General features: G+C 44.7%; 1 protein-coding gene and 1 long non-coding RNA gene across 2 annotated transcripts; one reads left to right on the top strand and one right to left on the bottom strand.

Annotated features, from left to right (window-relative positions):
• Positions 1–27,599: 27,599 nt before the first annotated feature.
• Positions 27,600–65,453, top strand: LOC138845844 (endogenous retrovirus group K member 10 Gag polyprotein-like). Its single transcript, XM_070059561.1, has 5 exons — positions 27,600–27,607; positions 43,611–43,718; positions 46,167–46,265; positions 60,030–60,110; positions 60,411–65,453. The coding sequence occupies exons 4-5, from the start codon at positions 60,062–60,064 to the stop codon at positions 61,310–61,312; spliced, it is 951 nt and encodes a 316-aa protein (XP_069915662.1). The 5' UTR covers positions 27,600–27,607; positions 43,611–43,718; positions 46,167–46,265; positions 60,030–60,061; the 3' UTR covers positions 61,313–65,453.
• Positions 38,334–40,283, bottom strand: LOC138845789 (uncharacterized). Its single transcript, XR_011382940.1, has 2 exons — positions 39,181–40,283; positions 38,334–38,973 (listed from the first exon to the last, which is right to left on the bottom strand). It is a non-coding gene; the product is annotated as an uncharacterized lncRNA (long non-coding RNA).
• Positions 65,454–71,592: the final 6,139 nt, after the last annotated feature.

Raw genomic sequence — 71,592 nt, 5'->3', positions numbered from 1 at the left:
AATTCCTTTGTACTGCTACTTTTATTTTTTTTAAAAGGCAGAGTGGACAGTGAGAGAGACAGACAGAGAGAAAGGTCTTCCTTTGCCGTTGGTTCACCCTCCAATGGCCACCGTGGTGAGCACGCTGCGTCTAGCACACTGCGCTGATCCAAATGCAGGAGCCAGGTGTTTATCCTGGTCTCCCATGGGGTGCAGGGCCCAAGGACTTGGGCCATCCTCCACTGCACTCCTGGGCCATAGCAGAGAGCTGGCCTGGAAGAGGGGCAACTGGGACAGGATCTGGTGCCCCGACCAGGACTAGAACCCGGTGTGCTGGCGCTGCTAGGCGGAGGATTAACCTATTGAGCCGCAGCGCCGGCCTGTACTGCTACTTTTATTGAGAGTTTATTTTCCTGCCATGAATACATGTTGGATTTTGTCAAATGCTTTTTCTATTGATAAATACATGCTTTTCAAGTGCAAATGCCACATTACCAACATAATCTCTGTACTGAGTTCTAAAATACTGTAACATTTATAAGAGGATTGAAATCATATAATTTGTTCTCTGATCACAAAAATGAAATTGAAAAACAGCCAAAAGATATTCGCAGTATTTTCAGATACTTGGTGATTAACACTTGGGATTAACACTACAGAAGCTCTATGAAATAATCACTAGTAGAACTAGGAAATATTTTAAATAAAGTGACTGAAGATAAGCATAGCAAAATTGGTGAGATGTAACTAAAGCAGTGACTGAAATTTATAGTTTTAAATGTGTTACAGAAGGGAGTGTAAAACAAACTCTCTAAGCTCCCTCTTTCAAATGCTAAAAAGAATGAGCTAAACTCCAAGTAAAAGGGTGAAAATTAAAATAAATTTGCAATCAATGAAACAAAATCATATGCTTTGCAGACCCATAGAATGCCAGATGTCCTAAACAGCACTCTGGCCTCAGAATCAGCCCTTAAGGCATTTGGATCTGGCTAAAAAGCCCATGAGAGTATTTCAGGCATGGAAAGCCAAGACAGTGTGGCAAAAAAAAAAAAACAAAAAAAAAAAAACAAAAACAAAAACAACAACAACAACAAAAAAACAACCTAAATGAAAGATCTCTGTGAGTGAGATCCCAGCAGAAAGAACGGGCCATCAAAGAAGGAGGTACCTTTCTCTGAAAGGAAGAGAGAACTTCCACTTTGACTACGACCTTGTCTAAATAAGATCAGAGTTGGCGAACTCAAAAGGCTTCCATAGCCTTGGCAACTCATGACAAGATCCTAGGGTTGGATGAATGAGATTCCCACTGTCCCTACCTACTATCCAGTGAAACCACAGCCAAGGGTACGGGCTGTGGGGAAAGAAGACCCTGTAGAGCTTGACTATAGTCTGGCATGGTGAAGAGACATGAGAGGTGTAGAATAAGTGGAAAAAAAAGATCCTAGGGTGATTACTGACGCCATAAACAAGAGTGTCAATTGTTAAATCAACAACAGGAGTTACTGTGCACTTTCTCCCCATGTAGGATCTCTGTCCTTAATGTGTTGTACTGTGTGAATCAATGGTATAACTAGTAATCAAACAGTACTTTACACTTTGTGTTTCTGTGTGAGTGTGAACTGTTGAAATATTTACTTAATACATACTAAATTGATCTTCTGTATATAAAGATAATCGAAAATGAATCTTGATGTGAATGGGATGGGAGAGGGAGTGGGAGATGGGGTGGTTGCAGGTGGGAGGGAAGTTATGGGGGAGAAAAGCCACTGTAACCCAAAAGCTGTACTTAGGAAATTTATATTTATTAAATAAACGTTAAAAAAAACATATGATTTGAAAAGATCAGTATAATTAAAGATCTCTAGGGAGATAAAGAAAATATGGGAGTAGACTTTTGCTCTTATTTACATAAAAACCTATTAATATTAGAAATAAAAAAGAATCATTATAACTCCTATTTACATAAAAAAGGATAAATAAGGAAAGCCAGAATTCTCCTTCTGCCACAGCCAAATACATATTAGAAAACTATAGAACATTCTTTATGAAAATAGGCACAGACCTTCTTAGCAAAGAACTCAGATATATCTACATAGGGTGATACACCATGATCAAGTTGAATTTATTTTTGAAATGCAAAATTGGTTTCACATCTGCAAATCAGTCAAATTCACAAATTTCTAAAGATAGAAAAAGAACCCAGAAGATTATCTCAATATGTGTAGAGAACAACATTTGGTTAAATTTAACACTTTTTTTCTTTAAATAAAAACTAGGGATTGATGGGGACACCACCTATCCAATAAAGCATCTGTGAAACACATATAGCTCACAGCGTTTTGAATGATGGTGCTCTATGAGCATCATCGTACGTGTGGCTATGGAGCTGATAACCAACATCCATATCCTTCTATAGTCAGGGAGGCAAAGAGGTGAAATCTCACCACAACTAGTCAACACTGTACTGAGCTCTGCTGTGCTTTGGGTGTTGTTTGCCTGCCCTCCGCCTACCCCAAAGGTCCATGTGCTGGGTCCTTGGCCTGTAGGGTGGCAGCATTGGGAGAGAGTATGGAATCTTTAGGAGGTGGGAATCTAGTTCTGAGGTCATTTGGGGGCATCCTCTGAAGGGCAGTATTTCTCATGGGACCTGAGTGAGTTCTTGAGACAGCACTGTTGTAAGAGCCTGAGCCTGGCCCCACCCAGCCCCTCTCCAGCTTCCTGTTTAGAGATTTGATTGTAGTCTTCCGCATGCTCCTGTCAGCTGCCTCAGAGCCCTTACAAGAGCTTGGGCAGTGCTGTTTGAACTTTCAGCCCCCAAAACTGAGGCAAATAAATCTCCTTGCTATGTAAAGTTAGCCTGTCTAGGTACTTTGTTATAGCAAGGAAGGGCTCACTCATACAAGGTCTTATCCAGTTTAAATGAAACAAAATGAACCAAGAGCACTTTAGTTGGAAAAGCAGTAAAATTGCCTTTATTTGTCAATAATATGACCAATTACGTATAATATCCAACCAAATATACAAAAATGCTATTAAAAGTAATAAATGGGTTTAGGTACCTGTAAACCACAGTGGCAACTGACTAGAACTGTCATTTGTAAATGAAATGATAGGGGAGGGCACTGTTGGCACAGTGAGGAAATGTCCATATCGGATTGCTTGATTTGAGTCCGGGCTACTTCCTGCTTCCAATCTGGCTTCCAATTCAGGCCCCACTCGGCTGTCAACCCATGGGTCTGAAGGGGACTCAGGAGCAGCAGAGCGAAGTCGCATAAGCTTCTCTGGTAGAAGTACTAATGCACCTACGAGGCAGCAGACGATGGCCCAGGTGCTTGGGTATCTGCCACCCACCTGGGAGACTTGGACTGAGTTCCAGGCTCCTGCCTTTGGCCTGGCCCAGCCCGAGAAATGCTTATTTGGGAAGTGAATCAGTGGATGGAGGAGATTTCTGTCTCTCTTTCTCACTCTCCCCTCTGACTCTTCCCTACTCACCTCCTTTTGTTGCTTTGCCTCATCAATCAATAAATCTGTCAGCATTAAAAGTAATGTAGACATACAATGAAAAAATTGAAGTAACAGAATACAGATTATTTGGAGACTGGTTCTCCAGACACAGCTACCCCTTTCCATCTGAGTATCTAATTGTAACTGTGTTATACCCATGAACACCACAATTGAATTAGTTTTATCTCACTATAAAATCTCAACAACCTGGCTTAAATTCTTGTGTATTTTGTTAGCTGCAAACATTAATTAGCCAATAAAAACATTTTGGGGAAAGAGTGATGAATATATATTGGATTTGTTTATGAAATTTAGTCCACATAATACTTCTAATCCCAGAACTCTGTTAATTCATGTCATGTTTGAGGGAAAATTCTGGTGGGACATTGTTCCATTGTAGGTAGAATTACTCTCCGATATATTTCACTATCCTCCATTTTAGAAAATATGGACTAAGCATTATATGTTGGTACTAAAATCAACATATTGATGTTAATTTTTAGTAAGCAGCATTTGCATTTATTACTTCAGCCAATGTCATATCTGGGAGTTAATGCATTTAAAAGACACAGTTTGGGAGAACACTGTATAGTGTTGTGATAACCAACAGAAAAATGTCCTCATTGGTTAGTTATATATTAGTTCATTAGCAAAATGCAACTTTTTAGGAGACTAAAATCCAAACATCTGAGGACATTTCTTTCATCTGTTTCTGAGAATAACCCCTTATGCATTGGTACTTCCCTGAAGTTTCACTCCCTCAGGATTCACATATTGTAAATCTGCCAAACTGCCTTAAGAGTATATGATCCTTGGTATTTGAAGGGTTGAAGAACTAAAGATGAGAGTTAGTGGCTAGAAATTGGTAACGAGTTAAAAGCTTTCTTCTTGGAATGAGAGGAAGGATTTTAGAACCTATCAACAAAAAGAGAGTCAGGTTGGTGCCTTGTCATTTCATTCCATTTTATTGCAGAAATGTCTGTATATCTATGAAAATATGAACCAAGTTTCAAGGCAAGGAATTAAGTGCATATTTGCGGTGTATAAATATTTTAAAAGTATAAATAGCAGGAACAAGCAGGTTTTCATGTGGAACTTGAAACAGAGCTATAAACTGAAAGCAAACAAAAATGTCACTCAAGTATGTAGAAGAAATGTTTTTCCATGGATAATAGTTTCTAGTAACTATTTTGATATGAAATACCTAGTGGTTTTTTTGTGTATCCCTAAAGTTTTAATTAGCATTGGCCCACTTGGAAACAGGGGAGCTAAGTGAGTTAGACGTTTTGGATCTCAGGAAACCGAACTAGAGCAGGTTAACTGGGCTTCTAACCATAAAACATCCCACATGGATAGGAGAAACTTTTGGAGATGAAGTTCTGGTGCTGTCGTCAATGAGATGTTGGAATGTTTACAGGAGAGAGTGGCAATTTAAAATGTTTGAGAACTGGATCAAGCCTTTTTCATTACTATAGCAAAAGCAAAGGAATAAGGCATTGTTTTTATACACAGTCAGAAAAATTGGTCTACATGCACTTTGATTAGAGGGCTTTTTGTGTCCACTAATTTTTTTTTCAGAGTTGTTAGTTGTTTGTGTGGCTCTTCTTCCTGAACCCCACTCCTTACCCTCATTTCACTGTAGCTTCCAGTGAACCACAACCCCACTAAGATGCCTTGTCTCTTGCTTTATCTCTAAAAAAATTATGGAATAAGTGAATGCACAAATTGAATAAAAATTCTGTGGGGATTTACAAGGATCTTTCTCCAAGATTTTCTCTCATATGGTAATTCATCAGGTTGGGACTCATGGCAACAGCCAATGTGAATCACATTCTATGTAAGATCATCTCATCGCAGTGGGCCAAGGGGAAGGGCCCAGCATGCGGCGTCAGTTCAGCCGTGTCTCGAGTCTATAACTGTGCTTCATTTCTCAAAGTTTCCATGAAACTGAAAAGGAACTTGATATGAAGAAAAGATTCTTAGATTGCTTCAGAATATATATATATATATATATATATATATATATATAATTTGGTTACTAAACATGAAAGGTTAGACCCCTTTGTTTTTCAATACTAACCCTCTATGATTTCTTTCTTATGAAATCGTGTGGGTTTCAGTGTGTTTATGATACTGCTAAGTGGTAATATGAGTGCTTGGGATTGCAGGATATAGAGTTCCTGGCCAGCATTTTGACTAACAGTATTTTGGTGATGAATAACTGTACAAGCCACCTGCACACCTGTTTTTTTTTTTTTAACTTAAAAGACACCTGTATTTTTTAAGTTAATATTTTATTATTTTTGAGATAATATATTTTTAATTTGTTGTATAGTCAAAGCTCAATGCTCTACTAAATAAAGAGTTCAACAGATAAAAAGTAAAATGGCTGTAGTCCAGCAAGAATATAGGCAGGGGCTATAAGCAATAATCAAATGAAACAATGTTCAATGCCACTCACATAAAGTAAATTTTAAAACAGTCAGATAATTAAAACTATAGTAGTACATAATTCTTAACAACTTGACAGAGATTTGAAACCAAGTTGAACAAAACTGTGTAGTTTAGCAGAACTGCTATACCCAGACATTTCTATTTTATTTTATTTAAAAAAATTTTTTTTAAAAAGGCTTTACCTTCCACATGTAAGGGAGAAGATGCAGTATTTTTCTGTGTCTGGTTTATTTTATTCAACATGATGTCCTGCAGTGGCAACCATTTGGATTCAGTTTGAATGATGGTACTATCTCATCACAGGTATTTGAGATAAGATACACATACAAATTGGAGGGTATAGGCACAGGTTTTCTAAGGTGGGGGTGTACAGATTACTGCTGATGGGTCACATCTGGATTGCCAGTTTGATGGTGAATTCTATCAGAGTGCAGCTATGCCTTTTTGTTTCAATATTATTTATGATTGCTTTCATAGACAGAGTTGAGTGTTTCAACAGAGGCAGTATTGCTTGCAAAGCTCAAAATGATCACTGCACCTCTAATAAGAAAATATGTCAACTTCTGCTCTAAACTATATTAGAATATTTTAATTGATATATAACAATTGTAAACGTTTATGAGGTACCATGTGATGTCTCGACACATGTATTCATAGTGTAGTATTCAATACAGGACAAATATAAACATTTTCTCCAAACATTTGTGATCTCATATTTTGGTGAGGACCTTCAAAATTCCTCTCTCGAGCTGTGTGTGTGTGTGTGTGTGTGTGTGTGTGAGAGAGAGAGAGAGAGAAAGAGAGAGAGAGAGAAAGTCACCCTACTGTACAATAGAACACCAGAACTTCTTCCTCCTAACAATATAATATTTGTTAACAAACATTTTCTCATTCCTCCTACCACTTCTTCTCTAACTTCCATCATTCTACTCTTAAATTCTATCAGATTAATTTTTCTAGATCCTACATATGAGTGAGTTCATGCAGTACTTGTCTTTCTTTGCCTGGCTTAGTTCACTTAGCATAATGATTTCCATGTTCTTGCCAATGAGAAGACTTAATGCATCCATATTATGGATGAGTTATATTCCATGGTGTTTATGTATCACATTTTCACTATGCATCCATCAGTTGATGGACACAGGTTGTTTCTACTAGTTGGCTATTTGGAGTAGTGCTACAATGACCAGGGGAGTGCAGATGTCTCTCTCAGCATGATTTCATTATTCTTGTATATATACCCAGTAGTGGGATTGCTGGACCATATGGTGGTTCTATTTTGAGTTTATAGGTTTTTTTTTTTTTAGGAGCTTGCATGCTCTTTTTTCATAGAGGCTGTCCCTCCAGCAGTGTGAGAGTATTCCCTTTTCTTCACATTCTTGCCAGTACTTGTTATCTTTTGTCTTTTTCACAATAGCTAATCTAGCTGTAGTGAGGTGATACGTCATTTTCTTTAAATTTATTTTTCTTTACACTTATTTACTTATTTGAAAGGCATAGGTATAGAGAGAGGGGGAGAGACAGAGAGATTGTCCATCTGCTGGTTGACTTCCCAAATGGCCATAATGGCCAGAACTGGACCAGGCCAAAACCAGGAGCCAGGAGCTTCATCTGGGTCTCCCATATGGATGCGAGAAGTGCAAGCAGTTGGACCATCTTCTACTGCTTTCCCAGGCCATTACCAGGGAGCTGGATCAGAAGTGGAGCAGCCGGGATTTGAACTGGCACTCATGTGGGATGTTGGCCTTGTAAGCTGTGGGCTAATCTGTGCCACAATTCAGGCCCCTTCTTGGCGGTTTTGATTTTTATACACCTGTTGGCCATTTGTATGTCTTTCTTTGAAAAATGTCTATTCAAATTTATTTCTATTTTCAAAAATTGGATCATTTGCTTCTGTGCTTCATGGTTGAATCTTTTATATATTCTTGTTGTTAATGCTTTATCAGATGTGTAGTTTACAAATGTTTTCTCCCATTGTTTACTTTGTCTTTTCACTCTGTTGATCATTTTATTTGCTGTGTGAAGCCTTTTAGCTTGATGAAATTTCATATCTATTTTTGCTTTTCTGTTCTTTTGGGGTAAGTTTCAAAAACATTCTTGCCCATTCCAATGTCCTAAAACATTTATCCTATGTTAGTTTCATAGTTTCAGGTCTCAGATTTAGGTCTTTCATTCACGTTGTTAGCTCTTATATATGGTGAAAGATAGGAACCAAGTTTCATTCTTCAAGTGGATGTCCAGTTTTCTTGGCACCACTTGTTGAAAAGATTGTCCTATCTTCCACGTGTGTTCTTAGTGTGTTTGCCAAAGGTAAGTTGGCTATAAATGCACACTTTGTTTCTAGGATTTTTATTCAGTGAGTTTTGTCCTTCTGATATTTTCTTTTTACTTTTTACCATCTGTTTCATTTCAGTTTGAAGAACTTCCTTTAGCCTGTCTTAGAGGGCAGACAGAGTAGTGAGACTTTCTCAGTTTTGTCTGTGTGGAAATGTCCTTATCTCTCCTTATCTAAAGGGTACCTTTGCTCCATGTTGGCAGTTATTTTCCTTTGGTACTGTGACAGTTTCATCCCACTCTCTTGGCCTGCAAGATTTTGGTCAGGAAGTCTGTGGTTAGGCAAATTGGGACAGCATCAAGTGTTCTGGTTTCTTTTGTCTCGCAGCTTTGAAAATCCTCTTAATCTTTATCCTTGAAGAGCTTGGTTATAATATGTCTTGGGGTACATTGGTTGATTTGATTCTGGTGACCTCTGAAATTCCTGTATCTTGATAGTTGTATCTTTGTCTAGTTTTGGGACGTTTTCTACTATTGATATTTGGAATACAGTTCTACACCTTAGGCCTTTTAGGTCCCAGTAACTTAGATATTTGAAAAAGTTTCTATAAGATTCAGTCCTCTTCTCTCTTTTGTTTTCTCTGTATTTTCAAATATCTTGTCTTTTGGTTTTTAGTATTCTGTTTAAGCTGTTTTTTGTTTTGTTTTGTTCTGTTTTTTTGACAGGCAGAGTGGACAGTGAGAGAGACAGAGAGAAAAGTCTTCCTTTGCCGTTGGTTCACCCTCCAATGGCCGCCGCGGCTGGCATGCTGTGGCCGGCGCACCGCGCTGATCTGAAGGCAGAAGCCAGGTGCTTCTCCTGGTCTCCCATGGGGTGCAGGACCCAAGCACTTAAGCCATCCTTCACTGCACTCCCTGGCCACAGCAGAGAGCTGGCCTGGAAGAGGGGCAACTGGGACAGAATCTGGAGCCCTGACTGGGACTAGAACCTGGTGTGCTGGCGCTGCAAGGCAAGGATTAGCCTATTGAGCCACGGCGCCAGCCCTGATCTGTTCTGCTATTGTTTGATTCAGCTACGGTTTGATCTATTCTGCCTTCTATTTTTTTTTTTTAAGATTTATTTATTTATTTGAAAGGCAGAGTTACAGAGAGGCAGAGGCAGAGAGAGAGAGAGGGGTCTTCCATCCACTGGTTCATTTTCCAGATGGCCACAACAGATGGAGCTGGGCTGATTCGAGCCAGGAGCTTCTTCCAGGTCTCCCCTGCAGGTGCAGGGGCCCAAGGACTTGGGCCATTTTCCACTGCTTTCCCAGGCCATAACAAGGAGCTGGATTGGACGTGGAGCAGCCAGGACCTGAACCGGGGCCCATATGGGATGCCAGCACTGCAGGCAGCAGCTTTACCTGCTATGCCATAGCACCGGCCCCAACTTTCTATTGTTTTTATTTCCACTTAAGACTCTTTAGCTGAACGACCTTTGAGTTTTCAAATTATTTCCACATCTCTGTTAGGTTTATGTTTAGAGTGCTTAACTATTTCTTTGTTTTCCTGACACTCACTGAGTTTCCTTCAGACAGCCATTTTGAATTCTGCAGCTGATAATTTCCATACATCAGTTGGGATCTAATCGGTTCCTGACACCTCATTTTGTTCATGTGGTGAGGTCATGTATCTCTCCAAGATCTTGATGTTTGTTGGCATATGACACTGTGTGTCCATCAAAGCATTTGCAATTTTTCCCCAATCTTTGTAATCTGGCTTTGTCTCTGCCTGTCTTCCAACACTTCTAAGAGGCCTGCTCATTATCTCTGAAGCTGTGGACAGTTCTCCTATTTCGGCACTAGGTGGCTTCCTAGGTTGGGGTCTACGGAAAGTCTCGCTCTGTTGTCGCTGTTTGAGCACTACAGGGCATCCCTGCTTGGTTTGTCTGGATCAGCAGCTGGTGTGTTGATCAGATGAAACTACCAGAGGCTCCATCTGTGAGCACTGGCTTGGGCACAGTGGCTTTTGGGCTTTCTCTGATGCTGGGTGTCGTTCTGGCAGGCCCAACACAGAGTCGAAAGGCCAAGTCCTGTGCTGATTTTCCTGTCCTAGTACCTAGTAGCTGGAGTCTTGTCTCAGAGTTTGATGGTGGGGAGGCGAAGGCTGTGCCTTTGCCCCTTGACCAAGTAACTTCAGGCTCAGTCTGCAGGTGCGGACTTGGCGGCAGCAGGCATGGGGCCCTGTCCAACCCTAGGTTTTATAATAGTGGGTCTGGTACCGGTTTTCAAGGCTGTATTCTGTGCTTAATTCCTTCTCCCTGTGCCAAATAAGAGGTGTGGACTCTCTCCAACCTCTGTGGCTTGGAGCTGGAGAGCTCTTAGAGGGGTGACAAGGGCATCTCTTCTTGACTTCTTCCCAGTGCTGCTGCTTCTTTCTGGTCTCTGCTGGATTCCTTAGCTCTTCTGAGGGTGGCTTGGTTTTGAATAACTTTTAAATCAGTGTCTCTGTGGTGAGATGATCACTGGAATGTCTTACTCAGCTACCATCTGGCTCTGCCTCTGCATTAGTTTTTTTAAAATGCAAATTTTGCCAAGGCACTGATAGCCAGGTCTGATGTTCAGCCCCTTATAAATTGTCCCATACTCAGTGTATGTTCCTGTAATCAAATCTGATAGTAGAGAAATGCAAACTGAAAGCAGTCTTACATGTGTTACACGGCTCCTGGAAGAATTTTCTACAAGCCGCATGTGTAAAGCAGTATGACAGTTATACTACAAACCTACCTGATTCTAGTGAGAGCAGAAAACCCTCAATAAGTCACACTGGAAGTCACTGAACATCCAGAGGTAATTTATGAAAGTTCGGTGCCCCATCACAGCCATATTAATCCTTAGGATCTAGGCATCTTAGTTTTGTGCCTGGTCAGACTTGAAGGTGGCCTTGGTGACATTCATTGAGTGAGAACAGTTATTTTCACAGTAGTGAAACACATAAATGATGGCAGTAAACAAAAACAGGTTCATTATTGAACTATTCTGTAGCCCAATTTAAAAATTTTAAATGTAACTGAAGTTTTATAGTTGGCTTTTTAAACTGTTATACTTCTGAGCCTTACAAATTAATGTTCCTCTAATTAATTCATGTAGTTATAAGAAAATTATAAAAAGCTCAAATCATGTAGGTCACCTGTGTGGATAATTTTGGAAAATGTCATTAATGATTCTATTGAGTTTTTTTTTTTTAAGTCAGCCCTTCCTCTTAGTGCAGTGGTGCAACCATATTCTTTTGCCCTCTACCACCATTACAACAGCCTCTCCGCCTGCCAGAACATAGAAGTAAAGATTAATTACTTTCAGTTCAAATGCAACTGACCTAAGATGTAGATATCATAATATTTGTATTTTGGAGGGTCATTTGTTAGAACAGCATGGACTGGCCTTTCCTTACCAATACACCTATAAGGATGTGTGTGTGTGTGTGTGTGTGTGTGTGTACCACATGACTCTACATGTTAATGGCCACCTATGTGGACATGGATGCTTATCACTAATGCAGATTACTAGACAGGGATGATATGTGGAGAGCTTGGGGAAGTAGAATAAAATGAGAAGGGTAAGGAAAAATAAAATGAAAAGAGGAAAAATGGTAAGACCACAGACTACATTAAAAAGTATATATTTATTTGAAAGTAGAGAGAGCTCTCCCATCTGCTGGTTCATTCCCCAAATGTTTCCAACAGCCAGGGCTCGGCTAGGCTGTCTCCAGTAGCCAGGAACTTAATTGAGGCCTCTCATATGGATAGCTGGAACTCACCTACTTGAGCCATCGCCTGCTGCCATCCAGGCTGGGATTGAAACCTCAGCATCCTGATATGCGATGGGGACATCCCAAGCTGGTGGCTTAACTGCACCAAACACCCACCCTCACGTTGAAAAAAAAAAACAAACCTGTAAGACATAATGTCCTTTCTCTAAAATGCCATAGGTGTGTCGGTGTTTGCACATGAAGATTACATGAAAATATGGACACCCACATATTAATGGGGACTATTTCAGGGATATTGTGGAAGTTTTATTTTCTTAGTACTCTGTGCCATTTGGCTTTTTTAAATGATGCTGTTATTTACGGAGCAAGAGGGAGACAAGGAAGCCATTTTCATTGTAGAGGAGAAAACAGGAGCCAGCTTCTTCCCTTCCTGCGGATCCCTGGCTGTGACCTTCCTCCTTCTGCTGAACTGTGGTTTGTTCCCAGAGTTTTCCCAGGATGCAACACTTGGGTAGATCCAAAATCATGAAGTTTTTTTTGCAAGTTTCTTCCAATGGATTGGCTAGTTCCCGAGGGAGGGTAGCCCCTGAAATTCAGCTGTCCTTTGGGGGATGTTCTCCCTGAGCTTAGGGTGTTCTTTTGACTTGGGTATGCATTGGGTTGCTTAGGGTAAAGGGTTCTTGCTGGTAGTCAGACCCTTGTTTGACACTGATTTCATCATCAGATGATTGCGGAGACAGAATGTAGGAATCACACTGGAGATCTGGAAGAGATGCTATAAAACCCTTAAGAAGAAAAGAAAGTCTTCCAAAGCTTCTTGCTTAGGGTCTAAACTGACCTCCCCAATACCTTCTTCTGGCCCATATTTCTGCTTGCCCTTTACAAAAGTTGGGCAACATTTAAACAAATCACGAATTATATCTGAAAGTCGAAGATGAAAATAACTGAGATAACGTTAACAAAATAACATAGTGAGATAAAGTGATCTAAAACAAGCACTGTAAACTAAAAGCCAAGAATTAATAACAGAACATAAAAATTAGGGGAAAATGAAAATGAGAAACTGGAAGATTAAAGAAAATTTCAGAGTTAAAAATCATTTGTTAGCCAGAAGAGCAAACTACCTAAGGTCATATAATAGAATACATAAATGAAGAGTTAGAATGTTAGAATAATAAATGAGGACAAAAATCAAGGGACTGTTTGGGTTTAGTCTGCTTGGAACAGCTTCTGAGTTTCCTGCATGGTGGTTCTTCCTGGAAGTCTGTTGGTGGGGATTTCAGGGCTCTGAGGCTCCCAGATGGACAATATCAGTAGAGCAGAGCTTGGCGATTTGGTGGTGAAGGTCTCTTCTTTATTTGATCTGTCATGACCCCATCCATCATTTCCAGTCAGGCGAAGTTGACCCCGATACCTCTGCACCTCTCCAAACACAGGATTGATGCAATCTTTATTTTAACACGCATTCAAATATTTGTATTTCTCTTTATTAGTTTATTTGGACAAAGGGAAAAATGAAAATAAATGCAGCAAAAGCCCCTACATTTTCCACATAGCTCTTACATAAAAGAGATTACTTTACACATGAGAGTTTCCCCATCTTTAGGGGTGGATTAAATCACCTCTGTGCCAATACCAATTCATAGTACAAAATTAGAATGTTTATCTCATTTCACATGAATGGAGTACTTGCAGATCTGCCTCCCCTGCCTTTCCCCCATTATCTATATCTAATGCAAGTGGCCCAGAGTCCTTGGGTCTCAAAGAGTAACCAAGGTTTTTACCACGGTTTCATTTCAGTCTCCTACATAAAAGAAAAAATTTTTCTTAAGCAGAATTGATGTTACAATGAACAGCGTTTTTCTTAGTTGGAATTGCTTGAGACCATTTTATTTGATCAACCTGTGATGATTTTCAGAAGCAAAATGACTTGAACAAAATGTCCTTGAATAGAATTTCAGCTTGGCTGGATTCCCATTTGGCTAAATCTATTGTAAAAAAAAAAAAAGTTGCATCTTATACATTAATAATACCACATGCGTATATTCTCTATATGGAGGTAACATGTTGGAAATAGTCTACAAAAATGGACACATGAAATTGGAGAAAATTTCAGGCCACAAAGAAGAGCCTCATCAGTAGGTTTTTTTTTTTTTTTTTTGTCAGGCAGAGTTAGAGAGAGACAGAGAAAAGGGTCTTCCTTCCATTGGTTCACTCCACAAATGGTTGCTACAGCCAGCACTGTGCCGATCAGAAATCAGGAGCCAGGCTCTTCTTCCTGGTCTCCCATGTGGGTGCAGGGCCCAAGGACTTGGGCCATCCTCCACTGCCTTCCCGGTCTACAGCAGAGAGCTGGGCTGGAAGAGGAGCAACCAGGGCAGAGTCCGGTGCCCCAACTGGGACTAGAAGCTGGGGTACCAGTGCTGCAGGCGGAGGATTAGCCTAGTGAGCTGCGGCGCCGGCCTATTAGTAGTTTTGAGTAGGTAAAAGCCAGCAATAAGACCTTCTGGAAAATTTGCCATGTTCTGTTTCTCTTCTTTGTTTCAGAATTAGCGAGTGCCCTTCTTGAGATAGGATTTGAGCAGTGTAATCAACAGAACCTCTTCAAAGGTGGATATTCAGAGTCCCTTTGCTTGAATCATGCTAATCTGGATTTTAGGTGCTTCTGGACCAAGCATGCTTGAAAAAACATACATAGATGACTGATTCTCAAGCAGTTTTGGGAGATGGTACTGTTAGAATGTATTTCTAAGTCCCTTCTATCACAAGTTCTGGTGATAGACTAGCCAAGAAGTTTCAGTTGACTCCTTTTATAGAACATTGTTGATCTCAGACAAATACATCACAGTTCCTACAGGCAACATTTGGCTGTACACCATATGCAGAACAATTATTTGAGATCCTGGGCCCCTGGATATGTCTTCATTTCAGAAGAACTTTGGTAAACTATTTAAAGGCATTTGCATGGTTCCTTACAAATCCTGTACCCTCAAGAACAGACCATCTTGCTGGGATTAAAGAAGTTATAGATACTACCTGCAACTTCCTGCTTTGCTCAGTAAATCCAGATTTTGTCCAGTGCTTAGAGAAATATCCGTGAAATCTCTAAGTTTACAACACTGGGGAGAAAGCATTGCATCTCTGGCAAGGTATACACATGTCATATATCATTTGTACAGCTCAAGCCAGCCACAATGTTCAGAACAGGTACTGAGGTCTGTATTTGCTTTTAATTTTAAGATAGATTTACTTGCTAAGTAGAAAAAGAGGAAAAGGAGAGAAAGAATGCATGCAACATAGTTCCCATCTACTGGCTTATTCTCCAGATGGCTGAAACAGCCCCTGGCCAAAGCTGGGAGCCAAGACTCCATCTGGGTCTCCCATATGGATGGCAGACACCCAACTACTTGAGCCATCACCTGGAGGAAGCTGGAATCAGGAGCTAGAGCTGGGAATTGAACATGAGTGTCTTAACCAGCATCTTAATCATTAGGCCAAGGACCCCCCCTTGGCTTGCTTCCTGTTGACCCATTCACTATTATCCTCTTGACTTCATTGTGCCCAACAGGATCCTTTGCTGTAGCTGCAAACTTGTTACCTGCCACAATAAGTAAGCAGGAAATGAGAATGTTTAGGACAAGCTGCATGGCTTCCAAGGCTGGATAGGTAGAGTATCTGGGAAAGAAGATGAAAACTGAACACAGGAAGTCATATGTTCAGTCAGGACCTACAGTTGATTTCCTGCCAGTAAGCCTCTACAGGTTGTTGCCCAGCCCCGGTACAAGGATTCTGTTTTAGTTCAGTTGGCTCTGTCCTTCCTGTTCCACAGGTAGCCTGCTGGTAGAACAACAGCCCAGTGGGTGCTCAGCTTTTACCAACAAAACTTCCCCATTCGTATTTTCTTCCACCTCTCGGATTTACTATGTTGATATTTGTCTCAAATCCTATGCACAAATGGGGTTTTTCTGACTTGACTTTGGTCCCAGGGTTCTGGCTCTTTCTTGCAAGTCACACAGCCTCTCTACAAAACAATATGTGATGCTGACCTTCCCTGCTGTCTCTGGATCACCTGTATGTTTGGATGCCAGTGCAACCTTTCTGCAGATAGTTCATTCTAGGAATGACGCATTCTACGGGGAGGCACCAGGCAAGGCTGAGAGCAAGTGAGTGAGAGTAGTTCAACCTGTCAGTTAATTTGAATTAGTTATGACTTGAACATGTCAGGTTCAAAGGGATTCAAGTAAAGTTTATAGTAGTTCAAATCTGTCTTTTAACAATGACTGCATCTCTAGGGCGGTGTTTGGTCTAGCATTGCAGCTGCCACTTGGGATGCCTTAATCGCATATCAGAGTGCCCAAGTTCGAGTCCTAGCTCCATTCCCTATTCCAGCTTCTTGCTGTTTTGAGCCCTGGGAGGCAGCAGGTGATGGCTCACAGAGTTGGGCCCTGTCTCCCACTGGGGAGACCCACACTGAGGTCCCTGCTGCTGGCTTCAGCTTGGCCTACCTAGCTATTGCGGTCATTTGCAGAGTCAACCATTGGATGGGAGTTCTGTCTCTGTCCAAAAAAAAAAAAAAAAAAAAAAAAAAAACAAACAAAAAAAAACAATGACAACATCTTAAATTGGAGATCTGATTCTACTTTGTTTAGTTCCAGGGCTATTTAATATGCAATGAGAGTAAATTGAAAGAGACTTATTTTCTTTACTCAACATCTTAAGTTCATTTGCTCTGAAAGAATTATTCACTCAGATATAATTACACCATTCTATTTTGAGCCTAGAGAAGTAGTTTCATCTTGAGAAACATTCAATGAAATAATTTAATCTCTTAAATGGGAATAAGTTTCTTGTACTATGAAGATTGTTTCACTATCAAGATTGTTTCACTGAATTTCTAAATGGAAAAATTATCCATGTCTGATATTAAGACAGAAAGAAGCCTAACTTTTAATTCCAATATTATTAGGGGAAATGGGAAAAGAAAAGAGAATGTAAAAACTATGTAAACTATTTCCATTGGAAATATAGTTATTAACATTCCAAACTTTGACCTACACTTCTCAAACTATTGAGAGTCAACACCAAAAAGAATGTATTTTTAGGCACCAAGTTGCTCCAAAATAAAAAGAAATGAGTCTTTTTCTATTAAAAGCACTAAAAAGTATGTTGTAAAAGTCATTTTTCTTTGAAGCAGTGTTCATATCCAGGTTTTTTTTTTAATGTACCTACACATCTTACTCATGCACCATATTTTTTCGATCAGTTTTTGGCAACATATCTTAAATTGGAGCATGGCCCAGGTGCTTGGGCCCTGCACCCCATGGGAGACCAGGAAAAAAGCACCTGGCTCCTGGCTCCTGCCATCGGATCAGCGCTGTGCGCCGGCCGCTGCGCGCCAGCCGCGGCGGCCATTGGAGGGTGAACCAACGGCAAAGGAAGACCTTTCTCTCTGTCTCTCTCTCTCACTGTCCACTCTGCCTGTCAAAAAAAAAAAATTTAGAATTGAAACTGTTCCATTGAAGGCTCCCAGAGAAGAGAAAATGAAAAATTAAGTGCTGACTTTAGGCTTATTGAAGTCTCTGCCTAAATCTGCTTTTGAGAATTATTAGTGCCAAAGTTATTTCATTTGTGACTTATTTACCACTTGGCTAAAGTGAAAGAATAGAAGTCATTATCTTATCACATTTTTGCTTCTAGGGCCAGCAATTTCCCTTCCATAAGTGCCTCTTAGGACCTTTTTTTTTTAAAGAAAAGTTGTGTTTGTATTAAAAAAAATCACATATTCTCTTGGTCTTCTTTGGATGTATTCCTTCACCTTTGATGGATGGGTGATGCTGTTTGGGTTGGTCCTTATGAAACAACAGGACGTTTGGTACTTACTGTATACCAAGCAACCAACTTGAGGTGCAGCTCTTTGCCATTCAGAAAGGTCTCTGTAGAAAAAAATAAATGGTATCACCATATGAGTCTAAGCTATTTGAGGGCAAATGCTTCAGGAAGTGGGAGAAAACTATTATTGAATCAGGAAATGAAGAGATAGGGAAGATCTTTGAGATCATTCAGTCCCAACTTATTTTACTAACAGTTGACAGAATTAACATCTCAATAGTTTTGGCTTGTTCTGCAAATCCAACAGGTTGTTTAAGGCAAGAATCAAGCTCAATCGCCAGCGCCCTGTTCTGGAAATGTATAAAATAAATGTCCACCATACATTTTTAAGTGAAAAGGAATCTCAAAATCTGTTCAGTTGCCCACAACACTGTCAGTCAAGATATATATTGTGAATACTGTGACTGAGTTACCAAAAAAAAAAAAAAAAAAAAAAAAAAAAGCACATCTGTTTTCATTTGAAGTTGAGCCACAAATACTCAAACATACTGTTGGCAGAAAGCTAAGATGAATTTCCATCAAAGGATTCTGTTTTGTTCAGCTAATTTTCCCCATGTGATCCAGTGTCCAAGCCAGCCAATTTCAAACTTAAGAGCAGTATTGTATAGCCCTAGGTGATAATGATGATAATTATGCCACTAGATTGTGTAGCTTACTTAGAGTTCTTTGGGTTAAGTTTCACTTCTGGGATATGGCCAAGGTGGTATTTACAACATTGCCTGAACACCGGAATTACCAAGGGGCCTTAAAAACTCCTAATGCCTGGGTCCCAACTACAGAGATTTTTATTTAATTGATTGGGAGTACCAATCTGGTTGGATATTGATTTTATTTTGAAAGCTCATAGTAGCTTATTCTAATATGGAGCTACCCTGAAAATCACTGGGTAAGGAAAAGTGGTTACTATCCTCATTAGCTGATTGGAGGCCCTTGGACATCTCCCCTGCTGCTGCCTCCTCTTTGAAATCTGGTTCCTGCTCTTGTTTTTCAATGCCAATGTGCTGGGCTGCTGTGTTAGTTCTCTGTAATACATGAGGTGTTCCATTTCTTCTTTTGGCCCTTACCAGCCTTGTTCCTGAAGAGTTTCTGTTTGGATTCTGGTATTTTCCTTCAGAAACATGACAAAGGCATGAGAATATAAGTGCATCCAAGTTCACTACTACATTACCAATTCACAGAAAATTCTCTGTGCCAGGCTTTCTGGCCGTGAAGTGTCAGGTGCACTGGCATTCTCCAGTGTCAGGATTCATTCCTTTTTGATTTTTTCTTTTTAGACCTTGCATACAGCTTGATTAATGTCCTGGATATTTTTATTTTGCGTGATTAAGTTACTCAACAGGAGAAATATAAATGGCAAAAAGAAACAAAAATGGATAGGATGATAATATAAAAATATTTGCCAACTCTCTAAGTTAGAGAAGATGCTTGATAAATTTTTCTCTATCCTGCAGACCAGGATACCTGATGTACAAAATGCAGATGCTAGACAAGCACTCCTGCAGATGGTTAGAACCTCTGGAGATGGGACCTGGGAGTGGGAATTGTCATCTCTCCAGGGGAATTATGATGCATAACACAATTTAGGATCCACTGATAATAAGCATTAAAAATAGCATTTATTTAAGAACTAATTTGGCAAGTGCTGGCTCAGACACAGATTCATATTGTTTTATTCCAATACCCTTGCAAGATCGAGTGGCGTCTTATTTTACTCTGAAGGAGTTGAGGCTCTGAGAGTTGGATATCTTGTCAGACTCATCTGGCTCTTAAGTGGCATGCCTGGGATTTCTTCCAGGAACTCACTCCAGCCATTTGCCTTCCTTGGCACCAGCCTCAGGATGATGGGCATAGTCTGTGCCATTTTTCTTAAATCCCATGAGAGAGCCCACTTAAGTGGCATTTCTGCATCCATAATAAAATTGAGTCTGTGGTTAGAAAGATACAGAGGCAAACCCTATGGTGGAGTGAATTGAAGGAAAAGATTCTCAGGTGGAAAGAGCTCTCAGATTTTTCCGTATTTTTTTTAAAGATTTATTTGAGAGGTAGAATTATAGATGGGGCGGAGGGAGAGAGAGAGAGGGAAAGAGGTCTTTGATCCGTTGGTTCACTCCCCAAGTGGCCACAATGGCTAGAGCTGGGCCAGTCTACAGCCAGGATCCAGGAACTTCTTCTGGGTCTCCTACATGGGTGCAGGGACCCAAGGACTTGGGCCATCTTCTACTGCTTTCCCAGGCCATAGCAGAGAGCTGGATTGGAAGTGGAGCAGCCGGGACTTGATCTGGCATTGATATGGGATGCTGGCTCCACAGGTGGAAGCTAAACCTATTATGCTACAGTGCTGGTCCACTGTTTTTCCATATGCTAAATTTGGGGTAATGGCAGAGGTCTGTTAACCTTGGTGCTATTGATCTTTGGGGCTGAATAACTCTTTGTTGTGGGGCCTGTATTGTGTATTGTGAGATGTTTAAAACCATTCTCAGCCTCTACCTATGAGATGCAACCTTCCCCATCAAGTGTGACAATCATAGGTGTCTGTAGAAATGGCCAAATGACTGCCAGGGGCAAAATTGCCCCTGATGGTGATCCTTTGGTTTGCAGTATGGACCTGGTAAAATGCCATCCTGGCTGAGAGAGAATCCTGCCTGTGCCTAGAGCCAGGACCCAAGGTGTTTGCAGATCTGGAGGGGATCGGCCAGTGTGTTCCCATCTGCTTTGACTTCAGCCCTGAGAGTGCATGGGAATTGAAGCCCTGTTCCTGTAGTTGGGGAGGGGAGAAGATGATAACAGTAATATCTGCCCTTGGGTCAGGGCTGAAACAGGGCAACAAAAGGAAGCAGCAAGAGAAGACTCGCTGGAGTGCTCTTGGACTTGCATTTGGTCTTTGCTTTTCTGGGAGTCCTAAAAAAACAAATAGAATCATTTCATCTGAGTTGGGAAAGCCGTAAATAATTAAGCTAATTTGTTTGTAAATGTGTCACCAAAGAGCCTCTAGGAATCGCAGTCCCATAATTTGAAAGTGGCGTAGTTGAGTGCAAGAGCGAACTGTTAGCCCTCACAAAGCACACTGAACACCGGAATAAGGGAAAGAGTTTATTGAGGAAAACTCAGCAGACCGGAGGGAAGGGGCGAAGAGGGAAAAAGAGAGTCAGAGAGAAAGAGGAGAGAGGAGACTAGAGAGAATGAGCGGGAGAGAAGAGAGAAGCCAAGAGAGGCAGGTGTTCAGGAACAGGCCCTTTTAAAACTTTGCCAGAGGGCGGGCAGGGAAACAGGAGCTGCAAATCCCATTAGGATGGGGGTGGAGCTTGACAACAATGTGGCCACCTGGCTTCCAGCAATGGTGGCGGGGGCTAGAGCTTAGGATGTAAATCAGGGTGTAGATCACGCCAAAGATAAAACTGTTTCCTAACACAAACCCTCATCAGTGTAGTGTGCGGGTGGTAGGGCTGTGGCAGAACTGACTTTCATTATTCATCCTTGACATGACATCTGGAAGTTCAATTTGGCTTTTACACTTCGATTCTATTGAGGACTAGGGGACACTTTGTTGTTCCATGTTCCTAAGGCCCCGATGAATTGTTTAAACATTGTGAACATTATTGGAATCTATGGCTAATGTCAACTTGGGTGAGCAACACTGCCTACAAAGGAGTCCCTATTTCTCACATAGTCCCTCTGGCCAAACTAAGTCACATCTTTCAGTTTTATTCCTTTTTTCATTTACTTCTTTTACGTAATTATTTTTACCTGTTTGGTCCTTGGCCTCCTGCCCTCTTGGTTCCTGTTATTTTCTGAGCTTAGTTTCCCTGCTTCTCATTAGGAATTCTGTGTAGTCCTGGGGTTCCTAACCATCCATTGGCAGAATCCTGGGTGGTCCATCTAGATATTCATATCATGACTATGATAGCAAAAGGAGGGCTAAAACCATGGACACCAGATTCCACATAACAGTTTTAATTTTTTACCTTTAGCAAGTGACAAGTCAACAGTTAAACAGTTGAGACTTGCTACTGTTTGTTTGAGAGCTGGTTGTTAAACCCATACTGGCCCACCATTGTCAGTGTGCATCAGTTCCTGCAAGACCAAACTTTACTGTTATTCAGAACCTCATTGGAGACTTCAGTACCCCAGCTAGTAGTAGTCATAGTCAATACCCCAGGTACTCATAGTCCGCCATTACTATTGTATTGGAGTCTGTGTCTCACTTTAGATCTCTTAATATTTCTTTTAAATAGCCTGGTGCTCTGTAATTAAGTGCATATGCATTTATAATAGTCACATAGTCACATCTTCCTGTTGAATTGATCCCTTAATCATTGCACAGTGCCCTTCTTTGTCTCTGTTAACAGTTTTTGTGTTAAAGTCTATTTTGTCTGGTATTAGGATGGCTACACCAGGTCTTTTTTGGGTTTCTGTTGGCATGGAATATCTTTGTCCATCCATTCACTTTCAGTCTGCTTGTATCTTTGTGGGTGAGATGTGTTTCTAACAGGCAGCAAATAGATGTTTTTCTGTTTGTTTTTTTCATTTAGACAGTCTATATCATTTAACTGGAGAATTAAGGCTATTTACATTCAAGGTGACTATTGATTAGTAACGACTTGGCCCTGCCATTTTTCCATAAATATTCTTATTGTTTACTTTGATTTTCCTTTGTGTTTTTACTGGGAGATTTTTCTGTCTTCGCCTTCTTTCATAGTGATAACTGTGTTTCTGTGTGTAGCACATCCTTAAATATCTTTTGTAAGGCTGGATGAGTGGTTACCAATTCTTTTAATTTCTGTTTGTTATGGAAGGTCTTTATTCTGCCTTCATTCATAAATGAGAGCTTTTCAGGGTATAGTATTCTGGGTTGACAGTTTTTTCTTTTAATATTTGGAATATATCTCACCATTTTCTTCTTGCCTGTAGGGTTTCTGATGAGATGTCAGCTGTGAGTCTAATTAGAGATCCTATGAAAGTAATCTGATGCTTCTCTGGTTCACATATTAGAATCTTTTCCTTTTATTTTACTGTGAGAAGTTTGAATACAATGTGTTGTGGTGAAGATCTTTTCTGATCATGTGTATTAGGAGTTCTATGAAGTTTTCTGTAATTATTTTACTAAGAAGGTTTCTACACCTTCAGGAACTCCTAAGACCTGTATGTCGGGTCATTTGATAGTACCTCATGAGTCTCCAACATTTTTTTTTAGTTTTCTGATTTTTTTTTCTTTTACTTTTTTTGGTTTGACTAAAATTTACAGAGAATTTGTCTTCTAACTCAGATATTCTTTCTTCTGCTTCACCAATTCTGTTGTTAAGGCTTTCCACTGCATTTTTTTAATTTGTTCTGTTGAATTCTTCATTTCTAAAATTTTGTTTTGATTTCTTTTTTAAAAAATCTCAATTTCAGGAGAAAAAATTTCTTTCATGTGATGTACGGATTTCTTTAGTTAATGGATTTGCTTCTGACTACTTCTATGTAATCCTACAATCAACTTTTTAAATTCTGTTTATGACATTTCATCAGTCTCTTCATTTTTACATTCTGGTATTGAAGTGTTGTTGTGTTCCTTTGGAGGCATCATGTTGTCTTTCTTATTCTTGTTTCTTGAATTGCTTTATTTATTTTTAGGCATTTGTGTAGATACTTTTATATTTTTAAAGATTTATTTATTTATTTGAAAGTCAGAGATACATAGAGATAAGAGAGGCAGAGAGAGAGGTCCTCTATCTGCTGGTTTACTCCCCAATTGGCCGCAATGGCCAGAGCTGTGCCAATCCAAAGTCAGGAGCCAGGAGCTTCTTCTGGGTCTCCTATGCAGGTTCAGAGGCCCAAGGACTTGGGCCATCTTCCACTGCTTTCCCAGGCCATAGTAGAGAGCTGGATTGGAAGTGGAGCAGCCAGCACTCAAACCGGTGCCCATGTGCATTAACCCACTGTGCCACAGCTCTGGCCCCTTGTGTAGATACTTGTTGGTTTATTTCTTTTTTCCCCTGTGATGGCTTTTATCTTTGGACTATGCCTCTGGTTTTCAGGCACTGCAGGCGGTGGCTTTACCCACCGTGCCTCAGCGCCAGCCCCCTCCATCAACTTTAAGTGTGAGTTAGAACACGTAGCTGAAGTGTGGTGCCTGGATACCTGCCATTCGCCAGTTACTCTGCTGTGTACTTTGCATACTTCAAGAACACAATTAGGCTTGTGTTTCTTTTATCTGGGTAATGAGTTCTGTGTCTTTCCTCTCTTCCTTCAGATGAACTGAAGCACATTATTGGGGCTGAGACGACACAGAAAGGTATTCTTCGTGTTTTTGAAGTGTTTCGGCACAACCAGTTAAATCAGAGAATGGTTTATGTCTTCTTGGAAGGTTTCTAAAACCTTATTTCCACAGTACAAATTCCGTGAACTTTTCAACAAACTGCATTCCCGGTCAAAGCAGATACAGAAATACAAACAGAAACTTCAGACTCCTCGAGCGCCTTCTTTATAGAGAAGGTGACACTTCAGTCTGTGAAGCTGGGGTCCGCTTCTCCAGGACTGATGGTCTGGACAGATCTTCTGGGGCTTAACTCATATACGGTCGTGTCTGCACCAGTCTTGTAGTGTCTCCAAATAGATTATTAATACATCCATAATACTGTGGTTCTTCTCATCCTCATCTGGAATGTAGCCACTGCCAAGAGAGGTTTCTGTCTCAGATGATTTGGTGCAAGTTTGCAACAGTGACAGATACATTGGCTGGTTTGTTTAACAGCTGGAGAATGCAGTGTATGCTTTGAAGGGATTTGCTCTGCATAAGAATTGTGTGGGTCTCTGTCAGTGTTTTGATATAGGGTAGATTAGCCAGGTAGCCGATCTTTAAGTTGTCTACTGGCATTCTGTGTGCAAAAGGAAGCAAGGCGTGGCTGTCCTTTCAGGTTCAGAATGACTCGTTTTGTCTCTAACAGATTACTGGTTATGCAGGAGGGGGAATTTGTTGGAAGAACTGCCAAATACGTTTTGTCCTTCTAAAAATATGGAAATTAAAAGACAACAGTACTCTATTGAAAGTTTCGATATGATAATTTAAAATTGTGTGATTTACACATGCCTTAGGTAACTGCAAACTTGGCAAATTAGAGGATTAATGAGCTTATTAGTCATATGTAAACATACAAATTCCTAATTCTGTTACAGTGTACATATATCAAAATAAATAATGAAGACAACTATAGTTTTTAAAAATATGCTTTTATTTATATTTCACATAATGTAAGATTCTACTAAATAAAGCTAATAGGCAAAATTCCTTGGTGTATACATTTAAGTCCCTAAAATAACTTTATACCAAGAAAGCAAAATACCATTCCAGTTTTGAAGACTGCATTTCCTGTAGTTTTTTCACTCTCCATTTCGTCCATCTTGGAAGTCTTCATATCCCTTTTATGCAGGATTTCTGCATAATTTTAACACTTCCATTGACGAGGGATTTGAATGTGCCAGCTATTTTTGTTTTAAAAATAATTAACACTAAAACCTTAAAATAGTGAAGCTACTTTTCAGACCACTGAGCCAAGATCCTGGTATTAAATGAGCGTATCGGTGCTTAAGATAAAGGGACAGAGTATTGGTATCCCAGTTATTTGGGATTATTTGGGATATTCATTGCGAATCTTAGTATCTGATGCAAGATGGGATCTTGAATTAGGACCTGAGTGGAAACACTTTGATGCCACCGCCGCTGCAGCATTACTCGCTGAAGCCCCCTTCCAAAGTATAAGAGCCAGGAAGACGATGGGTAGATTGAGGAAGCAGTGGGAGCTGAGAAACTACTGATGAAGCATGTGTGTAGGGGCCTGGTGCACATTCCTTTCAGACAAGGTCAAGAACGGAGGACTCTGTCCTGCACCTCTGTATGCTAAATGGTAGTATCTAGAATAACCAGACTGGTCTTGGACTTCTAGAAATGACAGTGTATTGAAGACTAAGCCTCCCCCTGGGTGTGTCTAGCAATACTAGACAAATGAATGTTGTAGTTAAGACATTGGGTGAACTGCGAAGGCAAAGGAAAACCGAAGCAGGCAGATCCCAGACAGACGGGATGTCCCTAAAGTGTGTGTGCTGCAAAGTAGCTGGGAAGCCAAATGGAGCTCTGAGCTGTCTCCTAAGGTGAGGGGACCAATAGAGGATCTCTAGGTCCAGCAGAGCTGGTGGGGGTGGGGGTGGAGTGCAGTGTTGGGAACATTTACAACTTCTAGCAGAAGGGGCTGTACCTCAGCAATAAGGGCAAGTTGTAAAAGTAACTGAGAAGCCGGTGCTGTGGCATAGGGGGTTAAGCTGCTGCCTGCAGTGCCGGTATCCCATATGGGTGCTGGTTCGAGACCCGGCTTCTCCACTTCTGATCCAGCTCTCTGCTATGGCCTGGGAAAGTAGTGGAAGATGGCCCAGGTCCTTGGACCCCTGAACTTGCGTGGGAGACCCGGAAGACGCTCCTGGCTCCTGGCTTCGGATTGGCGCAGCTCTGGCCATTGCGGCCAATTGGGGAGTGAACCAATGGATAGAAGACCTCCCTCCCTCCCTCCCTCTGCCTCTCCTTCTCTTTCTGCGTAACTCTTTCAAATAAATAAATAAATAAATCTTTCTAAAAAAGTATCTGAAAGACTGAAACTCTGCTTTGAAAAGCTCAAGCCCAGATTGGATTATGTTGAGTGCTGGTACTCTGACTGGCTAGCCTTGCTCCTCTGACCAAAAATGGTAAAAAAAAAAAAAAAAAAAAAAAAAAAAAAAAAAAGAAAAAATCTTGGGAGGAATGTGACATCACATGGAATCTGTCATTCAATTTATTTTATTATGTAATGTCGCTCCCCCTCTTCGTGGAGGAACGACACAGGACCCTGCGTTGTTCTTTTGTCTGCTCAGCCCTCCCCGGGTTTGCTGCTGGTTCTTCCCGGGTTGGCTACCGACCCTTCCACCTCCGTGGAAGGGTGGTTCCCCCTAGCCACTTTCCCCACTTCCGCGGGGGAGCGGCATACCGGCCGGCTCTCTCGGGGGCTGCACAGGTGTTCCTCTTAGATGTTCCTGGTGCATGTTGTCTCTCTCCTGCTTTATAGTCCTCTTCCACCAATCCCAACTCTGCTAGCCACACGCCGAGTACGCTGCTCTCCTCCAATCAGGAGCAGGTCCTGCTGTTTATTGGTTGAACTGGAGGCAGCTGTGTAGAAGCTGTTTCCTCCTCTCCCAGCGCCATATTGTGGGAGAGCAGATGCATAGAATAAGTCTTAATTCCAGCAACAGTCTAGTCCGAGTTGCTCCCAGTTGCTCCCCACATGTAAGAAAATAGAAACAAAGGAAGAAAAAGATATTAGAAATCAATCCACAACAGTTCACTTACTGGAGTTTTCAGGCATGGGGTTAAAAATGACTACAGGTGTTATTTCAGTAAAATAGTTAAGATGAGAAACTAACCTTTGTGAAAATAGTAAGATGCAAATTCAAGCACAAAAAATAGAATATTTTAAAAAATAAGACAATGATTTCCCCAAATTTCATGTTTATCTGCTAATTTAATAATATTTGTTGGGGTATGTGTTTTGGTGCAGTGGCTTGAACTGCTGCTTGGAAAATCTGCATCCCATATTGGAGTGAGGTTGGAGTCCTGGCTCTTGATGCTTCCAATCTAGCTTCCTGTTGTTGACTCCTGGGAGGCAGAAGAGAATGGCTCAAGTATTTGGCCACCGCAAACCACATGGGAGACCCAGATGGGTTTCTGGCCTTGCCTAGTCCTGGCTGTTGGAGCTGCTTGGTGAGTGAATCAATGGATAGAATATTCTCTCTCTCTCTCTTTCAAGTATGTAAAAGTATTTGATGGATCCAAGCTTTTTGTAGTTACAAGGATTAATTTATGTTTGACTCTCAAAGTCATTTTTGAGCTTAATTAACTTCATGAAAATGCTGGGTAGCATGTTCATTTTTTAAAAAAAGAATAAATTATGGAAAATGGTATTGTAAAGATTTTATGTATCTCTAAATGTCATCATCAAATCTTTGCAACAGTGTAAAGCTGAGAGTGTGTATTTTCAGATCAGAAGCTTAAGTCAATCATTATATAATTAGTGCAAAAGCAAAAAATCTGAGAATTCTGTAGGCAAGATTACTTTAAAATCATGTAAAACCCTCTATAACTCTCATTAAGCCTTATTTTATGTCAATAAACTCATTTCTTCCAGCTAAAGGATTTATTTAACCTGTTAAATATATTTGAAAGGAGTTCATATAACTTCATAATATTTTAATTTTATTTCTTAGTTTTCAATTTTTTAAAATAAAAAAAATTAATAGTAGTGTTCCAAAGTCTCACATATTAAGTAAAAATTTCAAATGATAGAATTGAAATTCAGCAGTAGTGTTCAACAGTCTCAAATATCAAATTAAGGGGCCGGCGCTGTGGCACAGTGGGTTAACGCCCTGGTCTGAAGCACCGGCATTCCATATGGGCGCTGGATCTGGTCCTAGCTGCTCCTCTTCCGATCCAGCTCTCTTCTGTGGCCTGGGAAAGCAGTAGAAGATGGCCCAAATCCTTGGGCCCCTGCACCCAAGTGGGAGACCCGGAAGACGCTCCTGGCTCCTGGCTTCGGATTGGCACAGCTCCAGCCATTGCGGCCAATTGGGGAGTGAACCATTGGATGGAAGATTCTCTCTCTCTCTCTGCCTCTCCTCTCTGTGTAGCTCTGACTATCAAATAAGTAAATAAATCTTTAAAAAAATCAAACTACAAAAAATTCAGTAATTTCAACTCATTTCCTTGAGAGTCAACTTACCTCCTTTCACAGGATAAGATAAACGAAGTCTTCTTCCTGTTATTGAGCATTTTATAAAATAGTCTGCCAATAATGGGATTACTCTTAATTTTATGAATAAAAATAAGAACATCTGTTGCTTACTGAGTCTGTCACTATAATTCTAAGTAATTAATTGTCAGGAATAATATGAATTTCTAAAACATTTGGTGCTCCATTTTTTTTTGACAGGCAGAGTGGACAGTGAGAAAGAGAGAGACAGACAGAAATGGTGATCCATTTTTAAACCTACTGTAAACCTATGTTGCTATAAACCAATCATAGTTGCAGCTTCATCTTTTGAATAAGCAATAATAATAGAAAAGTTAACACTTTTTCCAATTATTGTTGAGTTTCAAATATAGACAACTCTTTTATATCATGAATAAACTCTGTATTTTTTAAACATCTATTTTTATTTATTTGAGATACAGAGTTACAGAGTCAGAGACTGGGGTGGGGTGGGGTTTTCCATCTGCTGGTTCACTCCCCAAATGACTGAGTTTCTGTCTGACCCAGGGCCAGACATTGTGGGCATTTGGGGAATGAGCTACTGTATGGGAAATTTCTCTCTCTCTCTCTGCCTTTCAAATAACATAAAATACAGATTAGGAACACATACAATGGGTATGCCACAGTCCAGCAATGGGAAAAAAAATCCATCAAGACTAGAGAATGTTAGAAAATAAAATGACCTCTCTCTTTGGGTCTGGATCCAGAAAAATACTACTTTGTTTCCTAGACTGTCCCTAAATTATTTAATATGTGTAGCCTTACCCGTAAAGCTGTCAGATACACATGAAAATACTACAACATTTAAATTTAGAGGAAAGATGTGGGCTAAGAGTGAAACATAAGAGGATGATTAGAAACCAGTGATATATTTTAAATGTCAGGGTTCTATCAGAGCAGCTTCTGCAGCAAACAGAGGCAATAAAATCTTCCGTTCAAATCCATTCTCAGGGGGTGCAGTCCCAGGGAAGTGGAAGTAAGGAAATAGGAATGAAATTGAGAAGGAACCAGGGCAAGTACAAGCGCTATAGAGCTGGCTGCCATTAGCTTTCCAGGCAACTGTCTCACAAGACCATTTTTGGAGAGGCCACGTGAACAGAATTTCTGGAAAGTCTGGGGACAGCAAAGAGAAGAATTTATCTGGAAGCCACCTTTTCCTACTGGTCAAAGATTTACCCAGCAGGGGGATAACTTCACAGGATAATAACAACATATTCCCAGGTGCATACAGTTGGTCATTAAGAGTCCACAGCTTCTCATGCCCTCGCAGTAGTGGAGACGCTGGGGAGGAGAGAAGAGGCAGGCCACTGTGGGTTTGTGCCATGGAAACTGAGCAAAAACAAGTGGCTGAGGGCCCAGGAGGTGGGAGTCGCTGAGTGGATCTAAGGAAGAGAGTGTGAGACTCTTGCCTGGGCAGCCCAGCGTTGGAATGCCTGGCCCCTAAAATAACTCACCCGCACATAGGGAATCGTTGAGGCTCCCTTTTTTGCCTCCTTTTAGGCACCAGGACACATACAGATCCTCCTCCTCCTTGAGCAGATGAGGACCCATCTGCTGTAAGATATATTTGATAGAAAGTAACTGACAGGTTCAACCAACAAATCAAGGAAATGTACTAGTTCAGATAAGAGGAAGTCCGGGTGGTGGTGGTTCCAACGGCTAAGTCATGCTTAAACTTCCAACTTTCAAGTGATCTACCACCTGCCCAGATAGATTTATTTGCCTCCCTGCCTCCCTCCCTGCCTTCCTCCCTCCCTCCCCGCCCCTCGCTTGCTCATTTTCCCTCCCTCCCTCCCTCCCTCCCTCCCTCCCTCCCTCCCTCCCTTCTTTCCTTCCTTTCTTCCTTTTTTTGTACAATGAAATAGTCATATGTAGTATGTTCCAACATCATTAATTTTTCTGAGTTCCCTTTACGTGCCAGCTTCAGCACTCTGCAGTATAGAAGCCAACTGCTTTGTCAGCTATTTCACACTACCTATGAAAAGTTGCCAATTTCTCAGCTAGAAAAATTAGTGGGATTCTTATTTATTTCTTCTCCATCTCTGGCACCTGAACAAATCAAAACTTCCCTGTTCCCTTATGTACTGTAGCTCCTCTTCCTTAATCATGTTTTGTAGTTTTAGGATTTCTGCTTGCTAGCAAAGCCAACACGGCTAACTGAAGCAGAAGTTCATCTATTGAACAGGTACCTAGGCTGACAGAATCTATGGGCAAGAGGGTAAACAACTCGAGCAGAAACCAGAACAGGATAGGCAGAGTCCACATCGCTGCTGGCAGCACAGTCACTCTACAGCTGGATCTGTCATCCCTGGCTCAGTGCACCTGCCCTGCCCAGCCCTGGCGTACAACCTCACCCATCCGTTTGGTGATGACTTCTCATCACAGGTCTTTGCTGAAAATCACAAACAATTAATGATACTTGAATTTCAGAAGTGGAGACTGTTATAAATGACTTGTTTCAGTTATTATCCCTAAAGACCTGGTTTTTCAAATAATGAATTTAAAAACGCTGTCCAATAGCAAATTTAATTATTATGCAGTCTAGATTTCTCTGTTGGAGCTTCACTATAAATGACTGATGTTGTCTCCCCATTGGTTTTACTTCAGTTTTAGTAAAAAATATCAGGTAATTTAAATTTTCTGACAGACTATTTGCTATGGTTTTTGGCAGCTAAAGGAATAAGCGTATTCAGCATGCATAGCTTGAAATTAATTGTAATTAAATCAAATCAGCTAACATCTCTAGGTACTCAACCAGAGAGAAAGTGACTTAACCACTTATTAGATTGTATTTGTTATTTTGTGACATTGTGCTGATGGACACCCTGAGAAATCCAAGATGAGATATGTAATGTAATAAACCTCACGTGATTATCCACAGAGCAAAATCTACTTTTATCTAAGCTGTCCAGATTTTTTAGTACCAGCTAAGGAGGTGGCTTGTGTTATCCATGCTAGTGTGATTATAGATAGGTAAAAAATGGGGGCTCATTTCAGCCTGGAGGGTCTCTCTTCCAAGGAACCCCCAAACTGTGACTACATTTTATGTATGTTTTTGATGTATTTAGTTAAATACTCATTCAGAAAACTTAATTTTGGAAATTGGCTCTATAAGAAACACATGAACAAAATGTTGACTGATTTTTAATAATCTGCCAGCATCTTAGATGTTATGTTGAACAAGTCAAAAATCTTCATAAACACTATCGTGTCTCCAGTGAGACTGAGTTAGGGGTTTTACAAAGGAAAAAAGCAGATCCCAGAGGGTCCTCTGAATTGCTTGTATTCACAACATTAATGAACAGAATCAATGATGAGATTATTTTGCTTTTAGTACAGTATAAGGAAGCTGTCCCCACTGGGCTCTTTGCCATCACTGCATGGTTGCATGAGATAGGCTGCTCACTACCCTCATTCTGCTGAAATTGCCTATGGAAAACTCTATCCAAATAAACCTAGAAATGTAATTTTTTTTAATCTAACCAAGCAGAAAGGCCAAGGATAATGTGTGATGTGCTGAGACTGGATTCCAGTTAATTATGAAGGATTTATAAATGGTTTCATTGCAGGAGGGATGACCTTGTGCTGGGCCAAGTGGCAGGATGCTGTCCCTGTCCCACCTGGAGGGCAGCTCTGGCAAAACAACATATCAGGACCAGCTGGAAGCCGGCTTGTCCACCTGCATGAGCCCTTTGGGAGATGCTTCAAAAGTGCCCATGGAAGCCTGGGGAATGCAGCTCTCTCCCTCCCCACTCGACCTCACCCCCAGCCTTTAAAGAGCTTTAGGAGCTCCCTGGGTTTCCGTGGCTGGAATGCCTTCTGCACTTGGCAGTCGTGAAACTGATTCAGATCCATTACAGACTTACCCTTGACCTTGGAAGGGTCAGGTGCTCTTTTTCAAGTGTCTGATGTTGTAATCCTCCTTGAGGGGTACAGATTGGAGGGAGGCGGTGACCTGTGACTTTTCTAGTCCCCTGGCTGACTGAGAGCCACATGTGCATTCCAGCACTGCAACTGTCCCCACACCTTCCCTAGAGGGCAGTCCACCTGCTCTCCCCAGCCGCCCCTTTGAAGTGGACGGCTTCCTTTCTCAAGACACCCCCATCACTCAACTTCCCACTCCACTGGCCTCTCCCTGTACTGTGGGGTAAACACACACACACACACACACACACACACACACACAGTAAACACAGACAGGACTCTAAGTTCAGACAATGGAAGTTGATGTGATTCTTTTTCATTTTGACTTCACAAAGTAGACGCAAGGTTTTCCATGCTTGTTAACATACAGGAATGACGCAAAGAAGCAAACATGTTAAATCAGGCCTTTGTTATGTGGTGACTTGAGGGTTATTCTTGTTTTTAAGATTTATTTCATAGGCAGAGTGAAACACACATACACACATGCCACACACACACACACACACACACATAGTGGATCTTTCATCCATTGACTCACTCCCCAAATGCCTGCAGTGGGCTTAAGCCAGGAGCCAGGAACTCCAGTTGGGTCTCCTACCTGGGTGGCAGGGGCTCTGGTACTTGAGTCCTCATCTGTTACTTCCCAGGTACATTAGTATGGTGCCATCTGGAAAGTGAAGGAGCCAGGATTCTAATAGGCCCTCTGAAATGGGGTGTGAGTGTCCCAAGTGGCGGCTGAACCAGCTCCACCACTGCGCCCTCCCCTGAGGGCCATTCTTTTTTTTCACACAGTTTTTGCAGAAATATATATATTTTTTTCACAACTGTAATTGTAGATGCAATTTTGTATTCTTTTAAAATCAGTATTTCACTCATGGATATTTTTCTGTGATGTCACTAATTATAATTTTTATTGCATGTAATCCCATCTAATTACATACCATAATTTATTTAACCATTTACCCACTGGATAATTTAAATGAGATTCTAGTTTCTTTTTTTTAGATAACTTTTATTTAATAATATAAATTTTGAAAGTACAACTTTTGGATTATAGAGGTTTCCCCCCCATAACCACCCTCTCACCCGCAAACCATCCCATCTCCTGCTCCCTCTCCCATCCCACCCTTCATTAAGATTCATTTTAAACTATCTTTATATATAGAAGATCAACTTAGTATATACTAAGTAAAGATTTCAACAGTTTGCACCCACACAGACACACAGAGTATAGAGTACTGTTTGAGTACTAGTTTTATCGTTAATTCTCATAGTACAACACATTAAGGACAGAGATCCTACATGAGGAGAAAGCGCACAGTGACTCCTGTTGTTGATTTAACAATTGACACTCTTATTTATGAAGTCAGTAATCACCCAAGGCTCTTGTCATGAGCTGCCAAGGCTGTGGAAGCCTCTTGAGTTCACAAATTCCGACCTTATTTAGACAAGGCCATAATCAAAGTGGAAGTTCTCTCCTCCCTTCAGAGAAAAGTACCTCCTTCTTTGATGGAGGGCCATTCCTAAATGTAAGCAGATGCCACATTATGATCCAGAATGGACGATTTCTTGCTATTTTTCTATTAAGATATAAAAACACCATTGTGAAATTCATACAGACTCATCATAATTGTCCAGTTTTTTCATCAGTTATCAAATTATATAGTGACTTACTGAACAGGCAGGAGTGTGCTTGTTGTGTGTTTGTCATTTTAGAACAATGATCAACAATGATGAATTACTTGAACTATGTATTATTATTATTTTTTTTTTACCAGCAAGCACTTGAAAGAACACAAACACAATCTTGGTTTCTCTACTTCTTCTAGCCATGGGAAGTTAACATGTTCACAGCCACGTGATCACTAGCATCACAGAAAGCAGAGCCTGAAATAATACCTTTTTGTATCTCTGGGATCTTGTTCTGTTGGGATGTCTAACACCACTTTCCATTCTAAAGCAGGGTCAGCTGAAAGGGATCAGGATGGAGTCTGGGTTGATTTTGTTAGTTTGGGAGAAGTTCCTTCGCCTCCAGGAGCCACAGTGTCAATGTCTCTGTCTCTGAGACACTGGAATGACTGCTCCTTTGTGAGGTTAAAGGAGAAGGCTTCACAAGCAGGGGCTGAGCTGTGCCGACTGCCTCTCTCTGGGAGAGGCTGTGGAAGTTCAGGAGACTGGCTTTTTCTCCAGGTCTTCCCGGCTCCTCAGTTGATTGCTCTCTCATTGTAGAGCAAGAAGCACCTCTGCCAGCAGTTCCAATGCCCCACCAAGCAGGGGTCTTTCAACAGTAGCATCAGCCATGTTACAGTACTTTTTCAACCATTTTGATCAAACTACCAGCTTCATGTTCAGAGCCTCCTGGATTGACAATGAGAAGTTTCCGTGAATGGCTGATGGCTCAAATGTTTTAACTGAAATCATGGCAACATGAGAGGCCTCACAGATTTTTCAGGTCCTACTTAATTATTCAAAATGTAAAATCTGTTGTTCTTTTGTTGAATAATTTTTACTAGTATCAGTTCTCTTTGAAGCCAAGTTTACATAAAAATTTATTAATCATTTTGTTTTTATGCATATTTAAATCAGTTACTGTTGTAGGACTTTTTTGCTGTAACTTCTTTAATTATTCTGAAAATGTTACAACTCACAAAAAGCTCATAAACTCCTAAATTCATTAAGTATCATAATTATTCTGCTCCCTTACACATTTCTCTCTCCTCAAGTCTTTGAAAATAGGATGCATAATCATGATACTTGTAAATTTTATTTTATTTTTCAAAGATTTATTTATTTTAAAGAGTTACGGGGGGGTGGGGAGAAAGATGTTTCATCTGCCAATCCAATTCCTGGATGGCCAAAATGGCCAGGGCTGGGCCAGGACAAAGCCAGGAGACAGGAGCTTTCTCTGGGTCTTCCACATGGATGCAGGGGCCCAAACACTTGGCCCATCCTTTGCAGCTTTACCAAGGTCATCAGCAGGAAGCTGGATTGGAAGTGGAGCAGCCAGGACATGAACTGGTGCCCATGTGGGATGCTGCCTTTGTAGGTGGCAGCTTTACCTGCTATGCCGCAATGCTTGCCCCATCACATTCCATAACTTCTAATGTCATTCTTTATGTTGACATGACAGGCTGGCCTTTTTACTTTCTTGATCCTTGAGTCTCTCCCTTAATACAGTGAATGGTTTCTGAATCACATCAGCCCCGCTGAGTTCAGGGCCCATCCATAAGTCAGAGAGTGGACACAGATGCCACATGGACAGGGATCATGGCAGGTCACACCAGGAGAGGAAGCCACAGCCATGGGCACACAGAGGGATAGTGAATGTTTGCTCAAAGATGAGTGAATGAATGAGAGAAGAATGGAAGCAAGAGAAGCAGTCCTGGGTGGGGTCACAGGGCTCCCAGCACAGAGTGCACCCCAGTCTATCCCACATTAAGCCCCTTCTACTGGGGGGAGAAGGGATGTCACACTGCACCTGCTCCACTCCCCCTCCAATCATACAGAACATTCCTGGGTCAGCAGAAGGAGGAGACCCCCCTAGGGAGGGCCTTCCTTGTCCCTGGGCCCCAGAGGACCTCCAAACTGCTGCCACGTGGCTGTTCATGGGCAAATGTTACAGGGCAAGATTCCCACATCTGTTCTTAGGCAGTGCTGTGCACAGCTGAACAGGAAGGCCTGGCTGTCTCCCATTTCTCTGATGGGGAAACTGAGGCTCAGAGTCTTGTCTGTAGTCAGCAGCTTGAAAGAGTGGCCATGACCATCCTGTCTCTCTGACTCTGCATCCTGAACTCAAGGCCCTGCTGAGGTCTCCATGGGACTCGGGGTCCGAGCGTCCTTCAAGGGCTGCACCCTCCCTGCCTGCAGCCTTCCGAGAAGTCAGGAGTTAGAGGCACCCCCATCTCAGGCTGTGTGTCCATGCATGTCAGGACCAGGAGTTCCGGGAACTGTAGGCCACAGAAACCTCTCCCAAGGCATCTGGGTGCAGTCTCATTATCAAGGGAGTCCCAGGGTTTATGGCAGCTTCTTGTCTTAAACCTGGCTCTGCTGCTAAGTAGACTGCAGAGAGCAGGGCCTCTAGCCTTAGTGGGGACCTCACATGCCCATGTCACTGAGTGGTCAGGACACAGTGAGAGACCCACGTGAGGACAGAGGCCTGCAGGGGCTCACCCCTCAGCTGTTCATACTCACATCTCCCCACAACAGCCCAGAGCTCGCATCTCTCTGGCCCCTGCCCCCTCTGTCCCCTGTGCTGGGGCAGCCCGCCTCTTTTGGACCCTACAGTTGATCAGGGAATCAGGCTACACCACTAGTCATGGTGAGATAACCCTCAGCTCAGCTTCCTGGGGGTGGGCTCCAGCCATTAGACCCCAGGACCTGGAACTAGACATGACCATGAGCTCATGACCTTGTGATGGGGACATTGGCTGTCCTGAGTGGCGTACACTCCACTCTGTGCATTCTCAGTGCTGGGGAGCACAGGTCTCTGGGGCTGTCCAAGCCAAGGCAGCCAAACTGAGCTGCCTGGGACTCTGCAGGGGAGGTGCACCCACTGCCACCCACTCCCTCCAGTTGGCCTGACCTGGGCTCCAGGCTGATGGGTTTGCAGGGTGCACAGGCATCAGGTGATTTGGGACATTTTCCAGAGGGACAGTCATGGGGCCAGTGCTGTCACTGGGTGTGATCCAGGCCATTCCCAGGAATACACACAGGTCAGCATTCCAGTGCCCCAGCTTCCTCCTCCACAGGCATCCCTCAGCCCTAGTGGGTCAGCTGAGAAGCCCATTAAGAAAATCCCTGTGGCTATAATCTCTTGATGAAATTCATAGCCTTCATACTCCCTCCTAGCTTTCTGTGATGTCCTTGTGTGCCCACAGGCCACACAGTCTGGCTCATGCTGGGGAGGGGAGTCCTCATCTGGGATCAGCACAGCCGTGACCTGGGTGGGGCTTCCCTCTCAGGGGGTTCCTGATCTGCAAATGGGGAGTGACAGCAGTGCTTCCCCATGGCTGAGATACGGGGCCCAGTGCACCTGGCCAGGGGCCCAGAAATCGCAGGAGCTCAGGGAAAGAGCAGTCACTGTCCTTGGGGACATCCTCTGTGTCTCCATCTTCCCAGCCATGACACATCCATCTCATCTGCACACCAGACAGTCTGGATCACATGGGGTCCTGGACAAGGCTCCCCTGTCTCCTGTGCAGTGAGCCAACCCCTGCTCTGCTTCTCTGCCAGTGACCCATTGTTGAGCACAGGGACAGAGACTGTGACAGCTTCTGTGTGTGGCCCATGGCTCTGAGGCTGTGCCCTAAGAACCACCTACCCTCTCCCTGTACACCCCTCATCCCAGAAGCTGGGGGGCTCCCAGTGTGTGCAGGGAGGTGCAGTGCATCGCTTTCCTTGTACCAGTGATGGCTGTGGGCAGGGCTGCCATCCCATTTCACAGATGAGGACATTGAGGCTGCAGTGAGAACACCCACTGCAGGTCAGTTCTGTCTGACCTTAGAGCCCACGTCTATGACCATGAGGAGGTGCTGCCCCATCCATAACAGTGTCCCCATGTTCATTGCTTTCCTTGGCCTTCCCATTATTTGCTGCTCTTTGTCCAAAAAGGCAACCCTGGCTCTGCCCCTGGGAGGTGTCAGTGTCATCTTCAGAGTATCCAGAGCCTTGGCATTGGGGCCACTGTGCAGTGAGAGTGGGGAGGGGAGGGCAGGGCCTGGGGAGTTTGCACAGTGCAAATTGTACATACACACTGGGTAAGGAATTAAATTTTATTATAGTATAGGGACAATAAGGTGGAGAAAAGGAACACAATGGGGAGGAGTAAAGAGAAATACAGGATCACGGGGATGGGGAAGGACAGGTGTGGCACTGGGGCTGAAGCAGAAGGGACTGCAGGAGCTGGGGCTGAGGCCGGGGCCAGTGCTGTGTCTGGTGGGCCCTGCTCGGCCCCTGGGGACACGGCTGTCCCCCACGTATCCTTGTGCCAGTGCTCCTCCTTGGAGGGCCAGCACTGCTCCAGCAGGAATGTTGCTTGAAGGTCAGTGGTCTGTTCCGCTCCAGCCGTGAGGTCAGGTGCCGGGCCTGGCCCTTGCCTTGCTTCACTTCCAGCACAGGTGGAGCCGTCCTCAGGCCCCACTGTCCCGGCTGTGAGATGGGCATTTATGGAACCCCTGGGCTCTCTCTGGGCAACGGTTACCAAGTGACTGAGCGGGACCTCAGGTGGTTTGTGCATGCTGGGGAACGTCTGTGATGGTAGCTTCAGAGCTGTGAGCATGTTTGACCTCTGCCCCACCACACAGAGCTCATCAGTTTTAGGCAACTGATGCAGGTCTGGGCTGCTGGCAATCCCCAGCCTGCTGTGCTGCTCCAGGGGCGAGGCTGACTGGTCCTGGACCTGGGGGACAAGAGCGAGAATGGCAGGGAAGAGGCAGTCCCAGAGATCCCTCCACAGCCAGCAGCTCTGGGCCTCAGGCTGCCCCCACCTCTGAACTTCAACCTCCCTCCTCCAAGGGTGAAGAGGCCCCGTCCCCCCACACCCAGGGCCCATGAGGTCCCAGTGGTGTCCTGGCCAGCAGAGACCTGCCCTGGCTACCAGACTCACCCTGGCCTTTTTCTGTTTTAAGCGCCAGGTACGTCGGGAGTGAGGGTTGGCCCAATGTTCCCACCACTGGGCAAGGCGCCCACAGCAGGGTTTCTTGGGGCCTGGGCTTCGGCATCGCGGGATGCAACAAAGGAACATCTTCTTATGAGACTCTTATCCAAGTGAGCTGGCTTAGACTCAACTCTGGAATGTTGGGGTGGTTGCCGGGGCAGCCAGTTCAATAGGTCATCACCAACATAGGCCACTTCCTGTGGCTCCTAAGCTCAGCCCCCTCCTCACACAAAATATCCCCAAATTCTCAGTGGGCACTACCTATTCCACTACCCCATGCCATGTGCCCACTGTCCACAGTTGCACCAACACAGGCAGCACCTGCCACAGGGCTGGCCTGGTGGCAGACAGTGTCACCTGGCTCAGACCTGCTCTCTCATCCTTGTACAAGTTTGATCCTGCACAGATCATTGTCCCTCTCTGGACATTCTCAGTCTCTCTTCTTGTCTCTGGGGATCATTCTAGCATCTGCTTGAAGGGATGCCATCAGTGCTGTAGTGCCAAGGAACCCCTAAGCCTGGCATCACCTGTATGATGCAAACACCCTAGGTGTGGGAGATCCCAAGAAGGGCTGGACAAGGAATGGGGCATGCTTAGAGTTCTAGGAAAAGGAGGGGCTTCCCTGGCCTCTCCTGCCACATCTTAGGCACTCCATAGGTCTGGCTGTGGCATAACAGGAAATCTGATTCTCATGCCATGGTTGTCCTTTTTTCTCTCTCTCTCTCTCTCTCTCTCTCTCTCTCTCTCTCTCTCTCTCTTTAAGTTTATTTGAAAGAGTGAAAGAGAGAGAGGGAGAGACACAGAGCATTGTGTTACATCTGCTGGTTCACCCCTCCCCCATAAAAGGTTGTCATTCCAAAGTGAGCCTGGCAGAACTCCATCTGCATCTCTCCCATGGGTTGCAGGAGCCCACATATGGGGACAGTTTTCCACTGCTTTCCCAGTTGTCTGAGCAGGGAGCTGGGATGGAAGTGGGGAACCAGTGCTCAAACTTACACTGAGGTATGGGATGCTGGAGTTGCAGGTGGTGACTTAACCTGCTGTTCCATGACACAGGCCCCAGGGAGACAATTTTACCTCCCTGTTTTTCTCTTACTCCTCACAAGTTTGTAATGCTCTTCTTTATGCTCCTTCTGATAGAGGCTGAGCTATAGCCAACACTCCAGCAATGACAATGGTGACCTACGTGGGATGGTTCCTAGCCTAGGGTTGGGGCTTCTGGGCACTGGGAGTTCAGCAGTTGGCAGTGTCAGATTAAAGAATGCCAGGCAGCTTGTGGGTAACACTTGCTGCATCCTGGGTCAAGATGTCCATCACCAAGATCTGAGCAATGGTGGCAGCAGCAGATCCAGGAGCACTTACTCTTGGGGACACTTACTCCATCCTGTGCCACTCAGGTGTGGCTTGGGACCTGGTCATGCTGAGCTGCTGATGCAGAGAGCTGAGAAGTGCATGGTCACCTGCACTCCTGTTTGTCTAGCATCTTACGGGAATCATGGCTGAGTCATTGGGGCAGCTCTGATAAGTGTCAAATACCCCAGACATGATTACCAAAACTGGAAGTTCAGCAACAGATCACAGTTGTGGAGCAGAAAGGGACAGCCTTTCCCAGGATGCCAGAATGCTGGGGTGAGGCTCTCCCCTGGGAGACAGAGGAGTGCAAAGCGAGAGGTCTGAGAAAGCCCTGAGCCTGGTCTCTGGGTTGCTGGGTCTGACCTTCCCTGCTTCACAGCATGGGGCCACTTTCTTCTGGGTTAGAGACCTCTACCTTCTATAGGTAGAAATTGAGAGGGAATTTCATGGTTCACAATGGATGACTCTGATGTTGGGTTCACCTTCCCACCACTTGATGTAAGTCTGGGATTTTATTCTTCTTGCTCCCCCAGTCCCTAGAGGCTTTCATGTTTCACCAGTTTTGTGTACCTTCCCACAGGGGAGAGGGTAGAATATCCTTTCCAAGCTGGAATCTGGACTTAAACCATCCCGCATCCGACTCCTGTAACTCTACAGTGGCCTCTACATCCCAAAGAGGATAAGGGGGGGTGCGTGAGACAGCAGGCTTCCTGGGACCCTGATGCCCAGGAAAGTCAGGGGTTTCTAACAGCTGCTTCCTATCTCAGAGTGTCCAGACAACCTAAACACTATCAGTCCTGAAGCTAATCCTCTTTATTGGTGGACACTGCCTTCTGTGTTTCGTGAGCCATAACATGGAGAACATCAGCATGGGGGGGTCAGAAAGATGTGGACACAGGCTACTGGCTAGCTCATGGCTCTCCAGTCTATTCCAGGGACCCCAAGAGAATGAGGGACACTGACACAGGTGGGTGACCCTGAAACCACAAAGCGCCCATCCAAATGTTAGCAGCTAAGTTAGAGCCTTGCCCATGTGCCTACAGCAAGCAGGAAGGACACTGGTGAGGAGTGGCAAAGGTGTCCCTAGACGGGAAGGGCTCAGCTCCCCTCAACAGAAGAAGACTGATGGGTTACTAGCTCTGCAGATGGCTCCTCTAGATAAAATCCAAATCCTCTGTGGTGCCCCTGGATACCCTAGAGATAGGACAAGCTGGAGAGAGAGAAGATGGACACTGGAGTCACAAAACGAGCTATTAAAGGAGTTTCAGTGAAAGCAGACACAGAGAGGGGTGGAATGTTTGCCCTGTGTCCTGGTTTTAAAGTTCTGACTCACTGATTCCCTGAGCTTCCCGTCCCACCCTTGGGAAGAGACTGGTTATGAAATCAGATGCTTCTGTTTCTAAGCCAGGATGGAGCAGCAGCGGATGTCTAAGTCATTAAAAGCCTTCTCAGGGTGGGATTTGAAGCAGGAGTTTGGACACTGTGGGGGATACACACATCCTACATGGTGGTGCTTAGATTCCATTCCTATCTCTACTTTGATTCTAGCTTCTTGTGTATGTACTCCTGGGGAGGCAGCACATGATGGCTCAACTGGTTGGGTCCCTGCCACCCATGTGTCAGACCTCAATTGAGTGCCCAGCCCCAGTAGTGGCATTTCAGGGGTGAATCAGCAGATGTGTGATATCTGTGTCTATGTCAAATAAGTATTGTTTTAAAAAAACTGTAGAGGGAAATTTGATATTTGGTCTGCTTATGATCATCAAAGTGGTATTGGGGTAGGTTTTGGTTTCCAAGATGGCTGGAGTCCCTAAATTTTAGGCATAAGACACATATCACTTGCTGCCCGGAGACCCCAATTGTCTGGAAACCATCCAGTAAGACCCTAAATATGAATCAGCCTTTTCCTAGAAATTCATGAAAAGTGCTTAAAGGTCTTTTCCAAATCCTTAACCTGTGTTATGGCCACCATAAAAAGAAATTAGGATTCAGCCCATGTGAATTATCTATGGAAGGCTCTTTCCCAATTGTGCTGGGCCCTTGACCTGCCAAAGGTGGAAAATGAGAACAAGAAAACACAATGAGGGCAGGTAGTGGCTGCTCTCATCTGGTGTGCAAATAAGACCTACTCTCACCTACACAGGTAGAAAGCCTACCCCCTTGATTGTAAACTGAGCTCTCTTCAGGAGCAGTTTAACCCCATCTGGGCAGGACCACACCTGGCCCTGCTAACGACTGACTGTTCTCTTAAACTACCACACGGGATTCCTTTAAGTCTCCACACCTGAGAGCAGAGAAGTTCTGTGTTTCACCTGAACCTTACATGGCTCCTTGGAGAGCCTCTGTCAGACCTCAAACTGCTGCTCTACTGGGCCCCACATATAATGTCAGGAAAGGACGCCTATAAACGCCTGCCCTGTTGCCCATAGCCTCTGGGGGCTACACCCGGTGTCTCAAGTCCTTTGTGGGTGTTGAGTAGGAGAGTCTCTCTCCACCAGCCTGGGCCATGTCCAGGATCATCAAGAAGTAGTTACAGCAGCTTGACTTCCTGCCTTACCCCTCAAGATGGGAGTGAAATGTCTTAGGGGGCATCTTGTAGCCAAATGTGTAGGATTTGGGGGAAGTGGGGAGGGGAGAAATGGACCAGGGGCTGGGAATGTAAACCGCCTAGAGCTTGTTTTCCTGATGTACCCGGGGAGCTGAAATTGTTACATTGAACTCAGAGTGTCTGGACTGCTACAAACCACCACTGAAGCAGCAGCAAGAAGCCAGTTCGAGTCAGATCTTGCAGACCTGAGCTAGGCTTTCCTCATAGCGCGGTCCGGTTCTTCACCAGGGGAGGAGACGGCCGCCATTTGCTGAACTGAGGAAGTATGAAGATTGGCCTGGGCAGGCGGAAGCAGGAGGGGCCCTCCGGTCTGTGGCTGGCCTTGGCCATGCCCTTCCCCCTGCTGCAGAAGCCCAGGCAGACGATGGGGGTAGTTTCTTTGGGGGAACCCTTCTTCCCATGGCCTACTTTTCACTAGGTTATGTGGGGACGCCTGAAGCCAGTGGACCCTGGCAGCGGACACCCGGATGTGCGGCCTTCCCAGCGGCCCCGGCGAGGCCCGAATGGTCCACAGCTGCGGGAAACGGTAAGAGGAGTCCGCCATGACCATGGCGTCCTTTCCTCCCCCGGGACGCCATTTTGGAAACATTTTCTTCATTCAGGCGTCCTTGGAGGTATCCGAAACCCTCCCCCTAAATATTTTATTAGAAGTTTCTAACAGCAAAGTCGGCATTTGCAGCCCAAACGCAGGCCTCCTAACTGGGGCACTCCCTCTGCCCTCCCGCACAGCGCCCACAGCTGAGGGGCTGGGATTCAGGCTCCAGGTGGCTTCCAGAGCCGAGTCCGCCGCTGCTGCTTGCATGGCCTCAGCACCGCCGTAGATGGGGGCTCTCCCACCCCAACCCTGCTTTGGGGACGGAGGACATGGTTCTGGACTTCTGAAACCGCTGCTGCCCGCGGGTCCGCCTAAGTGTCAGGGGCGAGCGGGCTGCGCAAGCTTCAAAAGCAAACGCCCTGCTGGCGCCTCGGCTCAGGAGGCTAATCCTCCACCTTGGGGCGCCGGCACACCAGGTTCTAGTCCCGGTCGGGGCACCAGATCCTGTCCCGGTTGCCTCTCTTCCAGGCCAGCTCTCTGCTGTGGCCCGGGAGTGCAGTGGAGGATGGCCCAAGTGCTTGGGCCCTGCACCCCATGGGAGACCAGGAGAAGCACCTGGCGCCTGCCTTCGGATCAGCGCGGTGCGCTGGCTACTGGAGGGTGAACCAACGGCGAAAGGAAGACCTTTCTCTCTCTCTCTCGCTGTCCACTCTGCCTGTCAAAAAAAAAAAAAAAAAGGCAGACGCCCCTCGCGGTTGAAAGCTGGTGGCGGACGTTGGGCACAGGACCTTTATGTTATGTGCCCAGGGAGCATGGGGTTGCTCTCTTTTGGGCTCCCGGGCGCTCGAAGCCTCTGATGGCATCCCAGACGCCGAAGCCGCCATAGCACCTTTGAGTCTGCAGTGCCCACTCCTGGCACCTGTCCCCAGCCCGCGCTGCCCCCTGGACCACGGGTAAGTGCTGGCCGACCTGCTGGGCTCTTCCTGCACAGTTGTGGTGGGGCAGAGCTGGCTGCCCCTTCCCTCCAGGGATCCCTGGGGCCTTTCTCTCTGCGGGCAGGTATGGATCCCTGAGGGCTGGGAGAGAGGTGGGGTTCTCAGGTGCAACCGGAGGCTGTCTCTCCTGCCAGGTGTGCAGGGAGGAACAAATGCCAGGCTGGCTGGCTGAGGAGGGGGCTGGGTGTAGAATGAGGCCCAGGGAGAGGGTGGGGCAGGGGCTCAGCCTGGATTCCAGAAAAGCTCTGGCGCCTCTCAGCGGCAGTCGGGATTGGGTGGGCATTGTCGTCTTTAAGGGAAGAGCAGCTGTTCCCAGAGTCGTGGGGACTTGCAAGCAAAATGGCCTTAGATGTTTTGAGTGGCAAGGAGGCTAATGCGAGGTCTCCGTCAGACCTTACATTTTACAGTGGGGGAAAAGCAAGGCCGTGGGACAGAGGTTCTTTTTCTGGGTGGGAGCAGAAAGAGGCCTGCACCTGGTGGGCATCTGCCTCCCCCTACTGCAGAGCTGGGATGATGGGGCCAGGTTGGAAGGCCTCCACGCCCCTCCTCTCTGGGCAATTGGCTGTGCTTGGGAAGGGGCTGAATTAGCCCCTCGGAGGCCCATCTGCTCCAGAGCTTCTCCCTGGGAGGGTGGGGATGAGGGGAGGGGACTACAGTTGGCTCTTTGTTTTTCTTAAAGCAATGGTAGACTTGACATTGAGTGCTGGGCCTGTTTTGAATGAAGAGACACAATGAAGTGTATTTCCCTGTATACGTGGGAGACTGTGAAGTCGGTGATGAGCACTGATAGGGTGAGCTGACCGCCCTGATCTGCGGTCAGGCCATTTCATTCTCTTGGTGGCTCATGAGTGCTCAGGGAGGACGTGGTGTTGACAGTGGGCTTGGTTGAGGCCCTGGCTGCCCCTCAAGGGTGGGTGTCTTGACCACAGCTACCTCTTCCCAAGCATCTTAGATTGAGCCCTCTACCTCCCCATTATGTTACTAAAGGATGGTCTCCTCAGTTTGGATCCTAAATATAAAAATGAACCTTTTTTTTTTTTTCCAAGTAGCCTGAAGTAGTTTAGGGGACAGTGTGCCACAGCACAGCAAGTGTACTTGACTTTGGAGCCCCCTTACTGATCTTTTCTTAGCCCTGGCATTGCCCTACTTTCACTTTAAGGGTTCACTTTCCTTTATAAGCAATGAAAGAGGGGGAGCAGGGCTGTGGTTGAACAGCTCATGAAAGGCAGGGAACTGGTTTCCAACAGGGCCCAGTCCATACAAGCTTTCGTTTCTAAGTGTGGCCCTTTTGGTCTTATGGCTGAGGTCACGGTGGACTCAGTGGAGAATCCCAAAGTTTGTGTTGCTAGCAACAGACATCTTTCTGTTTGTCATCTGGTAGGTATGAATTGGTTCTTAGGTTCTCCAAGGCCTGTTCAAACGTGAAGGTGTTTGCCTCTTATAGGTTCCTGGTTACAACTTGTGGTTTCAGTCGCATCTGAGTTGAAGTCTTGGCCCAGACATTTGCTAGCTGAGGTGTTGTTGGCAGGACGTTTTACCATCCGTGAGTGGTCTTTTATTTGAGAATAAAAGTGGGGGTGTGAGCATTGTGTTTTGTGGTTGGGACATCAGAGTATCAGAGTGCCTGGGTTTAGTGCCTGTCACCTTCTTGCTAATACAGATCCTGGGGGGTTAAGGCTCAAATGCTTGGGTTACTGCCACCTGTCAGGGAGATACGGGGTGAGTTCCTGGTTCTTGGCTTCTGCCTGGGGCCATTGCAGATGTGGGGAGTGGATCAGTGAATGAATGAGAAACTGAACTCAGACACACGGAATGTTCTTTGCTGGGGTATTCATCTAATGGTTTCCAGTGACTGAGGACTGAATGCTGGTGTTTTCTGGTTTGCCTATTTCCCTGATGGTTGGTTTTAGACTATATGCACAAGCCAAAGGGAAGATGGACTACAAACTACGAACTCAGTAGCTAGAGCCAGTTTATTCAGAGACAGACCTGATAAGGGCCCTCTACTAGCGAGGGTCAGGATACATTCTGGTAAGAGACTAGGGGATTATCTAGCCTGGGCTACTTTTGGTTCAGGCTGGGCAGGGATTAGGCAGAGCTGAGCTGGTTTGCCTTGGCTTTTTCAAACTTCTAGAGGGTTGGGGCTAATGGCTGAACTCTTGAGATAGTGGTGTGGCTGTAGGAAAGCATCACTTCTCCCCATGATGTTGCTCAAGGTCCTGCATTCTGACTCTCAGGATAGATAGAAAGATGGGTGTGGTATCCTATTGGCCACTTCCTGCTGATGCAGGACTGTAGTCCAGTTTTACTGGAGAAGAAGAGCAGTCTTGTGATGTTCCTGTGGGATGTCTTGGGATATAGCAGTCACTTGTTCCTGTGAGCACTTTTGAAATATGATAATTATATATCACAAGAGTAAAAACACTGTGATTATGAAGAAAAAAGGATATGGTAGAAAAATTACCCAGAATGTCAAAGATGGCCAAAATGTGGCAAGGGTATTGTTGTAATGCATTCTTACATTTCATTAGCATGGTTTTTTTTTTTTAATGTGTTCAGTAGCATCTCTCACAGCACCTGACTCCCTGGTGTACAAGCCACACTCTTTACCCAAAGAGGCAAAGTCCTCCTTTTTTGGAGGTGAGGAAGTCTAAATCCTCAGTGATTTCAAAGGACCACTGCTAACAAGAATCTACCTGGTCTTGGAAGTGAGACAGTTGTGGTGCTGGGTCATTTATGTTTGCTTTGAGAGTGAGAGAAAATTCTTTGTGTTTCTTTGTCTTGTCCCCTGAAATTTCCAGTGTGGCTGCTCTTGGCCCAATTCCTGGCAGAAAACACCCAATGAGAATAGCAAGGGGAGCTAAGTCCAAGTCACTCTTGACACGGTGGGTTAGAGGGATGGGACACCAAGTCTGGTTGAGAGTATAGGACAAAGGGTGAAATAGGAATGTGAGAGGACACGTTCCTGTCCAGTTCATGGGAAGACATTTGTACACCTGGATGCCACAGAGCAAGAACTAACCGATTTATGGTCCCACGCGTGCTCACCAACGCATCCTTGGGTTGTGTCCTGACAGTGATGGTTCAGTTAGAGTGGTAGTATTTGCCTTTGTGGCTAATTTCACTAACTTGTGGGAGTGGTGGAAGGAAGTGGAGGAAAGGAGGGAGGCTGGGAGAGTAATTGTCCAGCTGCAGAGCACATGGGACAATGATCCTACTTTATGACAAAAGGGAAGAGAACACATAGGATGCATTTAAGGGCTTGACCTATCAGCGAGACCCCAGAGAAAATGCCATTGATAGGTGTGTAAGGTTGGTTCAATTCTTCCTGTTTTGGGGAAAGTACAGGGTATCCCTTCAGTCCTGTGGCCTTTGTCCAGACTGCCTGGGAGGTGGGAGGAGAGTGTACAGATCCCGGATGAAGCGATAGTGGGGTTATGTTCAAAGAAGAGATGAGAGAAAGCATTGATAAGAGCTGTGTAGAGGCTTTGGGAGGATGTGAGGTATATAGATTTGGGGACCACAAAACGGGGGCAGGCTAGAAGCAGCAGACCGTAGTAAAGCATGCAACCCAGAAGAGAGAAGAGGGCTCAGAGACGTCCTTTGCTATGAGTCATTCAGTTGGATCAGTTTCTGACAAAGTCTAGAGCTAATATCACAACAAAAGATAGCAACAGGGTACAGTGCATTACAGTAAGAGATGTAAACAGAGGATAAAAAGGGGTGTCTGAGTAGGATGAAGTCCTAGAGATTGCCCTGGAGCTGAGGGTCCAGGAGTTGGAAGAGTGGTCTGGTAGAGTTGAAGACCACTGCCTTTCTTTTAGAATTACTTGGAGGAGTCTGTAGAAGTGGCAGGGGTGTGCGGAGATGGTTCTTGCAGTAGTTGGGGGAGCTGTGTCCACCTGAGAGTTGTGGGACCTGTTGAGTAGGGTGTGCAGTAGAGGTGTTACTAATTGTAATGGAGCGAATGTATAGTGTGGGTGTCTCCTGAGTTTAGCAGTGGTCATTTCGACAGGGCTTAAGGGTGACATGTCGGTGCACAAGGAAGAAGGAACACATGGACACAACACTGTCTTTCCGGTGAAAGGCTTTTTATTGCTCACTCCAATTCACACTAGGGCTTTCCCACTGCATACCAATCTCTATAGTTATGTTCATTACTCCACAGATCATAACACACACCTAGCATCAAAGCAGTCTCAAAGGCAAAACAACTGTAATAAGTACAGCAAAGCATATAACGTTATTCTTAATCATAGGGTCGAGGCACATTCCTTCCTATTACATATGGCTAATATCATTATGAATGCTGTGTTCTCAGGGTTCCTATCACGGTCACGAAAAGTGAAAGTTCAAAGTCGAGAGTCTCATTACCACTCAGAGAGATGGATCTCAGAACAGTCACTTACAGGCAGGAAGTTGTGGGATGGCTGTCACTCTGGGCAGTAGGCTCAGAGTTCCCAGGGGGATGACAAGGCAAGGAGTTGGAGAGGTCCCCTGCTGAGAGGTCTGGTCCAGCTGTGTGGTCAGGTCAGGCAGCAGGCTGATAAGGGGTCCAGGCGAGGCACTGGCTCCACTGGAGTTTGGTCCTGTAGTCGCTTTGTGTCGCTTAGCAAGGGGCTAGCGAGCTGGCTCTTCAGTTCCAAGTGTGAGGAGATCCGGAGGTTCACACGCACTGGGCCCTTGATCGGTTGTTGCCTTGTGCCGTTACAGATCCATCTATAATGGGCTGCCTCTTCAGCTCTGAATGTGTGGAGATCTAGAGGTTCACAGACACCGGGACCATGATCCTTTTATCCTTGTCACTCTGAAGGGGGAGTCTCCAGGAGGAGTCCAGGTGTCACCAATCAGTTGTCCTCCCTCTCGGAGTATCCCAGGGTGCCACCAATCCATTGTTTAGGACAGTGTATCTGGAGTATTCCTTGGGTGCATCCAATCCCTGTGTGAGTAGGAAGGTAACTTGAGGTTATCATCTATAGCATACAGACTGCCCAGGGAAGTCTGTTCAGTCTGATTAGGAGCATCTTTCTGGCAAGCGCTGAGCTTGACATAAGTGATGTCATCAGCTTCTGGCTTAGCATAAGTAACTCCATTTTTATTTCTTATTTTTGCTTCTTTGTGGGAAGCAGTGAGCTATAACTCTTTTTTGGGGCTACCAGTGGATTTCTCCATGGTCCACAGCCTTTTAATCATTGGGTGGGCAGTGATCTGTGACTCATTTTTAGGAGTCCTGTGGGATTCCCCACAGTGGTAGTCCATAGCACTTCATTAGAGTCTGTTGCATTTCTGTGTGAGTGCTTGCCTCAGGGCCAGGCCATGCTAAGGGCTGTGCTGTTGTTTGCTGTGGATGTTTTGCCTGAATGGATAAGTGAGGCAGAAGGAGGTAGCAGGGCCTCTGGGAACAGCAAGCCTGGTGTTGGGGAGAGGAAGAGGAGGGGTCTCTGTTGAAGGGTGGGAGTACTCATCGGGGAAGTAGTCAGTCTGGATAGGAGCACAGGGCCATACAGGGGTGGCCTTGGGAGCTGGGCTGAAGGGGTCCACCCAGCATGCAGGGAGCCCTAGCAGGGGTCAGAAGGCAGTGAGTGCAGTAGGACGCTGGTCAGGTGTGTGTGAGTGGGGAGCAGGGCTTCACTTGTGAGCCTTGGCTCAGAATCTTCCCCCTTCAGACCTCAGACTCTTTCCCATCTCACCAGGACGGTCACTCCCCAGCCTCCACTGTGGTCCCTGCCTCCAGCCCACAGCAGGAGATTTGGGGGCCACCACCTAATAACTTGTGGGTTCTGGGTAACCAGGCTCAGTTCCTGTAGAAAGCAAGCCTCCAGGGGAGTGGAGCTGCATCTCATGTGTGGACACTCAGGGCTGCTGCCTCCTGAGTCTCTCACTGTTGTCCTGTGGGCCATTTGGCATCTTTGGCCTGGGCGTGGAGACACGGGAATGATCTGAATGTGCAGGGTTTGTGGAGAGAATGATTGGCAGAATAGACCCCAGTGTTTGGCCTTTGTCCACCTGCTGCATTACTCAGGGAAGGGCAGGTGTTGATGTTAAAGTACAGGGTGCACTTGGAGGAGCTAGGCCATGGAGGGAGCCTGCTGAGAAGGCAGGGTTGGGCGTGTAGAAGGGGCAGGGGGTGAGTGCCGGGTGTGCATTGTGTTACCAATGCCCGGCTTCCTCCCGTAGGGTTCTCCCTGAAGGGGTAACAAGAACATGGCTGCACTGCCCCTGCGCTCTGTGATTTTACATTTCCTTTTGTTGTGCTGAGAACACTGCATGAGAGATCTGTCCTCTGAGGGTTCTCTCCATTTTTAGAATTTATAATCTTATTAAAAAAAGATTTGTTTATTTTTTGAAAGTCATAGTTCCAGAAAGGGGGGAGAGACAGAGGGAGAGATCTTCCATCGGTTGCTCATTCCACAGATGGTGGCAGTGGCCTCCCTGGTCCAGGCTGAAGCCAGGAACTTCTGCCCAGTACCCTGTGTTTGTTGCAGGGGTCCAGGTACTTGGGCCATCTTCCTCTGCTTTTCCCAGACCATTTTCAGGGACCTGGATTGGAATTGGAGCAGCCAGGGCAGGAACTGGTGCCCACATGAGATGTGAGGGTTTGCAGGCTGTGGCTTTATCCACTACAGCACAACATGGGCCCATCTCTAGAACTTCTTCATCTCCCAGCCTCCTGCTTTTGCTGGACCCTGGAAGGAAGTCTTTGTTGTGTAAGACGACCGCCTCAGTTGCCTGAGTACTGGTGTTGGTTGAGTGTCCCCAGTGTGCTTTCCACGGTTGTTTTGCCAGCATGGGAGGACGGATTGCATTTGGGATTCTCTGGGAAGATTATCCAGGGTGATCTCATACCTGTGAAGGAGTGAAGTGAACGAAGGGTTAAGTCAGTCAGGCATGCAGTGAATCCTCATTTGTCCGGTGGACACCTCTAGAACATTTTTGGGGGAAAAATGACCTGATCCTTTGCAGTATTCTTTTTTTTTTATCTTTTATTTAATGAATATAAATTTCCAAAGTACGACTCATGGGTTACAATGGCTTCCCCCCCCATACCATCCCTCCCACCCACAACCCTCCCCTTTCCCACTCCCTCTCCCCTTCCATTCACATCAAGATTCATTTTCGATTATCTTAATATACAGAAGATCAGCTTAGTATACCTTAAGTAAGGATTTCAACAGTTTGCTCCCACACAGAAACATAAAGTGAAAAATAATAGATGATTTTTTTTAAATGATGATGAAATCAGATCAGACCTATTGTCATGTTTAATCCCAGTGAGAGTCAAGTTGGGAATTGATAATTTCTTTTTTTTTTTTTTTTTTTTTACAGAAGATCAGTTTAGTGAACATTAAGTAAAGATTTCAATCGTTTGCACCCCCATAGAAACACAAAGTGAAATATACTGTTTGAGTACTCGTTATAGCATTAAGACTCAGTGTACAGCACATTAAGGACAGAGATCCTACATGAGGAGTAAGTGCACAGTGACTCCTGTTGTTGACTTTACAAATTGACACTCCTGTTTATGGCATCAGTAATCTCCCTATGCACCAGTCATGAGTTTCCAAGGCTATGGAAGCCCTCTGAGTTCTCCGACTCTTATCTTGTTTAGACAAGGTCATAGTCAAAGTGGAGGTTCTCTCCTCCCTTCAGAGAAAGGCACCTCCCTCTTTGAAGACCTGTTCTTTCCACTGGGATCTCACTCAGAGAGATCTTTTTGCCAGAGTATCTTGGCTTTCCATGCCTGAAATACTCTCATGGGCTTTTCAGCCAGATCCGAATGCCTTTAGGGCTGATTCTGAGGCCAGAGTGCTATTTAGGACATCCGCCATTCTATGAGTCTGCAGAGTATCTCACTTCCCATGTTGGATCACTCTCCCCTTTATTTATTCTATCGGTTAGTGTTAGCAGATACTAGACTTGTTTATGTGCTCCCTTTGACTCTTAGTCCTTTCATTATGATCAATTGTGAACTGAAATTGATCACTTGGAATAGTGAGATGGCATTGGCACATGCCACCTTGATGGGATTGAATTGGAATCCCCTGGTATGTTTCCAACTCTACCAATTGGGGCAAGTCAGCCCGAGCATGCCCCAAATTATACATCTCTTCCCTCTCTTATTCCCACTCTTATGTTTAACAGGGATCACATTTCAGTTAATTTTTAACACTTAAGAATAACTGTGTGATAATTACAGAATTAAACCAGTCATATTAAGTAGAACAGACAAAAAAAAATACTATGAGGGATAATGTATTAAGTTGTCCATTAGCAGTCAGGGCTATGCTGATCAAGTCACCATTTCTCATAGTGTCCATTTCACTTCAGGAGGTTTCCTTTTTGGTGTTCAGTCAGTTGTCACCGATCAGGGAGAACATATGGTATTTGTCCCTTTGGGACTGGCTTACTTCACTCAGCATGATGTGTTCCAGATTCCTCCATTTTGTTGCAAATGACTGGATTTCGTTGTTTCTTACTGCGGTATAGTATTCTAAAGAATACATATCCCATAATTTCTTTATCCAGTCTACCATTGATGGGCATTTAGGTTGGTTCCAGGTCTTGGCTATTGTGAATTGTGCTGCAATAAACATTAGGGTGCAGACCGCTTTTTTGTTTGCCAATTTAATATCCTTTGGGTAAATTCCAAGGAGTGGGATGGCTGGGTCGAACGGTAGGGTTATCTTCAGGTTTCTGAGGAATCTCCAGACTGACTTCCATAGTGGCTTGACCAGTTTGCATTCCCACCAACAGTGGGTTAGTGTCCCTTTTCCCCCACATCCTCTCCAGCATCTGTTGTTGGTAGATTTCTGTATGTGAGCCATTCTAACCGGGGTGAGGTGAAACCTCATTGTGCTTTTCATTTGCATTTCCCTGATTGCTAGTGACCTTGAACATTTTTTCACGTGCCTGTTGGCCATTTGGATTTCCTCTTTTGAAAAATGTCTATTGAGGTCCTTGGCCCATCTCTTAATTGTGTTGTTGGTTTTGTTTTTGTGGAGTTTCTTGATCTCTTTGTAGATTCTGGTTATTAACCCTTTATCTGTTGCATAGTTTGCAAATATTTTTTCCCATTCTGTCGGTTGTCTCTTCACTCTCCTGACTGTTTCTTTTGCAGTACAGAAACTTCTCAATTTGATGCAATCCCAAATGTTAATTTTGGCTTTGACTGCCTGTGCCTCCCGGGTCTTTTCCAGAAATTCTTTGCCTGTGCCAATATCTTGAAGGGTTTCTCCAATGTTCTCTAATAACTTAATGGTGTCAGGACGTAGATTTAGGTCTTTAATCCACGTTGAGTGGATTTTTGTGTAAGGTGTAAGGTAGGGGTCTTGCTTCATGCTTCTGCACGTGGAAATCCAGTTTTCCCAGCACCATTTATTGAATAGACTGTCCTTGCTCCATGAATTAGTTTTAGATCCTTGATCAAATATAAGTTGGGTGTAGATGTTTGGATTGATTTCTGGTGTTTCAATTCTGTTCCATTGGTCTATCCATCTGTTTCTGTACCAGTACCATGCTGTTTTGATTACAACTGCCCTGTAGTATGTCCTGAAGTCTGGTATTGTGATGCCTCCGGCTTTGTTTTTGTTGTACAAGATTGCTTTAGCTATTCGAGGTCTCTTATGCCTCCATATGAATTTCAGCATCATTTTTTCTAGATCTGCGAAGAATGTCTTTGGTATCTTGAGTGGTATTGCATTGAATCTATAAATTGCTTTTGGGAGAATGGACATTTTGATGATGTTGATTCTTCCAATCCATGAGCATGGAAGATTTTTCCATTTTTTGGTATCCTCTTCTATTTCTTTCTTTAACGTTTTGTAATTTTCATCGTAGAGATCTTTAACGTCCTTGGTTAAGTTTATTCCAAGGTATTTGATTGTTTTTGTAGCTATTGTGAATGGGATTGATCTTAGCAGTTCTTTCTCAGCCATGGCATTGCTTGTGTATACAAAGGCTGTTGATTTTTGTGCATTGATTTTATATCCTGCCACTTTGCCAAACTCCTCTATGAGTTCCAATAGTCTCTTAGTAGAGTTCTTTGGATCCTCTAAATACAGAATCATATCGTCTGCAAAGAGGGATAGTTTGACTTCTTCCTTCTTGATTTGTATTTCTTTGATTTCTTTTTCTTGTCTGATGGCTCTGGCTAAAACTTCCAGAACTATGTTAAATAGCAGTGGTGAGAGTGGGCATCCCTGCCTGGTGCCAGATTTCAGTGGAAATGCTTCCAACTTTTCCCCATTCAATAGGATGCTGGCTGTGGGTTTTTTATAAATTGCTTTGATTATATTGAGGAATGTTCCTTCTATACCCAATTTGCTTAGAGTTTTCATCATGAAAGGGTGTTGAATTTTATCAAATGCTTTCTCTGCATCAATTGAGATAACCATATGGTTTTTCTTCTGCAGTCTGTTACTGTGGTGAATCACATTGATTGATTTGCGAATGTTGAACCATCCTTGCATACCAGGGATGAATCCCACTTGGTCTGGGTGGATGATTTTCCTGATGTGTTGTTGTATTCTATTGGCCAGAATTTTATTGAGGATTTTTGCATCTATGTTCATCAGGGATATTAGTCTGTAATTTTCTTTCAGTGCTGCATCTTTCTCTGGCTTAGGGATTAAGGTGATGCTGGCTTCATAGAAAGAATTTGGGAGGATTCCCTCTTTTTCGATTGTTCTGAATAGTTTGAGAAGAAATGGGATTATTGCAGGCGTACACCTTCCGGATAGGTTAACGCCGGCGAGACCTCGGAGACACCAGACGCGTTTATCGGCTTTCCAGCTTCCACTTTAGTTTTCAGCAGACTCGCGTTACATGTCGCGAACGCCCGCCCTGTTACCGGCATTCATTCACAACTCCTTCATTCACCACTCCCGCTTACTACTCGCATTCATTCACAGCTCCTGCCTGTTACCGGCGTTCATTCATAACTCCCGCCTGTTACCGGCGTTCATTCACAACTCTGCCTGTTACCGGCGTTCATTCATTCACTCCGCATTTTACCGGCGTTCATTCATTCCTCCGTCTTTTCCCAGCGTTCATTCATTCACTCCGCCTTTTACCAGCGTTCATTCATTCACTCTGCCTTTTACCAGCGTTCATTCATTCACTCCCGCCCACCGTCCACCTATTTATATATATCATTCATAGAAAACATGTTACCAACTAAGTGTGGGAAACATGCAATAACAGGATGCTGAAAGTCAAAACAGGATCTTGCAATTAGCAATGGGCAGGGTGGAAAAAGCCCAGCACTAAACTTCTTGTGCTTGTACATGTCGGGAGGGGCACAGCTGGCCAGGCTGTCCCGTTCCCCGACAGGATTAGTTCTTCTTTAAATGTCTGGTAGAATTCAGCAGTGAATCCATCTGGTCCTGGGCTTTTCTTTGTTGGGAGGGCCTTTATTACTGTTTCAATTTCTGTTTCAGTTATGGGTCTATTTTGGTTTTCGATGTCTTCATGGTTCAATTTTGGTAGATTGCATGTGTACAGGAATCTATCCATTTCTGATAGGTTTTCCTGTTTGCTGGCATACAGGTCCTTGTAGTAATTTCTGATGATTCTTTTTATTTCTGTGGTGTCTGTTGTTACGTTTCCTTTTTCATCTCTGATTTTATTGATTTGGGTCTTTTCTCTTCTTTTTTTAGTTAGTTGGGCCAATGGGGTGTCAATTTTGTTTATTTTTTCAAAAAACCAGCTTCTCGCTTGGCTGATTTTTTGTAATGTTTTTTTGGATTCAATCCTGTTAATTTCTTCTCTGATTTTAATTATTTCTCTTCTCCTACTAGATTTGGGTTTGGTTTGCTGCAGTTTTTCTAGGTCCTTGAGGTGCGCTGAAAGCTCATTTATTTGGTACCTTTCCAATTTCTTGATATAGGCACCTATTGCTATAAATTTGCCTCTCAATACTGCTTTTGCTGTATCCCATAAGTTTTGATATGTTGTGTTGTTGTCTTCATTTACTCCAGAAAGTTTTTGATTTCTCTTTTGATTTCTTGAATGACCCAGTGTTCATTCAGGAGCATGTTGTTCAGTCTCCATGTGTTTGCATACTTTCTGGGGTTTCCTGAGTTGCTAATTTCCAGCTTCATCCCGCTGTGGTCTGAGAAGCTGCATGGTATGATTCTAATTCTTTTAAATTTGCTGAGACTTGCTTTATGGCCTAGTATGTGATCAATCCTAGAGAAGGTTCCATGCGCTGCTGAGAAGAATGTGAAGTCTGTAGATGTAGGGTTGAAAGTTCTGTAGATATCTGTTAGATCCATTTGGGCAATAGTGTCAATTAAATCTGCTGTTTCCTTGTTGATCTTCTGTCCGGATGATCTGTCTATTTCTGAGAGTGGAGTATTGAAGTCCCCCAGTACTATTGTATTGGAATCTAAATCTCCCTTTAAGTCCCTTAACATATCTTTTAAATAGACCGGTGCCCTGTAATTAGGTGCATATACATTTATAATAGTTACATCTTCCTGTTGAATTGAACCCTTAATCATTATATAGTGTCCCTCTTTGTCTCTCTTAACAGTTTTTGTATTAAAGTTTATTTTGTCTGATATTAATATGGCTACACCTGCTTTTTTTTGGTTTCTGTTGGCATGGAATATCTTTTTCCAACCTTTCACTTTCAGTCTGCATGCCTCTTTGTTAGAGAGATGTGTTTCTTGTAGGCAACAAATAGTTGGGTTGTGTTCTGTGAGCCAGTCAGCCAAACGGTGTCTTTTAACTGAAGAATTCAGACCATTAATGTTCAATGTGACTATTGATACGTAGTGACTTTGCCCTGCCATTTTCCCGGAAATATTTTCTAGTATATGCTTTGAGCTTCCCATGCTCTTTTACTGGTAGGTGTTCTTCCTTTCCCTTCTTTCATATTGATGGCCGTGTTTCTGTGTTTCTGAGTGTAGCACATCTTTAAATATCTTTTGCAGGGCCGGACAAGTGGCCACAAAGTCTTTCAATTTCTGTTTGCTATGAAAGGTCTTTATTTCACCTTCATTCACAAATGAGAGCTTGGCAGGATATAATATTCTGGGCTGGCAATTTTTCTCTCTTAGCACCTGTGCTATGTCTCGCCATTCCCTCCTAGCTTGTAGGGTTTCTGATGAGAAGTCAGCTGTGAGTCTGATTGGAGATCCTCTGAGAGTAATCTGACGTTTCTCTCTTGCACATTTTAGGATCTTTTCTTTATGTTTCACTGTGGTAAGTTTAATTACCACGTGTCGTGGTGAGGATCTCTTTTGGTCATGTTTATTGGGGGTTCTATGAGCTTCCTGTACTAGGATATCTCTGTCCTTCTCCAAGCCTGGAAAGTTCTCTGCTAGTATCTCACTAAAAAGGCCTTCCAATCCTTTCTCTCTCTCCATGCCTTCAGGAACTCCTAGAACTCGAATGTTGGTTTTTTTAATAGTATCCTGTAGATTCCCAACAATATTTTTTAGGTTTCTAATTTCCTCTTCTTTTCTTTGGTTTGACTGTATGTTTTCCTGTGCTCTATCTTCTAAGTCCGATATTCTCTCTTCTGCTTCACCCATTCTGTTTTTAAGGCTTTCTAATGTGTTTGTCATTTGATCTATTGAGCTCTTCATTTCATTTTGATTTCTCTTCACTATTACACTTTCCTGTTCTACTAGTTTCTGAGTTTCATTTTGACTCTTCCTTAAAATTTCATTTTCACGAGAGAGATTTTCAATCTTGTCCATTAAGGATTTCTGTAGTTCAAGGATTTGCTTTTGAAAACTTCTAAATGTTCTTATCATAAATTTTTTGAAATCCGTATCTTGCATTTCTTCTATCTCATCATCTTCATACTCTTGGCTTGGGGTGTTTTGCTTATTTGGAGGCATCATAGTGTCATCGTTGATCTTGCTCCCTCTATTTCTGTGTTTGTTACTCGGCATAGTTAATTCTTCTTGCGTCACTGTGCGTTTTTTTTTTTCTTTCTTTTTTTTTTTTATACTGTGTCCGTGTTAAGTGGACTGCCTGCTGTTGGAGGAGCCTTGGAGGCTTGAGATGGGTGCGGCCTGAGAGCTCTGCCTGGTTCTTCCTGGTTAAGGGTGTGCAAAGGTGACACCCTCAGGTTATGCGTGGTAAATCTCTCTCTTTTTATTTATTTATTTATTTTATTTATTCAGGGGGTAAGTAACACCACAGGGCAGGGCTGTGCAGAATTGATGGTATTTAGCTTCCAGTCTTTGGCTCCTCTGGACTCCCACTGGGTTGCCTAGGCTACTGAATTGTAGTGACTCAGTTCCTTAACTCTCCCCCATTGATATGTAAATCCAGAGAGGAGGCCTGCTCTTTGTCTCTTGGGAATTCTTCAAGCCTTGCAGCCTTGTAACCTTTGCAAGGTTAGGGGGAAGAGAAACCCCCGAAGCTTTTTTTTTCCTTCTTTCCGGTAGTGAGTTTGCTGCACTTTCTGGCCCCCCTCTAGATTCTGACCCCCGTTTCCCCACCAATGTCTCGGGTTATTGAGCTCACCTCCCCTTCCAGCGCCGATGTGTGGACTTGGAGCCCTGAGCGTCCCAAGTCTCCCCGCTGTTGTCTGTGTGGCATGCACTCCCCTTGGAGCACTGGCGCGCAGACCCTGGGGCTTCTGTGGCTCGGTCCCGCGACTTGGCTTCCGCGCGGTGGGCGACCTTGTTCTCCCAGTAGGTCCTCCGATTCACGGCTGCTCCATCCAGAAGGGTTTCCCCTGCAATTTTTTTTTTGGTTCTATTTTCTGCGGCTACCGTAACTCGCCACTGTCACTTCTGCTCCAGTCTCATTTCTCTGCCCCCTGAGCCTTGCTGTCTTGTTGTGGCTCCCTGCCTGGAGGGCACAGCTTTGGATCTTCTTGGTGACAGCCTGAAAGGGGCTGAGTGTTGGGGAACGGGACAGCCTGGCCAGCTGTGCCCCTCCTGACATGTACAAGCACAAGAAGTTTAGTGCTGGGCTTTTTCCACCCTGCCCGTTGCTAATTGCGAGATCCTGTTTTGACTTTAAGCATCCTGTTATTGCATGTTTCCCACACTTACTCTTGCTGAGTTGGTAACATGTTTTCCGTGAATCATATATAAATAGGTGGACGGTGGGAGGGAGTGATGAATGAACTCTGGTAACAGGCAGGAGCTGTGAATGAACGCCAGTAATAAGCGGGAGTGGTGAATGAAGGAGTTGTGAATGAATGCCGGTAACAGGGCGGGATATATAAGAGGGTTGGAGGAGGCGAAGACGGCGGGCGTTCGCGACATGTAATGCGAGTCTGCTGAAAAATAAAGTTGAAGCTGAAAAGCCGATAAACGCGTCTGGTGTCTCCGAGGTCTCACCGGCGTTAACCTATCCGGAAGGTGTATGCCTGCAACTGGTGCCGTGACTCGGATCGCTGCAACGTGGAAAGAAGGTAAGAAAAAAAAAACGTCTATAGACAGGAGTCTAGGGGAAAAAGCCTAGGAATACCGCGGTACAATGGGGAACACACAGTCCACCACGAAAATGCACCTATTGATTAGCCGCCTTTTAAAGGCAACGGGGACGCCCGTAAAGAGTGTAGCTGTGTGCAATTTTATGAGGATACTATATAAAACTTGTCCTTGGTTTGTTGAAGAAGGAGATTTATCACAGGTTCGGTGGAGACGGGTGGGATGTGAATTGCGAAATGCTGGAGTCAAGGAGGGAGTGATCTGCTTGTGTTATCTGATAGATACTGCTTTACGGTCGGAGGATGACCAGATCGGGGAACTCTTAGATGAAGGCTCTGAACTACTGGAGGAGCTCAGCGAAGACTCCCATGATAGTAGCGAAAAAGGAGATAGTATAGAGGAACCAAGGATGGAAGCAAGCGGAGGAGCCCGACCAAAAGCGAAACATTCGCAGACGCTGGGATCGCTTCCACTATACCCGGAGTTGCCCTTAATGCCCTCCGCTCCTCCTTACGAACCACCCCGTCATCCTATGCGCTGTTGCTGTTTTGCCGGCAATGCTTCCAGCGAGATGAGGCCCATAGTTTTAGAGTCTGGGCCGGAGAAACAGACTAGAAGGCAAATGCTTGAAAACGAAAGTGCTCGTAATGACGATGAAGCTGCTTTTTTTATAAATACTGGGGATTCAACTCCCCACCCACCACGGCGCCTGAAACCAAATTGGGCAGAGTTCTTTAACCCCCATCAGATCTTTCCAGTGACCGAAGACCGCCAAGGAAATCGCGGGTGGACTCCGGTCGACTTCACAGCATTAAAAGAGTTGCAAAAGGCAGTGACTCTCTACGGGCCACATGCTAACTTCACCAAAGCTATCCTAGGAACCTTAGGCACTCAGAGCCTAGTCCCTGAAGATTGGAGAAATGTCTGCAAGGCAGTCCTTTCAGGGGGAGATTATCTCTTATGGTCAGCTGCTTATAGGGAACTAGCTCGTACTCAGGTGGCGCAAAACCGAGCTGATGGGCAACCTGCCTGGAATGAGGACATGTTAAACGGAGAGGGAGCATTCCATGCAGAAGCGGTGCAAGCTCAGTGTCCCCGGGAGTTATTACAACAAATAAGAGATATAGCCTTGAGGGCCTGGAAGGTAGTGCAAAAAAAAAGGGGGAAGTTAAACACAGTTTGACTAAGATAATACAAGGACCGACCGAGCCTTATGCAGATTTTATTAACCGCCTTTATGAAGCTGCAGGCAATCTGTTTGAGTCTCCTGAAGAGGCCGCACCCTTGCTGAGACGACTGGCATATGAAAATGCTAATAAGACATGTCGCTCCGCGCTAAGGCCTTGGCAACATAAGGACATCCCTACCTTTATGAAAATTTGCAGAGATGTCATGGATGATGTTGCCTCTGGGGCTCATGCTGCTATGGCAATGGCTAAGGCCAATAGAGCAAGTGACCGCAAATGTTTCGCTTGCGGCCAACCTGGACATGTAAAAAAGGAATGTAGACAACATAAGCCCAACAAACGACAGCCAGGATTATGCCCTAAATGTGGGAAAGGTAATCATTGGGCCAGTGATTGTTATTCTAAGACTGATAGAGCAGGAAACCCCATTCCCCAAGAGTCAAAAAACGGGAGAGGGGGCCCAGCACACCGGGGCCCGAAGCAAAATTGGGTGCGCCAGCAATCAAAAAAGGGGCATCAGGAACAGTAAGCTGTTTCGAATTGTGGCCAACGGAGTCTCAAATATTAACTCCAGCTATGGGTCCTCAAATCATTGATGTAGTCCCTACTAAAAATTCTCTTCCCAATACTGGCTTCGGACTAGTGATTGGACGAGCCACTAATTTTCAGCGCGGACTCCAAATTCAGCCAGCAATAGTAACTTTCCCCACATGCAAACCTAAAGTTATCGTTCAAGCCACCTTAGGTGCAGCTATCGTAGATAATGACAGACCCCTAGCACAACTACTATGCTGGGAAAAAATTAGAGATCAGAGAGCTAAACAAGGAAGTAATTTTGCAGCACTCTCCTTATCATTGGAAAACAGACCACTTTGGCCTCTTGTCATTCAGGGAAAAACAATACAAGGCTTGTTAGATACTGGGGCTGATGTAAATATTATAGCCGCAGATGACTGGCCTCCCTCCTGGCCAACACAAGAGTCAGAGAATACACTGGTAGGGTTGGGTACTACCCATGCTCCACCTAGGAGTGCCAGCATCCTCACTTGGACTGACAATGAAGGCCATTCTGGACAGTTCCAACCATATATCTGTAAGCTGCCAGTTACCCTGTGGGGACGAGACGTCCTACAGGAACTAAGACTTACCTTGACTAATGAAAAGGGAAAACAACAAGGATCACAGGCTGCGTGGAACATCATGACGTGAATGGGATATAAAGGTGGAGGCCTGGGAGCTAGGGAACAGGGTATTACAATGCCCATTAGTCCAAAAGGAGAAAAGGACAGGCATGGACTGGGTTTCCAGGAGGGGCCACCGCACCGCAGCCAATCCCTATAACTTGGCTCTCCTCTAAGCCAGTGTGGATTTCGCAGTGGCCCCTTACAGAAGAAAAATTGGCTGCTGTAAAAACCTTAGTAGAGGAACAATTAGGGGCAGGACATCTTCAGCCATCTACTTCTCCTTGGAATACTCCTATCTTTGTGATTAAAAAGAAATCAGGTAAATATCGCCTACTTCATGATTTAAGAGCCATAAATAAACAAATGCAACCTATGGGGGCCACTCAACCCGGCCTCCCCGTTATAACCATGCTAATCCCATTCCCAAAGCACCCATAGCTTTTACTGATGGAGCAAAAGGAGGTACCGGGGTGGCTATTTTACAAGGTCAGGTGCATCATGCAGTTACTGCATCTCCCTCACCTCAACATGCAGAGCTAGCTGTAGTGGCTAAGTTATTAAATATGGTTGAGGGTCCTCTTAATATCATTTCTGATAGCTTATATGTTGTTAATGCTGTTAAGAGGCTAGGCTCCCCTTCGTTAATATCCAAAAGTTCTACAGTGTTTCCTTATTTTGAGCTTGTTCAGCACACTTTATTTAGGAGATCAGATCCCATTTTTATCACCCATATTAGAGCACATACCTCCCTGCCAGGTCCTCTCACCGTGGGAAATGCCCTTGCCGATCAACATTCCCGCTTCCTTTTAGCTTGCACTGCCATGGAACAGGCAACAGAATATCACAAACTTTGGCATGTTAATAGTAAGACCTTAAGTATGAGGTTTAATATCCCTATTCGTAAAGCTAAATCTATTGTCCAAAATTGTGAAAAATGTGTTATTCATCAGCCTGTTACTATGCCCACTGGAGCTAATCCCCGGGGCCTTTATCCATGTCACATTTGGCAAATGGATGTAACGCATATCCCTGCCTTTGGCAAGCTATCCTATGTCCATGTTATGGTGGATACTGACTCAGGAGTAGTTATGGCTACCGCCGCCGCCAAAGAGTCCACCTCCCATGTAATGCAACATATGTTACAATGTTTTGCTTCTTGGGGAATTCCTAATATAATAAAAACTGATAATGGACCTGCTTATACTTCTAAGGCTTTTGCTGAGTTTTTAGCAACTTTTCATATCTCTCATTTAAACCGGCATCCCATATAACCCTGCTGGACAAGCCGTTGTGGAACGCACTAATCTGTATCTGAAAAACTTTGTATTAAAACAAAAAGGGGGAATAGGGGCACTATCCCGTTCCCCTAAAGACATTCTCAACCTCGCCTTACTTACCATAAATTTTTTAAATAAAAAAGCTGATGGTCTCACCCCGGCAGAACGTCATGTAATCTTGGAACAGACCCCCAATAGTAATAAACCCCATGAACCGACAGAAGCTCAGCCACACGTTAGAAAAATGATTATGTGGAAAGACCCACAAGATAACAAATGGAAAGGCCCATACCCATTAATAAGAAGGGTATGAGGCGCTGTTTGTTTTCTCCCACAGGAAGAAAAAAATCCAATCTGGACTCCAGAAAGACGGACAAGAACAATAGAGTGGCAAGATGATCGTGATCCTACTCCTACTAATAATGACGCCACTGTCACCGACGATGGCCAAGCTGGATGAGTATTGGGGTCTCTTGAGAGCCCTACCTCTCCCTCTCCAGTTGTGTATTTGCCTGAGAAGGACTTCTCTATGGCTGTTCAACACAGGAGAGACTTTGGAGTCACCGCGGTCGTCGTTGCAGTAATTGCGGCGTATTCAGCTTGTTAGTCCACTATTGGCATGGCCGTGAGCCAAACCTCCACACTGTCCATACTTGATAGCATCACAAGATCTACCGCCCAGGCACTTGATGATATACTGCTATTCAGCTGTTAATGAATGGATTTATTGCAAGATTAGGCCTGGTTGGCATACCCTGTGTTATTCGATCTACTGCAGTTTGTGTTACCACCTACCCCTACAACCACTTTTCATTTGCCGCTAATCAGTCCCGTCTTTTGGGTAGCATGTTAAATGGTAGTTGGAATCCAATTAAACAATGGGCCGCTATTATAGGGTTGGCTCTTATTGTGCTTATAACAGGATCAATTATTGTTCGGATCTTGCAAGGGCTGTTAATACGCAAATGGTGGTTAAACAAGCCAGCTAACATTCAATAACCAGTACCCCATGCAAAATGGACAGATTCAGGTGTGGCTGAATCTGCTGGAATGGTAGTCAAAGACGGGTAAGTTCTGAGAGGTCTTCAAGGCAACCTAAGACAGGGCATGAACGCTCCCTCCACACCTCATGTTCATGTGCCAATGACGGGTAAGCCCGATAGATGCTCTTGGTCACCTAAGACAGGCACAGTACCACTCCATTTTGCAAAGAAATAAGGGGGAGATGTCGGGGAACGGGACAGCCTGGCCAGCTGTGCCCCTCCCGACATGTACAAGCACAAGAAGTTTAGTGCTGGGCTTTTTCCACCCTGCCCGTTGCTAATTGCAAGATCCTGTTTTGACTTTCAGCATCCTGTTATTGCATGTTTCCCACACTTACTCTTGCTGAGTTGGTAACATGTTTTCCGTGAATCATATATAGATAGGTGGACGGTGCGCGGGAGTGATGAATGAACGCTGGTAACAGGCAGGAGCTGTGAATGAACGCCGGTAACAGGCGGGAGCTCTGAATGAACGCCAGTAATAAGCGGGAGTGGTGAATGAAGGAGTTGTGAATGAATGCTGGTAACAGGGCGGGATATATAAGAGGGTTGGAGGAGGCGAAGACGGCGGGCGTTCGCGACATGTAATGCGAGTCTGCTGAAAAATAAAGTTGAAGCTGAAAAGCCGATAAACGCGTCTGGTGTCTCCGAGGTCTCACCGGCGTTAACCTATCCGGAAGGTGTACGCCTGCAGCTGAGCTGTCTTGCATCCTGGGAGATGTCTCCGTCCAGTCTCTCTGTGCCCTGGCTGCACTGTCTGCCTGCCAGCTGGGGGCTCCCTACTGCTGATCCCTGGAGAGCCTGCCCTGCCCTCCTTCTGGCTCACTGTCCAACTTCCTCCCCTAGGATGCCTGCCCATGCCCCACGGGTACCACCTGATTCTGGGTCTCACCCCATGGTGTCATTCTCCTGTGGTACCCCATTGTGGGACAGACTCTGCAGCTTAGGTGGAGGTCCCTGATTCAGTGACCGTGTCAGTATAAATGGAGATGATGTGTGTGACACTGAGTGAGTCAGCCAGGGCCTAAGAAGACCAGACAGTCCTCCTGGACCTGACCCGAGAACCTGACCTTGCATCAGCTCACCCCACATGAGGATCCAAGCAAACCACCTAGGCAAGGCAGGAAACAGGGATGCAGCCCTACAGCAACAAGGAACTGAGGCCACAGCATCCCAGATGGCCCCTTGTAACCTCAGGAGAGACCTTGAGCCTGAAGCACGCAGGCTCCTGACCTGCAGATGTGGCAAGATGATACATCTGTGTCATAGAACCAGCTGTGCAGGGCAGGCACCACTGCAGGCACCTTCAGGATGGAGAGTCGTGCCTCACACAGTGTGGAGTGAGATGAGCAAGCATCACCTGTTCCCGCTTCTGCGGGGCACCCAGATTTTCCAGCTGTCTGCTCTTGGTGATACTGATGCCAACCAACTGGGAATATCTTTTCTTTTCTTTGTTTTTTTCCTAAGATGGCAAAAAAAAAAAAAAAATCAAAGAGACTGTTGAGTATCCGAACTCCTTAGGAGCTGCATCAAGTACTGTGCAGCCCTTCCATTCTCTGTGTCCTGATGGTGTGGAGTCAGCCCATTTGATAGGTGAGGAAAGGGAGGCTCAGAGCCGGGCAGGGGGTGCTTGCTCCATGGCGCCTGCCCAACGAGTGGAAGGGCCAGGGCTCTAACCCAAGATGGTTAGTTCTAAAGCCAGGCTGTTACCACCAGACATGGGCACAGAAGCTCTTGTTCCCATCCCTCATTAAAGGCACATGGCAGACTGTGACAAGAGCTCCAGGGGACTTGATGATAGAAGGCTGGAGCTGAGGTGGGGGTGTTTGGGAGCTTGTGCCTCTGGGAGTCCCCTGGGAGTAACATTGCGGGGTTGGGGGGAACTGGTGCCTGGCAGCCTCTGGGCAATCAAGAACTCCAGGCCTTATTCAGAGGGAGAGGTTTTGTGTTTTAACCTGGAGCCAAGGGGAGCCACTGAGGGTCTCAGGAAACCTTTCTTTTTCCCCCTAAAAGAGGGAGATGAGATACAGAGGGAGATCTTTCATTTACTGGTTCACTCCCCAGATGGCATGAAGGGCTGGGGCTGGGCCAGGCTGAAGTGAGAAGCTGGGACATCCAAGTACTTGGGCCATTTTCTGCTGCCTACAGACACATCAGCAAGGAGCTGGATCAGAAGTGGAGCATTAGGGACTTGAATTTGTGCCCATTTGGGATGTTTGCCTGGCATGTGTTGGCTTTACCTGCCATGTCACAGCATTGGCTCCTTGATTTTTTTTTAAAGTGCGTGTGTTAGGTATTTTTTTTTTTAAGATTTATTTATTTATTTGAACGGCAGAGTTACAGAGAGGCAGAGGCAGAGAGAGAGGTCTTCCGTCCACTGGTTCAGTCCTCAGAAAGCTCCAATGGCTGGAGCTGGGCCAATTGGAAGCTAGGAACCAGGAGCTTTCTCTCTCTATCCCATGCAGGTGAGGGGCACAAGGACTTGAGCCATCTTCTGCTTTTCCAGAGAGCTTTATTGGAAGTGGAGCAGCTGGGACTTGAACTGGCGCCCATAAGGGATGGTGGCACTACAGACAGTGGTGCCAGCCATGGATTTTTTTTTTTGACAGGCAAAGTTAGACAGAGAGAGAGAGAGAGACAGAGAGAAAGGTCTTCCTTTTTCTGTTGGTTCACCCCCCAAGTGGCCCCTGTGGCTGGCATGTTGGGGCCAGCGTGCTGTGCCAATCTGAAGCCTGGAGCCAGGTGCTTCCTCCTGGTCTCCCATGTGGTGAAGGACCCAAGGACCTGGGCCATCCTCCACTGCACTCCCGGGCCAGAGCAGAGAGCTGGACTGGAAGAGGAGTGACCAGGACAGAATCCGGCGCCCAGACAGGGACTAGAACCCAGGGTGCCGGCGCTGCAAGCAATGGATTAGCCTAGTGAGCCACTGTGCCGGCCTGGATTTTTTTAAAAAGCTTTGTTACAGGAGGGATTTGTGGCACAGGAGGTCAAATTGCCAGCTTGGATGCCTGTATCCCCCATGAGGGTGCTGGTTTTGGCTGCCAGTATTCCACTTCCGATTAGCTTCCCACTGATGTGTCTCTGGGGGGCACAGGCAGTGGCTCGAGTACTTGAGTCACTGCCACCGGATGGGAGCTCTGCCTCTCTTTCTGCTTTTCAAATCAAATGAAAATTGATGAAAAAAATTAAAAAATATATATATATTTTGTCCACTGAGTGGAGATTGACCATGGGGCCCCGGTTCCTAGCTATGGAGATTATGCCTCCCTAAGGGACACTGTGGTTGGCACAACAGGGAGGTGCTCCTGGCTTGGGTCATGTGGGGACCAGAGATGCTGCCCCACACCCTGCAGTGCCGAGGGTTCCCTGGACCAAGATCGATCTGGGTCCAGTGTCCACGGTGCCAAGGGGAGAGTCCCTGGTGCAGGGTACAGGAGTGGAAACCCAGAGAACACTGAAGTCCTGGAGAGAAAGGGCTGTTTAGTAAGCAAAGTCATACATCTGGACTCTGCTGTATAGAGGTAACTTGGGTTATGTGGATTCCCTGCCTTGTGCCTCAGTTTCCCTGCCTACAGTGTGGGCACAGTTGTCCCCTCTTCGAGTTATCAGGATTGCAGAAGGCGGTCCTTGTCAAACCCTGAAACCTGAGCCTCTGCACCTTCACCCTCCTAGCTGCTGTGGACACCATTACTCTGTGTCACTTGTGAGGAGAGGGAGCTGGGGTGGGATCTCCCTTCCCAGCATCCCTGGAACTTCACCCAGGTCATCTTATCCAGGTCCTTGGTTTTTAAGGCTTAGAATCGCATGATTTCAGACCTGAGCGTAACCTGAGCTTGTGGGGAATTGCAGGGTCAGGACTGGGCGTGTCCATGGTGAGATCACCCTGGACTTACCCCTTAGTTGGTTGACCCTGCAGGAAGTGAGCAGAGAGGTGGAAAGCCCTTGCTCCCCACCACGCCTCCTCCTCTTCTGTCACCTGAGTTCACTGGGCTTGTTCCTGTGGGGAAGCAAACGCCACACTGCAGGGCTGTGTCTGCATTCCTAGGGAGATACACAGGGCATCAGCCTTGTCCTCTGCCGTGCAGTCCCGTCCTGTGCAGCAGAAGCACAGAGACCCCTGCTCCGTCAGCTGTGACTCACACTAGTCCGTCCCTGCCCACTGCCCTTGTCCCTGCCTCCCGGCCTCTGACAACTGCCGTTGTACTCTTATCCTCCAGGGCATCACCACTTTCCAGATTCCACGTGTGAGTGAGGTCATGTGGTGTTTCTCTTTCTGTGCATAGCTTATTTCACTTAACTCAGTGACTTCCAGATCCTCCCATGTTATCACAAATGACAAGATTTCAACCTTTTTTATAGCTGAGTAGTATTCCTATGTGTACATGTACTCCCCCCACCCTTTTTTTTCTTTTTCCATCTTTTGGTGGGTGGATGTGTAGGTTGTTTGCATTTCTTAGCTACTGGGAACAGGACTGCAGTAAACATGGGGGCACAGATCTCTCATCCACAGACTGACTTCCTTCCCCTTGGATGTACACCTGGTAGTGGGGTTGCTGAACTGGATGGTAGGTGTAGTTACTCTTTTTTGAGCAACTTCCTTACTGCTTTACTAGATATACATTCTCACCCACAGAGTGCCAAGCGTTCCCTTCTGTACACACACATCCTCACTTGTTATCTTTCGTCCCTTTGGTATCCCATTGTGGTTTTGCTTTGCATCTCTCAGAGATAGTGATGAGCATTTCTGTCCAGTACTTCACAGTTTCTGTAGTTCCCTCCTGTGCCATGGAACAGGAGAACCACTTACCTATCTTTAAGCAATGTCTATTTCTATCTACAGCCATTTTTAAGTCTGAATTACTTGTTTGTTTTTGCTTTTGCTATTGGGTTGTGTTTTATATCGACTTTACTAACTGCTATGTCAGATGTATGGCTTGCAGATATTGTTTCCATTGCTCTACAAAAGCTATTTAATTTGGTGAAATTCCACTTGTCTGCTAGTTGGCTTGGTATCCTGTGCTCTTGGGATCTGATCTAAGAAATCCTTGCCCATTGCACTGTCCTGAAGCAGTTCCCCTGTGCTTTCTTTTATTTGTTTCAAAGGCTCAGATCTTACATTTCAGTCTTTCTTCCTTTTTGATATCTTTTTTGATACCAATATTAATCACCCACAGCATTGATGAGTATGTTCTGTGCTCATTATGACCAGGTTTCCTTCTAGGTTCTTTTCATTTAATCAATTTGTTCTTCCCAACAGTGATATAGAGTTAGGTTCTGTGGTTAACCACTGTCTTGCAGTTGAGGAGCCAGAGGCAGCGTTCCACAAATGATAAGTCTGTTTGGTTTGTAGCACTCCTTAAGTCTAGTCTTTCTAGACTGCTTAGATGATCTGTCCATTGACAGGTGGGATGTTGAAGTCCCCAGCTCCTATTGCTGTAGGGTCTCTACCTCCCTTTAGATCCAATGTTGTTTGCATTACATGCTTAGGTGGTCTAGTTTTCAGGTGCATGTATGTATTTACAGTTGTTATATCCTCTTTTTGACTGATTCTTTTATCATTATGTAATGTGTGTCTGAAATGGATTTCTTCCAGGCAGTATATTTTGTGTTGGTATTTATCCATTCAGCCAGTCTGTATCCTTTAAGTGGAGAATTTAACCCATTTATATGCTAGGTTCTTTTTTTTTATTTTTTGACAGGCAGAGTGGACAGTGAGAGAGAGAGACAGAGAGAAAGGTCTTCCTTTGCCGTTGGTTTACCCTCCAATGGCTGCCGTGGCCGGCGCACCGTGCTGATCCGATGGCAGGAGCCAGGTGCTTATCCTGGTCTCCCATGTGGGTGCAGGGCCCAAGTACTTGGGCCATCCTCCACTGCACTCCCTGGCCACAGCAGAGAGCTGGCCTGGAAGAGGGGCAACCAGGACAGAATCTGGCACCCCAACTGGGACTAGAACCCGGTGTGCCGGCACCTCAAGGCAGAGGATTAGCCTAGTGAGCCACTGCGCCAACCTATATGCTGGGTTCTTATTAACAGATACCAACTTACATCTATGTAGACACGTTTTTCTAGGGACAAGTATTTTCAGTCATCTTGAGTATGAGCTAGGAATGGAGTTGCTGAGTCCTACAGTAAATCTTCATATCTCCATTTGGATAACCACTTGATCATTACAGTGACTGCACCATTTCACACTCTCACCAGCAATGAGTGAGGTCTGTTTGTCCATATCCTTTACAACTATTGTTCCTCCCCATTGTTTTGACTCCTGCCACTCAGGTAGGGGAAGTTGGTTCACACTGTGGCTTCCATTTGCTTTTTCCTGGGGCAGATGATGTTGAGTAACTTTTACTGTGCTTATCTTAGAAAAAATGCACTTTTGAATATTTTACTCATGGTTGGTTGAGTTGTTCATTTTCCTATTAGTTAATTGTAAGTGTTCCTTATATTTTCTGGACAGACAATCTTATCAGATACATGATTTTTTTATTTTTATTTTTTATTTTTTGACAGGCAGAGTGGAGAGAGACAGAGAGAAAGGTCTTCCTTTTCCATTGGTTCACCCTCCAATGGCCGCCATGGCCGGTGCACTGTGGCCGGCACACAGCGCTTATCCGATGGCAGGAGCCAGGTACTTATCCTGGTCTCCCATGGGTGCAGGGCCCAAGTACTTGGGCCATCCTCCACTGCGCTCCCGGGCCACAGCAGAGAGCTGGCCTGGAAGAGGGGCAACTGGGACAGAATCCGGCACCCCGACTGGGACTAGAACCTGGTG

Source organism: Oryctolagus cuniculus, chromosome 16, assembly GCF_964237555.1.
Source record: "Oryctolagus cuniculus chromosome 16, mOryCun1.1, whole genome shotgun sequence".
NCBI lineage: Eukaryota > Metazoa > Chordata > Mammalia > Lagomorpha > Leporidae > Oryctolagus > Oryctolagus cuniculus.
The sequence above is the reverse complement of the archived record's forward strand: the minus strand, read 5'-3'. Positions and strand labels throughout refer to the sequence as shown.

What these genes read in the sequence shown, in the direction of transcription:
- LOC138845844 (XM_070059561.1), top strand. Translation starts at nt 60,062, where the DNA reads ATGCCTGCAACTGGTGCCGTGACTCGGATCGCTGCAACGTGGAAAGAA. An exon ending in CGCTGCAACGTGGAAAGAAG is followed by an intron (nt 60,111 to 60,410) that starts GTAAGAAAAAAA and finishes GTTATCTGATAG; the next exon opens with ATACTGCTTTACGGTCGGAG.